Source organism: Tamandua tetradactyla, chromosome 16 (genome assembly GCF_023851605.1).
Source record: "Tamandua tetradactyla isolate mTamTet1 chromosome 16, mTamTet1.pri, whole genome shotgun sequence".
In the NCBI taxonomy this organism is placed as follows: domain Eukaryota; kingdom Metazoa; phylum Chordata; class Mammalia; order Pilosa; family Myrmecophagidae; genus Tamandua; species Tamandua tetradactyla.
In genome coordinates, this window is record NC_135342.1 from 3,217,603 (window position 1) to 3,280,335 (window position 62,733).

General features: G+C 39.6%; 1 protein-coding gene across 1 annotated transcript; it reads right to left on the reverse strand.

The window, feature by feature from the left end:
- Positions 1-34,687: 34,687 nt before the first annotated feature.
- LOC143660024 (sulfotransferase 2A1-like) lies at positions 34,688-45,489 on the reverse strand. The gene is given in 8 exon segments (XM_077133373.1): positions 34,688-34,800; positions 35,868-36,048; positions 37,043-37,137; positions 39,162-39,288; positions 43,672-43,850; positions 43,853-43,888; positions 45,151-45,328; positions 45,427-45,489. Coding segments are annotated over 8 exon segments (972 nt in total).
- Positions 45,490-62,733: the final 17,244 nt, after the last annotated feature.

The window sequence follows — 62,733 nt, forward strand, 5'->3', positions numbered from 1 at the left end:
GACCTTTATCTGATATGTCATTTCCAAATATTGTCTCCCATTGTGTAGGCTGTCTTTCTACTTTCTTGATGAAGTTCTCTGATGCACAAAAGTGTTTAATTTTGAGGAGCTCCCATTTATGATTCATTGATTCTTCACTGTGAGTTAATTAATACCATATTCCTGGAAGAATTGCAGAGATTAGTTCCACTCTTAGGGACTTGAAGGATGCAGTGGTGATGATTCCCACCATATCCTCATTCTACTCTCCTACTGTGCAGTAAACAGATAGGTCTTGGAAGATGACTGGATTATTATAAACTTAACCAAATGTTGACTCCAATTGCAGCTGCTATTCCAGATGTGTTATCTTTGCTGGAGCAAATCAACACAGCCCCTGTTCCTGACAGGCAGCTATTGATCTGGCAAATGCTTTTTTTCTCAGTAGCTATTAATATGGACCACCAGAAACAGTTTGCATTCAGCTGGCAAGGCCAGCAATATACCTTCACAGTCCTGCTTCAAGGGTATATCAACTCTCCAGGCCTATGTCACAATCTTGTCAACAGTATCCTTAATCATTTCTCCCTCCCACAAGACATCACACATGATATGATGTTGATTAGACTTAGTGAGCAAGAAGTAGCAACTATTCTAAACTTATTGGAAAGGTATTTGTATGTCAGGGGATGAGAGATAAATCCAACAATGATATAGGGTCCTTCCACCTCAGTGAAATTTTTAGATGTTCATGTATGTGTGGCATGTTGAGATATACCTTCTGAGGTGAAGAATAAGCTGTTGAATCTGGCTCCTCCTATGACCCAAAAAGAGGCATAATGCCTACTTGCCCTCTTTGGATTTTGGAGACAACATATTCCTCATTTGGGTGTGCTACTCCAGCCCATTTACAGAGTCACTGGAAATTGCTATTTTTGAGTGGGGGCCAGAAGAAGAGGAGGCTCTGTGACACTTCCAGATTGCTGTGCAAACTGCTCTTCCACCTGGGCCATATGATACAACCGATTCAGTGATGCCAGAATTGCCAGTGGCACATAGAGATGCTGTCTGTAGCCTTTGGCAGGCCCCTGTAGGAGAATCTTAAAGCAGAACCTTGGGATTTTGGAGCAAAGCCTTACCATCCACTGCAGATAACTACTCTCCTTTTGACAAACAGCTTTTTGGCCTGCTACCAGGCCTTAGTAGAGACTGAGCACTTAACCATGGGCCACCAAGTTACAAATAGACCTGAGTTGCCTATCATGAGCTGGGTATTGTCTGACCCACCAAGGCACAAACTTGGGCATGCCCAGTAGCATTCTATCATAAAATGGAAATGGTATATTAGAGGTAGGGCTTGAGCAGGTCCTGAAGACACAAGTAATTTACATGGGGAAATGGCCCAAGTACCTATGGCCTTCACTCCTGTCACATTACCTTCTCCCTTCTCTTTCAGCCTAGAGCTATGACCTCCTGGGGAGTTGTTTACACGCAGTTGACTGAGGAAGAGAAAACTCAGACCAGAGAAAACTGGTCTACAGATGATTCTGCATGATATGCAGTGAACACCCAGAAGTGGACAGCTGCAGCACTACTGCTGAGATGCTCACTTTCATTAGCAATAAGGGAAATGCAATTAAGACTATAATGAGATATCACTGCATGTCTATACGAATAGCTGCTATTAAACAAACAGAAAACTGGAAATGTTGGAGAGGATGTGGAAAATTGGCACACTTATGCACTGCCTGTTCTAATATATAATGGTACAGCTGCTATAGAAGGCAGTTTGGTGGTTCCTTAGGAAACTAAATATTGAACTACCCTATAACCCAGCAATAGCACTACTAGGTGTATACCCAGAAAAGCTGAAAGCACTGACACAAACAGACATTTGCACACCAATGTTCATAACAGTATTATTCACAATTGCCAAAAGATGGAAACAATCTAAAGGTCATTCAACAGATGAGTGGGTTAATAAAATACACAAATGATGGAATATTATGCAACAGGAAGTAAAAATGACATCCAGAAGCACATGAAAATATGGATGAGACTTGAGGACATAATGCTGAGTGAAATAAGCCAGACACAAAAGAATATATTTCATATGACTCCAATTTTATGCCCATGGTAAAGGTAAAATCAGAGGCTTATAGTACAGAATATAAGTGCCTTAGAGATACATAGAATCTAGAGATGGGTGAACAGTTCACTAATGAGGTTGAGCTCAAGTGTAAGGGAATAGTTAGAAGTGATGGCGGTTCTTTATGACTGTATATAATATTACCATATTGAAGGTGAACATGATTGAAAGGGGTTGTATTAACATGTGTGTCCCACTGATTAACATTAGAAATATAAATAAATTCTTGCAAGAACTACTTCGAAGAGGGTGTATTACTTCCATAAGGATTCCAGTAAACTAATCAAGGCCCATCTGGAATGGGTGGGGCCACATTTCCCTCTAATTAATACCCACAATTGGGTGAGTCACATCTCCATGGAATAATTTAATCACATCTCCAACCTGAAGTGCTGAATAGAAATTAAAGGAAATGGTTGCTCCCATAAGATTGGATAAGGATTAAAACATGACTTTTCTAAGGAACATAATCATTTCAAACTGGCACGCACAAGTCAGAAAAGCACTTCATAGACTCTGAGCTCCCACTACATGTGGAGAGCTCCATGGAAGCTGCTTCTGAAGTCCTCATGAATATACACGGAAAAGGGACTATCCCTCTTACTTGGGTCAGAGGGACTGAGACTCTGAAAGGGAATGTGCCAACAGCCTCTTCAGAAGCTCCCAAATTACCCCTACCCCACTTCCCAGCCCTCCCTGCTGGTTCCCTGAGATCCTGCACTTTTCCTCATTGTTGCACTTTCCACACTTATTGCCCATTCATTTCTCTGCTTGACCCTAGGCTCCAACTTATTTTCAACCCCAAAGGAGCTGTAAGGTGCAGCCCACACCCTCTCCAAGGGTAGGCAAAATGGGGCCTATGTGGCCATCAGACCACCCCAGGGCTTGGAGGCTCCCTCCCACCAAGGCACAGGGACTATACAATCAAGAAAAAAGAGGGGACATTTGGGGGGAAATGGGAGTGTACTGGTTTGCTAAAGCTTCTGGAATGCACTGTACCAGAAATGGGTTCCCTTTTACAAAGGGGATTTATTAAGTTACAAACTAATATTCTAAGGCCATGATAATGTCCAAATTAAGGCATCAAAAAAGAGGAGACTTTCTTGGAAGAAAGGCAGCTGTCATTTGGGGTTCCTCTGACATATGGAAAGGCACATATGATGACTGCTGTCCTTCTCTCCTGGCTTCTCATTTCAAATTACTCTCTCAGCACCTGTGGGTCCTCCTTGCTTATTCCTGGGCATTTTCTTTCTTAGCTTCTCTTGGGTCTGTCTCATAAAAGGCTCCAGGAAAGGACTAAGACCCACTGTTTCAGTTTGTTAAATGCTGTTTGAATGCAATATATCAGAAATGGAATGGCCTTTAAAAAGGGAATTAAGTTACCAGTTTCTAGTTAAAGCCATAAAATATCCAATGTAAGGCATCCAGGGAAGGAGGCCCTGACTCAAGGAAGGCTGATGTCTGTCACATGGGGATCCACATGGCTGGCACTGATGGTCTTTGTCTCTGGTTCTGCTGTCTCTAGCTTCTGATGCCAGTGGTTTCCTCTTTAAGCATCTGTGTCTCCTCCAGGACACACTTCTGGGTTCTGGCTTGCTTAGCATCTCATGGGAAGGTACATGGCAATATCTGCTGGGCTCTGCATCTCCAAACACTTCTGTTTAAGCATCTGCCCTCTCTGTCAGCACTCCAAGCATCTTCAAGTGTCTGTGTCTCTGCTGGCTGTGAAGTAACTGTTCTCTAAGCATCTGCAGCTGAAATTTCTCGAAAATGTTTCCCCATTTAAAAGACTCTAGTAACCAACCAAGACCCACCTTGAATGGGTGGAGTCACATCTCCATCTAATGAAAAGGCCCCACCCACAATTAGGCACATTATATATCCACAGAATAATCTAATCAAAAGGCCACAGTTGGTGACCTAAGTAGTTTGAACTCCATGAAAACAAGCAAAAGTTTTCAACCTAACAATACGGAATCAGGATAAAAGGACAGGGTTTTTATGAGACCACAACACTTTCAAACCAGCACACCCACTGTATTAGTTAGGGTTCTCTAGAGAAACAGAATCAACAGGAAATATTCATCAATATAAAATTTATAAAAGTATCTCACATAATCAGGGGAATGTAGAGTCCAAAATCTGTAGGGCAACCTGTGAAACTGATGATTCCAATGGAGGGTCTGGATGAACGCCACAGGAGAGGCTCCCTGGCTGAAGCAGAAAGAGAGCCTGTCTCTTCTGAATCCTCCTTAAAAGGCTTCTGGTGATTAGATGAAGCATCACTCATTGCAGAAGACATCCCCTTGGCTGATTACAAATGGAATCAGCTGTGGATGCAGCTGATATGATCATGATTTAATTCTATGAAATGTCCTCATTGCAACAGACAGGTCAGCACTTGTCCAACCAGACAAACAGGTACCACCACTTAGCCAAGTTGACACACGAACCTGACCATGACACCTGCCTCGAATGGGTAGGGTCACACTTTCATAGAAAGAATCTAATAAAAACATCCCACCCTTCAATAGGTCCCCCTCAAAAATAGATTTAAAGAACATAGACTTTTGTGGGGTACATAACACATTTAAACTAACACAAGGGAGCTAAAGGGTCCCGAGGTGGGGTTACTTCCATGTTGAATCATGATATAAAAGGCAGGAAAGCAAAGTGTTTAGCAGCAGAGGTTTTGACAGGTGACTTGGCTTGCTACTTTGTGGCCTGCCCAGGTGCATGAAGCTTCCTTAGGCTTGATTTTCCTATTGGGAAATGGGGACTATTAAAAATAATGACATTCATTGGGTTGTAGTGAAGATGAAAGGACATAAGCACTTTGTACCTTTTGTCACAAACGTGTATTTGGTACATGGTATTGCTAGCTGATAAGAATTCTATTAAGCAGATAGTCTTAATCATTTTTAAAGCAATTATGTGCTAACCCCTTACATTTATCATCATAAAAATGTCAAACAATACAACATGATTATTGAACACTTGTGCTGGCACTGTTTTAAGATCTGTGCATGTGTTAGCCCACTTACACATGTAACAACCCCATGAGCGGGTACTTGTCACCAAGTCCATTGAGCTAGGTGTCTAAACAGTGGTTTCAGACCTGGTCAGAAACTTTTAACCAGATGCAATAAGTCCAGTGACAGGAGCATAAAGAAAAGGCAGGCATCTCAGTTGGCTGTTTAGGGGGTGAAGGGAGATCCAGGTGTTGGTATTTTGCTTGGTGCATAGGAAACACTCTCTTTACAATCTGAAACAGGGAACTGGAATGGTGTAGATCAGTGATCACCTATTGTTTTCTAAGGAGATGAACCTATTATTGAGTGAAATCTCACAGAGTAGACCTTGGGGCAGACAGTCCACTCATTCAGCATCTTACCCTCTCCCAGCAAGAGGAAACTAGATTGAACACCACTGATGAAGTTCCAGATAAAATCTAATGTAAAATGTAAATAAAACTATAATAGCATTAAAAGAAAAGGTATTATTTTTATGACTTTGGGACAGGTGTCCTTAAATACATAAAATGGCACAAGCATCAAAGAAATGACTGGTACATAAGACTAGAGTAAAACTACAGCCTTTCAGAAAACAAGAGTTACTATGTATTAAAAGACTGATGGTGGCTTTAGGATGTCAGCAAGTAGGAAATGCTCAACTGCCCTTCTTCCACTGAAAGATAAAAAACCAAACCATCAGAATTAAATTTCTTAGAACTCTGGAAAATAGTCAAAGAGTTACAGCAAATCAAACACCTGACAGACTGACCGAAGGTGCTATCTCTGCTTCAGTTACCTGTGGACTCACTCGGGGTAGTGCATGTGAAGATGGTTGAGGGAGGAGGGCTGGGGAATGTATGACACCAGAAGAAACAGAATAAGGACAAAATCCTCGTTTACACTGTATTCGAATTTGCATTAGTTCTATCCAGAACAGGTTCATTCACATCTCTAACAGAAGTCTGATATTCTTTTCAACTTCTTTAACAGTTGTGTTATGGAGTCGTGTTCATTTTCAGAGGTATAGAAATTTAACTCCAAGTCTCAGCTGTCATAGATATACATAAATTTCCAAGTTATACACCAAGAGCAAAGCATCTCAAAATTTGGAAATAACAGTTAAAGCTCAAATGTAGATATGACTGCTGTAAGAGTTTACAATTTCAGCCCTAATTTTCTTTTAAGAATTAAAAATGAAGCTATTTTCAGGTCATCAACCAGAAAGCATAGCAGAAGTTTTGTCCTGTCTCATCTTTACACATTAGACAGGGTTATGTTAATTAACAAATAGAATATAATTTATATTTTCTTGCTTCTCTTTTAAAGTCCCTTTTTGTTGAAGATGAAGTTTTGACTTATAGCTGACAGCATGTCATTTTAGAGAAGCATTAGAGCAAAGTAGTGTAATTGACAAGTAAATTTAGTTGTTTCCTGACCTATAAGCTTTTATTAAGAATAACTGAAACCAGGACAAACAATATCACACTGTTGTCTAACATCACACAGATCAGTATCCCTATATGACATTGACAGTGAGAACATCGTCAAGAGTTTAGGAATTTTATACAATCTCTAAATATATGAATATCACTTCACCCATAAAATTTAGCTAACAACTACAAAGTGATATGTTAAACTATTTTAGCACCTCACTTTTACAAGGTGAAAGATTCACAAATTCTAGTCACTGTTTCCTTTAAAGATGAAAAGACTTGTCTTCTGAAATATAGGATGATAAGGTCAGCATAAACATCAATAAGGATATGCAGAAATGAAATAAAATCCTTGTCTTCCAAACAGATTACTCAGATGGTTAAGTAAAACTTTTTATAAGCCTTCATTAAGAGCAGACCAGCAATCCACATTATTTTAACATGGAGAAAACTAAACTCCAGTTTTCTATTAATACACAGTTTGACACAAATCTCCTTTAAAAATATTAAAATAGAACTATCAGATTTTGGATTAGCATTGACAATGACAGGCAGAATTCACTTTCACAGACCTTCTACAACTTTTCATACCCATTCAAGTCTTGTCTCTTAGAACTAGACGTTATACTTTAGTACAAACCATACTCCCTTAGACAAGCTCATCAAATTTTAGTCAGTATTGATTACAATAAACCATACTCACTTTCACAAACTCTATGATTTTCTATATCCATTCAGGGCTAATAGTCAGCAATGGCTACAAAAATATTCTATTTCAGAAACGTACAAATTTCCATATCCACTCAGGTTTTGCTCCACACATTCTTAAGGGCATACCTACATACTTTTCATTATTAAAGCACATCTTGTGTGTTTTGCATACTGTCATACTTTAAATTACCAAAAAGACCTTTGATACTATCTTTGAACATCTGACAAAACATAATATTTGGAAAATGAAGTTTGTCAAAATAATAAATTTATTAAACACAAACACATTTTTACCACTAATAAGATCTAATATATATATATATATATATAAGAAGCACATACTTATGTGGAATAAAATTGTACTTATTTAATTCAAAAAGTCATCATAAAAATAGAAACAGGACTTGACTTTGTGAGTTCATTTTTTGCAGTCATATTTGCTTTTTCAATCCTTCTATTGGAGGTTTAAAAAATCTCTGCTTTCATAATATCCTAAAATTATGAAGAACCTCAAAAGTAAATTGAGTATCAAGCACTGGAATATATACTACAATTGGTTAATATGTCCCATGAAAACTTTTCTATAGCTCTCAAGGACATTTTCTCTTACTTACTGAAAGTTGGCAATTAATTATTATTTAATTATTCCTATCCTAAGGCTGTTTATATTTTAATAATTATTTGTTTACTATGTTTACTGTCGCTAAGATATTACTTAAAAAATAATTTTAATTGGAGAATTCTTCCAGAACAAACAAGGTTTATTCTGCAGCATTTCTCCTGTGCCCAAAGTCCACTTCTCCCCCATCCTTCTGTTCCCACCCTCCCCCCAGCTGCTTAGCCCCTTAGGCCCTAGGGGCAGGGATAAGTGAGCCAGAGAGAATGAAGACTGGCTTTAAAAGTTTTCAATGAGGGTGGTGGAATTTAAGACACTAAAGTTGGGTTTAGTGTTAATGAGAGTTCTGACACGCGTCTTTTAATTGTTTCCATTTATTAAGGTCTATTATGCCTAAAGCTGTGACCTGGATAATTGGGAAAGTCTGCCCTTTCCAGAGGATGCTGCTCCCTGTCTTTGGGAAATTTCAGAGGCTAGTTTCTTTCCAGTGTCCAGGTTTGTTTATAGTAATTACAGAAACTAAGTCTGAGCTTTTTTGCCTAAAGCGTTTTCCTTTTCTTTTTCTCTGGGACTCCAGGAGTACTAATATACTTATACACACACACACACACACACACACACACACACACACACACACATAAGCATTCATTTATCTTTAGCAATTTGAATAGAGCTTTTTAAGAATTTTCTTGTTAATTTGCTATTACTATTTGGAAGTGTGAAAATATACATTAAAAATGCAGGCAGAGGGCGGGCCGCGGTGGCTCAGCGGGCAAAGTGCTTGCCTGCTATGCCGGAGGACCTCAGTTCGATTCCCGGCCCCAGCCCATGTAACAAAAACGGAGAAACAGAATACAATAAAACAAGAAAATGTTTAAAAAAAAAAAAAAAAAAAATGCAGGCAGACACAAACAGAAAGTCACACACACACAAAAACACTGATGTATACTTTGGAGAGTGAGAAATAAAGCACTGAATATACAACATCTTGCCCCATTTCTCCTCCCTTTTGCAGAATGTCTCTGACTCTAATGCAGTATCCTTTTCTATAGAACCATTTTCAAGCCATTTCCTTCCTGATTCTAAATCATACTGAGGTTAGATTGTGTTACAAAAATGAACTGTTTTTATGGTATTTTCTCATAAGCTTATACTAAAATCTTTCCACTGTTTCAAATGAAAGCCCAAAACTCTATATTCAGGAATACTTTTAGAGTTAGAGTGTCCTATTTTATAGAATTTCCATAATTAGTAACCAATTAGGAACACTTGAACAATAAAAATGCAGTAACACATCAAATAACTAATGTAAACAGACTCTCAACACTTACTATATAAGTAACACACCAATTAATAACTAGACCAAATACACTAGTTAACAATTAAACAGGCATTAAACATTAACCATGCCTAAGTAACACACCAGATAACAGTTAAACAAGCTGACTTCTGGACCCACTTTTTCCATGATGACCCATCCCACCCTGGGTTGTGTCTGGACTTGAAGCTGGAAACTTTTTCTCTCTTTGAATTTTTTTAAGGTGCCAAAGGATCTGGGGTGCTGGCAAGACAGAGAAAATCCAGCTGCTGAGCCTCTACACTAAAGGAATCTAGTGGCCACAGGAGGTGCAGTTACCACACTGACCCAGCCCACTGAGACTCCTGAACTCCAGGCAGTTTTGACTCCTTCTTAGGAATTTTAGTCCCATCTGAATTGCCAAACTGATACCAATAAACAGTGGTGGATTCTCTGCCTGATGCACTCACATGACCAAAGCCTGAGACACTGGGGTTTCAAAGAGAGAAAGAGTTGATCACTAAGTGTGAAGCAGATCAGATGGCCTATTGGCCTAAAAATCTGTCTCCCCAAACTTCAGCAATCCCAATAGTTTTGTATTATCATAAGATACATGGTTTTAGGATAACGACCACAATGGCTGGGGATGATGAGGTTAGACATGGCTTAACTATTGATCACATGCAGATAGATTACATGATTAGTTTCAGAATGTAGACAAGAAAATGGCAGGCTTAAAATGATGACGGGTGTGATTTTTAGTATTATAATGAGGTATAGCTCACTTATAGGTTAAAGGCTAAGCTACTCTGTATGTCAGGTGAACCCATTTTCGTTAGATCCAGTTCCTTCTATCAAGATAACTTTGATGTTGCTGTGGGTTATTTCTGGGCTGACTCAAGGTTCTTCATTAATAAATGTTGGGGACTGTCTTTAGTGATCATAAAACTCTAAAGAGGTACAAGTGAGGGTCAGTCACAAGTTTTTACCATCACAAGATAAAGGATAGATAGTTACACAATCATTATCAGAGAGCAAGGCAGCTGGAATACTCTTCAGTAGTCTCAGGTATTTCCCCCTGTCTATTCCAATATAGTAGGGAGTAAAAAGGAATATCTGTATAATGATTCAGTAATCATAATCATCCCCTAAAATCTAACTTCTCTGTTACATTAGAAATCTTTATAGTCTATATAGCTCTGTTCCCAGCTATATCTCTGCTAGAGACAAAATGTGGAGTCTCCACAAGAGCTAATCATCAACCTAACAGGACGCTTGGGTTCTGACAATCTGCCCTGCAGGAAAAGAGTCTGGAACTTTATCTCCAGGTCTAGGTGCTCATGGCCTTGTTTCTTCAGGTGACAGATCCAAACACACAGGCCATGGTATATCCTGTCCTAAAGTTGCCCCTGTCTAGCCCAGAAGCCACGGTCAGTTCCCTAGATCCTCTGGACCTGGCCTGGTTGGAGCTATCAAGACAGCGTCAAAACCTGTCCCACAGGCATCAATCCTGGAAGGAATCTACATCGCTGATTTCCCAAACTCCCTCTCCTTAGGGAAAGTGACTGCAAATGGTTTCAGAAGAGGTACACGGCAAGCAGTCTCAGGGCAGCAAGAGAGTAGCCGAGGAGATATGTTACTTCCTATGAAACAGGGCTTAACGATATTAAGGAATGATGAGAAAGAAAGAAAGACAGATGGGTTCAGGGGGTCTGAAGCTTAGCAATAACAGACAGCAGACAGCTTTATTCTTAACTAGTTCCTGCTTATATACTGCAGGATATATGTGCAGTATGTGACTAAAAGCATGCATACATTTCATGATAAAACAGAGTGCCTACTTTCCAGTATATTACTCCCTACATACAAGAGATAGCTAACAAGACCTTGGGGTTTAAGAAAAAACAAACATTCTCTCCCTCTCATACTGTCCTCCAGTTAAGCAGATAGTAGTCTCCACAGTTTACTGCCGATGCCACTCTGGAGCCAGTTGCTCCCAATAAATTCCGCAGGGTTTCCATTAACCCTGGCTCCTTCAGAGATAGGTCATAAAATAGCTACAAGGAGGGAAACCTCAGTGTTACCAGGCAAAGGTGATGGATTTTCTGCCTAATCCACCACAATGACCAATTTTGAGACACTGGAGAGAAAAAATGTATTGCTAGGCATGAAGAAGGAGATCAGATGGCATATTAGCCCATAAGTATTTCTCCCCAAACTGCAGTAATTGTGATAGTTTTAGAGTACCAAAAAATATATCAATACATATATTTGAAAAACACAGGAGGGCACAATTTTGGAGAAAGCTTCAGAGCAGACACAGACAGAGGCCTTTGGAGATGCAGAAATAAAATTCCCCATGGAAGCTTTTTGAAACCAGAAGCCAAAGGAACAGTAGATGCCAACCACTTGCCTTCCCAATGACAGAGGGGTTCCAGATACCATTGGCCTTTCTTGAGAGAAGAAAGGATTCCCTGGATGCCTTAATTTGGACATTTTTATGATGACAGAACTATAACTTAATAAATTCCAATTATAAAAGCCAACCCATTTCTTGTCTATTGCATTTCCAGCAGCATTATCAAACTAAAACAACTTCATGTAAGGTAACATGAATGACAGACTGCAGCTTAGCTGCATCCCATAGATTTTTAAACAGTGCTCTATCATGCTGTCAAACTATTTTCTAAATTTCTTTTTTTTTTATTTCTTCTTTGACCCATAGATTAATTAGAAGTGAAAATAATGTTTTGAAATATATTTCAACTATATCTGTTTGTCACTGATATCCAGCTTAATTCCGCTCTGATTGTAGAACAATCTTTAAGTTACAATCTTTTGAAACTTCTAAGCCATTGCTTTGTGAACAGATGGATGGTTTATTTTATGTGCATTTGAAATGAATGAATTCTGCTGTTACTGGTACTTGTGTTCCACAAGTATTAACTAGTACATGTTGTCCAATGTTAAACTTTTCTATATTCCTACTGATTTTTCTGCTTGTTATTTATGTTCAGGTATTGAGAAATATAGGTTCACATTTTGAACTTTTACATTGAATTTGACTTTCAAAAATTTCAGATTTATTTGTTTTGCTTTATTTATTTATTGTGTTGTGTATATAAACATACTTTTTACATATTCCTTGTAAAAAAAAGATGTACAGGTTGTAGGATAATGAGCATAATGGCCCCAGATGATGTAGTTAGAGGTGATCTAATTATTGAAGTATGTGCAGAGTGATTACATACTTAGTCACAGAACATACGTAAAAAACTGATGGCCGTAATATGGGCTTGATTTTTAGCAAGATGAAAGTTTAAGCTACTGCACATGTCAGGTGCACCCACTTTGGTTAGATCCAGTCTCAGTTACCAAGATGACTTTGGACTTGGGGTGGGTTAGCTCTGGGCTGACCCGGGCCCATCATTAGTAAGCATTAGGGGCTGTCTTTAGTGATTACAAGACTCCAAAATTGAAAAGCTGGATAAATGGGTATGAACGAGGGTCAGCCACAAGGTTTTTACAATCATGAGGGCACAAGCTAAACATTATACAATGATCAGGGCCACTGGATTACAGTTTGACAGTTTCAGGTATTTCCTTCTGGTTATTTTAATATACTTTGAAAGTAAAAGGAAATATCTATGTTATGATTTAATAATCATAAGCATTTGTTAATTCCTAACTTCTCAGTTACATCAATAGCTCTTGTGCATTTTAAATTTGAAGTGAGAAGCACAGTCCTTCAGGGAGAAATGATTGCGTTTACTCTGCCCTCCTCCATGGAATGGAATAACACTTCTGTTTTTATTTCTCTTTGGCTTCTTTCTTTTCCCCATTCTTTGAATCCTTTTTATGCTCTTCCTAAAATAAATTTTGGCATCAGAAATAAATCTTATTGTTTACTGGTAGTGGTTGATCACCAATATGCCTCTTTAACTTAGCAGCATCCACATAGAGTCAGTATTATACCTCATCATACTTTCCATTACAAAATCCAGACCTCAAAACACCCCTTTCCTTTTCCCACTTTATACTTGTGGCTTCACAAATCTGGTACACTTAACAATGGTGTAATCCCATTTACACCACCTATCTGTATGCAATTTTTTGCAAAACTAAAAAATTTCCTTTAATTTTTTTATAAAATGAGTTAGGTAGTGTTCATTTTTCCTCAATTTTTGGAAAAGCTTGAACAGGATCGGTCTTAGTTCTTTTTGGAATGTTCAATGAAACTCCCCCATGAAGCCATCCATCTTGCCCTGGGCTTTTCTTTGTAGGAAGCTTTTTGATGCCTGTTTGAATCTCTTTACTTGTGATTGGTTTGTTGAGATCTTCTGTTTCTTTCTGAGTTGGTGCAGCTTGTTTGTGGGTTTCCAGGAATTTGTCCACTTCATCCAGTTGTCTAGTTTCTTGGTGCATAGTTGTTCATAGTATCCTCTTATGATTTTTTTTCTTCAGGTCTGTGGTAATGAACCCGCTCTCATTTCTGACTTTGTTTATTTGCATCCTCTCTCTCTTTTTTCTTTGTCAGTCTTGCTAGTGACCCAACAATTAATTTCTCAAAGAACCAACTTTTGGTTTTATTGATTCTTTCTATTGTTCTTTCATTCTCCCATTCATTTAACTCTGCTTTAATCATAATTATTTCTCTTCTTCTATTTGCTTGGTGGCTAGTTTGCTAGTCCTTCTCTAGTTCATCCAGGTGAGCAGTTAGGTCCTCAATTTTTACTCTTCCTTGTTACTTAATATAGGCATTTAGGGCAATAAATTTCCCTTTTGCCACAGCTTTTGCTGCATCCCACAAGTTTGATATATTGTATTCTCATTTTCATCCATCTCCAGATAGCTACTGATTTCTCTAGCAATTTCTTCATTGATCCACTCATTGTTTAAGAGTGTGTTATTTTATCTCCATATATTAGTGAAAGTTCTTTGGCAGTTATTCATTTTCAACTTTACTCCATTGTGATCAGAGAAAGTGCTTTGAATAATTTCAATGTTTTTAAATTTATGAAGGCCTATTTCGTATCTTAGAATATGGACTGTCCTAGAGAATATTCCATGAAGACTAGAGAAAAATGTATACCCTGGTGTTTTGGGTGTAATGATCTGTATATTTCTGTTAGGTCTAATTTATTTATTAAATTGTTTATGTTCTGTATGTCCTTGTTGATCCTCTGTCTGTTGTTCTGTCTGTAGAGGAGAGTGGAGTACTGAAGTCTCCTACTATTATTGCTAAAACAGCTATCACTCCCTTTAGTTTTACCAATGTCTGTCTCATGTACTTTGCAGCTTCTTGACTGGGGGCATAGACATTTATGATTGTTATTTCTTCTTGATTAATTGTCCCTTTTACTAATATATAGTGTCCTTCTTTGTCTTTTATGATGTCTTTATATTTAAAGTCTGCTTTGTCTGATATTACTGTAGCTACTCCTGCTTTCATTTGGTTGTTGCTTGCATGGAACTTCTTTTTCCATTCTTTCAGTTTCAGCTTATTTTATCCTTGTATCTAAGATGAGTCTTTTATAAGCAGCATATATCTATATTATATTTCTTAATCTAAACTCAGTCTTATGTGATTTCCCTTGTGTATAGTAGATTGTTTTTCTCTTGCCACATTCAGAATTTTCTGCTTCTCTTCAACATTTGACAGACTGATTAGTATGTGCCTTGGGGTCGGCCTAATTGTGTTTATTCTATTTGGAGTTCATTAGGCTCCTTTGCTTTGCATATTTATGTCTTTTATAAATGTTGGGAAATTTTCTCCCATTATATCCTCCACTAATCTTCCTAGTCCTTTTCTCTTCTTCTGGAACACTGATGATTCTCATATTTTGTGTGCTTTGCTTTAGCCATCATTTCCCTGAGATCCAATTCAGATTTTTCCATGTTTTTGTCATTTGTTCTTTTGTGTGTTCAAAATCAGTTATCCTGCCCCCTAGTTCACTTATTCTTTCTTCTGCCTCTTCAAATCTGCTGTTTTATATCTCTAGCATATTTTTAATTTGGCCTACAGCATCTTTAATCCCTGTGATATCTGCTATTTTTCTATTTATTCTTCAAATTCCTCTTTATGCACTTCTAGTGTCTTCTTGATCCTCTTTATGTCATTAGCCATCTCACTTATTTTATTTAGTAAAGTTACATAAGCATATTTGATTACTTATCCCAAAGTCTGTGTCTCCTCCACTGTTTTAATTTGGTCATTAGACTGGACTGCATCTGTCTACATCTTCATATGGTTGGTGATCTTCAGTTGTCTTGGCAGCATATGAGTATCTTGATAGGGTTACTTTGGATATTGACTTCCTTCAGTAGTCTATAGCTGTGTATTTGTGATATGGGTGTGGAGTAGGATGCAGGTTGCAGAGCAAGGCACAGTAGTCTGATGACAAGTTGTGGTGCAGGTACATGCATGGATTTGGACTCTATGCTGGGGCTTCTTTGTCCCTATCTCCCTGTCCGAGCATGCCTGAAAGTTCAACTCTATTGAGATATGCAATATGTTGTTCCTGATGGCTCCAGACCTTCACTGGAAATGGACGTGCCGTGCTGTGCACTAACTGGCCAGTCTATGGTTCTCTGCATCTCAAGTCTTCTGCTTTTTCAACCCAGGCCTCCCTAAGGGGTGTAGAAGATCCTTCCAGGTCACTTACACCTGGAATCACTCTCCAAGTCTTTTCTATGACCCTTCTCTAGCTGTTCTCTGGAGCAGGGGTGGACTCGACCTATCCTGCATTTTTAATGTTTCTATTCTCTCCTTTCAGTGACAGATTATCTCAGTGTGGCCATCAAGTTCAAGGCTTTGTTCAGTTGATGTACTTCAGGAGACTTCTGAAGACTAGGAAACTCTCTAAGTGGAATCAAAATTTGGAGTTTTATAGGGTGACAGAATGAGAGGGGTCCACATCCTTGTGTTTTTGCGAAGAGTATAAATATTGATTTGGGTATCTTTTGACAGTGGTTATCTCCTCCCCACCTCTCCATTACATCCAACTGTCTTTGGTTTTCCTTTTACTCCAACTTAGTGCTACCTCATTTTGATCATTTTCTAGATGTACACAATCTAATCACACTCTTCCTATGTCTTCTCTTTTTAAAAAATCTCCTATTGATATTCCTTCCCCTGTGCCTCTGCTTCTTTTTCACTTTTCTTTGCTGAATCTTATTTCCATTTTCTGATTCTTGTGTTTCCTACTGTAGGATATAAGACGCCATATAGAGGTGATCAGCCAGTTCTTGGGCAAGAAGCTAAACCCTGAACAACTGAACTCAGTCCTGGAGAATGTATCTTTCCAGGTCATGAAGAATAACAAAATGAGCAATTTCTCTCTAGTGCTAGATTACTTAATAGATCACAGCAAAGGACAATTGATAAGAAAAGGTGAGAGAATTTTTTAAGTTTAGATCATGAAATAAATGTGCAGTGAGTTCCCCTGCCTGCTTTTACTGATACATTAGAACATGGAACAAAGGTAGAATTTTAATGCTTAAATTGACATATGAGTCATCCGAAATCTAAAAATTTCAGGGATGACTAGGTATGTGAAAAAGGAGGTAGGAACAACACATTGCATGTCTCGATGGAGGTGAACTTTTGGGGGAAATTGACTGCTAATATGAATGATGTGGAAATATAGAAGCAGGTTTTGAGAGTGAGATTTGTGGCACTGAGATGATTGAAGAGCAATGGATATTAGGAATAAAGTGATATAGGGTGTATATCCTTGAGTTGAGCAGCTTATGGGGAGAAGGAAATAGCCATTAGAAAATATAAGGTCAAAAAGCAACAAAAGCGGAGTATTAGGAGGATCAGCATATGGAAACTGTTCTAGTTTGCTAGCTGCTGGAATGCAATACACCAGAAATGGAATGGCTTTTAACAAGGGGAATTTAATGAGTTGCTAGTTTACAGTTCTAAAGCCGAGAAAATGCCCCAATTAAAACAAGTCTATAGAAATGTCCAATCAAAGGCATCCAGGGAAAGATACCTTGGTTCAAGAAGGCCGATGAAGTTCAGGGTTTCTCTCTCAAGTGAAAAGGCATGTGGTGAACACAGTCAGGGCTTCTCTCTCAGCTGGAAGAGCATATGGTGAACATGGCATTGTCATCTGCTTGTTTTCTCTCCCAGCTTCTGGTTTCATGAAGCTTGCTGGGAGGTGCTTTCCTTCTTCATCTCCAAAGGTCACTGGCTCGTGGACTCTCTCCATCTCATGGCTACATCGTTCTGCTCTCTCTGAATCTCTCATTCTCCAAAATGTTTCCTCTTTTATAGGACTTCAGAAACTAATCAAGACCCACTCAAATGGGTGGAGACATGTCATCCCCTAATCCAGTTTAACAGCCATTCTTAACTAAATCACATCTTCCAGGGAGATGATCTCATTACAGTTTCAAACACACAACATTGAATAGAGATTATTCTACCTTTATGAAATGGGATATATATTAAAACATGGCTTTTCTTAGGGAGCATACTTCCTTTCAAACCAGCACAGAAACTGAGGTCAACAATATTATTATGGTAATTGTTATGGAATCCCAGTAGGCTTGACCTGATGGTGGGAGAAATCTGCATTGAGGAGATACACTGGATAGTGTAGCTGGTTCCTGTGAGATTCAAAGGTGAGAGTAAAAGGAAAGAAAAGAACAACCTGGTAGCAGAAGTGAGTAGTGAGAATAGCATTTCCACCTATATGACAAGGTGTAAATGTGGTTTGGGAGAAAACAAAGCAGCCACTCTATTACAGTGATCATGTGACTATTAATGAGGTGCGCATGTAAAATCCTCAGATAATGCCTGGCATATAAGAATTACTTAATGGATGTCAGGTATTATTGTTGCTGCTGCCTTTCATTATTACTCCATCCTCATGGTGTTACTATGTGCTAGTATTAGGAAAAGTCCTATTTAACCCTTGGCAAACTTGGGGCTCAAATATATTATGCAACTAGAAGCCCAGGGTTAGAAACAATTGCCATCTGACTCCAGATTGGAAGTTTTTAACTACTGCTATATTGCATACAATTTCCAGGTCAGTGTTCAGGTTGGAAGGGAAGTAGGAACAGACACAGAAGGTTCAATGAGGTCTTGAGACCCTATTTATGAATGTGCTATGGGCTTAGTTTTTGTATTTAACAGGAGTCATTGGAGATTGGAAAAATCACTTCACCATGGCACAGAGTGAAACCTTTGATAAAGCATACCGAGAGAAGATGGCAGGGCTTCCCCAAGAGCTTTCCCCATGGAAATAATGTCCTAATATTCCTAAATCTGACATGAATACTGACTTCTTTTATGTCTTCTTGTACAGGCATTCTCACGTGAAACAAAACTTCTATCACTGCATCATGGATGCTTTAACCCTACAATGCAGTGATGTGTTTCATAACTGAAAACAACTGAGCACCTCATTAATTTCACGGCATATTAGTTCCAAGAATGTATGGAATAATTCAAACATAGAGAAAAATAAAAAAATATTTAAAAACATACACAAATGTTATCCAGGTTATAAAATAAAAGGAAATGCTTTGCAATCTTTGTGACTTATTTATTAAAGTAAGAATGGAAATGCTATATTCACCCGTACATTTTCTATAACTATCACTTATCTCATATTTTCTGGTTTTTCCAACTATTAACAACTTTTCTGAATTTAGTGTGTATATTTCTGTAGTAGATGCAATAGTAGTGCCTTTTCCAAGCACAGGGACTAGCACACCTAAAATCTAAATTTCCTAGACAATTTCAACCAAAGCAAGAGGCCTCTTTCCAGAAAGGTATCCCTTCCCCAAGGCACCCAAAAGCCAATGAATGATTTTCATAGACTAATGATTTACAAAAGACTAACACTTTTCCCAAGTAGAGCCAATGTGCTGTTGTAATTTGTGAACTAAGCTCCCTGTGCAACCAGGGTGAAAGTGAACTCTAGGCAAAACCATATCCTTGAGTAGCTTCCTCCCTCACATTTTGTGCTTTTCTCATTCCCTTCTTCAGAGTACATGCATCCATTACATCATTTCTACAAAGATTCTCATCTTGGACTCTTTCTAGGAAACCCAACTCAAGAATGTGGAATCTCCATCCTAGAACTGACTGCGTCTCTAATGATGGGATTCTGGAGTGGGTTCCCTCACTCACTACCAGATGACAAGGAGGACACAGTACTGGTAGGAGGTGGCGTGGACATAGCCCCTGGCATGCTGTAGCAGTGCAAATGCCAAGATGTTCACCTATGACTACCAGATGAGCTACAGGTGGAAAGAGATGTGCTGTCATGAGCAATATCTGTGTCATTTGAGAGATAAAGGGGAAAGAATAAATATATAGGCTGTGGAATTAGGTGCCTATTGAGAAGTACTAGCAATGCATGGAAAAGAGAAAATGACAGGCTCTGATCAGCAATCTAAGTAAAGAGCGAATGTCAGAGAATCTCTTTGGTGGTACTTAAAGAAATATTCATTCTGGAAGTCAGAGGCCAGACAAAGCTAAATTCCAAGTGCAGACTACAAATGGCAAAATAGAATAATTCCAAAACTATGTTCCTCCACTAAAGCAGTGGTTAAGCTGGCAAAAACTGCCAAATTTAAGTTTTTCAGAACTCTCGAATACAAACACATACAACACTAGGGGACTCTTAGAGGAGGATGAAGCTACTGAATTTAGCATGAATAATGTGGCATTTTAATTTACCCACCTACCATCCCAACAGAGTAGCAAATTGTGAAGACAACCGCCCCCATTCCTGGTGCAGCTTGCCAATGTCAGAGGGGATAGGGTGGACTCTGTTGTCGGAGAACTGCAGTTGTGGGCAGGTCAGCTGGGATGTGATAGATGGCTTTGGAGCAGGCTAACACAGGGACCTGCGAGGGGAGAGAAAATACTGTGAAGGAGCCCTTGAGCAAGGACAGTTAATCAAGGTCAGAAGGACCTGTGTCCTGCGAAGATATGCTGATGAGGGACTATACATCTACACAGACCACCCCTGTGGCAGCCAACACACCAAAATGCACTATCTACACCAGGCACCACCCTGGAAGAAGAGGGGAGTAAGTAAGGCTAAGAAATAAAAACAGCTGGTCCCAATACTGTGTGCTTTTCGTGTCTCCCCTCTCCTTTCTTGGGAGAGTTCTGCATGTTTTTTCACACGCATTCTTTAAAAAACTTTCTACCTGCTTTGCTGTGCCCTTGAATTCTTTCTCATAGTATGGCCAAGACCCTAGAAGCTGAAATCCTGAAATGGTATCAATCTAAGTTTATTACTCACATATGATCACAGCCCAGAGGAGTGTGGCAGGGCTCACCATGCAAGTTTAGTCTTGAGTTACACTTGAGAAGAGAGTCATCAAGCCAGGGCTGGAAGAGGCTGGTTTTGTAGTGTTATGAGGGTTAAGTGGCTCTAGGTTCCACAGGAGGATGTGATTGGCCTGCTTGAATAATTCTTTGGACTAAAAGGGTACTGAAACCTGCAACTCAAGGAAAAGCAGGAACTGCAGTTGATCCATTTGATGAGGGGCGTATCCCTCGGCTAGGGGACCTTATCTGCAGGAGCAGTATGGGGAAGTAACTTATGGTTAGACCATTTGAGCACTTTCCAGTTTCCCCAGAAGTCAAGTCAGCATGTAGTACTTAGGGCCTAACTTTGGGACTTCATCACTCAAACCGATATCTAGACAAGACAAAGAATATCTGTAAATCAACAACGTTTTGGTTTTGGGGAAAGGAAGAGTTAATATGTCCAGCTTTGGTGTGAATGACCCTCTAGCTTTGTGGAGAACTAACAGCATAACAGACTTTCAAGAACAGCAGAGAAAGCAAAGGCAGATGAAGTGGCAAAGAAGCCACTGCTTGGTGGGACTGCCCAGGCCCTGCCTGCTTCTCATTGTGAGGTGATGGGGCCTAAAATACTTTAAGTATCTTAGTTCTAGAACAAGCAGGTTGTCTGCTTAAATTAGGGTCTCTCAGCTTGAAACCCTAAAAGCTTTTCAAAACAATAAATAAAATATGTATCTGAGTAGTTGGGATTTAAGGGATGATTATGGTTACTGAATCATTATATAGATATTCCTTTTTACTTTCTGTCATATTAGAGTAGACAGAGGGAAACACCTGAAATCTTTTAACTTTAATCCAACTGCCTTGATCTGTGATAGTGATTGTATAGCCTTTATCTTGTATTTCTGTTAATGTAAAAGCCTTGTGATTGACCCTCACTTGCAACAACTTTATCTAGTTTCTCAACCTTGGAGTCTTGAGATCACCAAAGACAGCCCCTAATGTTTGTTAATGATGGGTCTTGGGTCAGTCCAAACTAACCACAGACTGACTGTGTGGCAACCCAGGACTTGGGCCTCCTCCTAAACAGCAATGAAGCCCGAAGTATGTAACAATCTGCTTGACCAGGGTAAAGGTCAAGAAAGAAAACAACCTTCCCAAAGGAAAAACAATGTAATCCTGGATGTAAAATGGCCCGGATTGTATCTGTGTCTTAAACATTAGTCTCAGTAGATCCTTAGGTTAAGACTCTTTAGAGATTATGCTAAAGGCCCAATACCCTCACAGTACATTCTGTTCTTTATTCTAAAATCATGCATATGTTGCCCCTTGTACTCCTGCCCCTTTGCAGTGTGCTTCGCCTCTGGACAGCTGCTGCTGGAGACTCTCGTTTGTAAATCCTTATGAATCTATGTCTGCTTCACTGTGTGGCAGGGCTTTCGGTCTTGTGGCAGCACTGTGTTGTGTATTTCATGGTCTGGGCATGAACAGCCAGCTTCATTCAATTGGTTCCTTAGCCAAGTACAGATGTCAAATTTCACAAAGTGGGATGACTGTGCTACTGAGCAGGATTATCATTCCGACAGGGCATCATCGATACCGTCTCACTATGGTCCAAACTAATGGCCCTCTCCTAGGACCATCTCCCATCCTTGGGGACATCTGGCAATGTGTGGAGGGACTTTTAGCTGTCATGATTGGCTTATGCTCCTCGAGTCCAGTGGGTAGAGGCAAGGGAGGCTGCTAAACATCCTGCAATGCACAGAATACCCCTCACAACAAAGAATTATCTGGACAAAAATGTCAATACTGCCAGGATTGAGGAACACGGGTCTACATCCAGCTCAAGCTCCCTGTTAGGGGCTGAGCAGTCCACAGCCTGGCGAATTGTGCTTCACAGCTACAGGAAGAGCTGACCCCCAAAGATCAAAAATGATGTTGCTGCACTAGGATTACTTTCCAGAAACCTACCACCTCCAGACATGTTCCTAGGCCAGATAAGTACTGAAACCCAGAGGAGTCAGGGTCTCCAAGAACAAGAACTAGTTTCATTGCCATGTCCCATATTATCACCAACCCTTTTCAATATGACACATTTGAATAGGCATAGCACAGATACCTTTAAAGATTAGGAGAAGGATCAAAGGAGAAGGAGGAGTTACCACAGAGAAGATAGGATTTAACAAATAGATATGACTGCTGAATCATTATATTGATATTTCTTTTTGTCTCCAGTGTCTCAAGCAGCTTGAAAGGAAAACCTGAAATTGTGAAACTGTAACCCATAACAAACTCCAAAATCTGTTCTAAAACTATTTGCTGCAATGTACTTTGAAATTTATTGCATTTTTGTATATATGTGACATTTCACAACAAAAGAAATGTTAAAGCAGATGATGCTGCAAAGATCCCTTTTCTGACATCTCCTGCTTCAAACTCCAGAGTGGGAAAGCTCATGCACCACAGACTCCACATCTGGCATCTCCCTTCCCTCAATTCCTTTATGTTTCAGCTTTGTAACCATACACCCTCATGATCCCAAAGAGAGCTTTTCCAAACATTGCCCTGCAGGTTGTGGAAATGCGGAGGAGGCATCTCCAGAGAGCATCATCTGTGGTGGAACTACAGGGAACGGATGGTTCTCAATCTACCCCATGGTTTAATGAGCTATTCTTGGGAAAGTTTTCTGTTGTCATCCTGGGGTCCCAGAATTTCATCTCTCGGTGTGCAATGGGAACAGTGCAGACTGTCTATCTTAATTGTGGCTTCAGTTAAGAAAACCAATACTTTCACTCCTGGTTACAATCATAAGTTTATCCCCATTTCCCCTCATTTGTGGCTAGTCATACTATTTCTTATTTGCTAGAGCTCTTAGACATTATGCAATATATTTACATAGTATAAACTTCATTTAGTCTTAATCTTAGGAGAAAATATATATTTCATGTTCTTCATCAGTCATTTGCAGATGTCTGCTCAGTCATTCTGACTGTTTGAAGCTTGTTCAGTAGTCAATTTCTAAGGGAGATGTAAGAATAAAAGCACGCTGATTGCCTCCAAATTTATGAGAGTCTCCTTTAGATTTCTAAAGCTTAAGTTGGGGTGGCTATAAAACACTCCGCTCAGATTTTACTTCCTTTAATATTTAAATATTTCAGACCACTGTACTCTAGGTTAAAATATTGCTATAAAAAATCAGGACAATCAGATTTCCTTTCTGTTTTAAATAATTCAATCTTTTTGCCATAATGCCCAAAGGAATTTTTCTTCAAAGTACACCATTTTACCAGCATTACCTTTCAAATCTGCATTTCAAAGTCATTTTTATTTCAGGACACATGTCATGAATAACAGTTTTTAAAATTGTTTTTCTATTCCATTGCTTTGATTTAGTTCTTTGGGGACTCTAACTACTTGTATGTATATAAGCTTTGGTTTCAGTGATCACTTGAAGGAAAGATATTTTATAGCATCTACACAAGGTGGGAAGTTTATTATTCAGGGTTCTCTGGAGAAATGGAACCCTCAGGAGATATCTGTAAATGTAAAATTTATTCCTGCATAACCATGGGAATGCAAGAGTTCCAAAATCACAGGGCAAGTGCAAGGCAGGCAATTCCTGCCTTCATGAAACTCTTCATGAAAGGGTCTTCATGAAACTCTACAGGAAAGATTCACTTGCTGAAGCAGTGAAAATTCTCTCTTCTCCCCTAAAATTCTTCAACTGATTGGATCAAACACAGATGATTGGGTTATCTAGTTTCCAGGAGAAATGTCCTTAGTTCATCACAGATATAATCAGTCACAGCAGCAACCAACTGATGGATGATTTAATAAACCAGTCTTCTGGTTTATTTACAAGTCACAAAATATCCTTGCAGTAATAGTTAGGTCACGCTTGCCTGACCAGACCACTGGGCACCATTATCTGGCCAGCTGACACCAGAAACTGACCATCACAGTCTACCTGGCAGCCATACACTTCAACTTGAAACATGCTTAATTTCTAAATAAGAAATAATAACAGACATATGTTTTGCTCACCAATACTCAACTACTCTGCATATAACCACAAACCCACTAAATCTCTCCAGAATAGGGTGCAAGCCCTTAGGCAGCATTCACTCTTAAACTTGACATCTATATTTTTTAAACTATAACATGAACAATGCAACTTATGTCTACTGATAAGAAGAAAACAAGATCGTTGCTTTATGTACAAACACAAACATACAACAGGGAGGAAATATGACATCACAGTCCTCATTTCTGCAGCTGCTCACATGGTCGTAGTTCTCAGTTATCACTACCTTCATCCACGACCCAGGCCATGCTCCCTTCACCTCAGGGAGGCCTTCAGCTGGCTGTGCCTCTTCACCGCATTCTTAAACTTTCTGGACTATTAGCAGTCCTTCCTGCAGTGAGGCGTTGCAGTTTTGCCTTGACTTTAATCACAGGGTTTGGTAGTATTAAGAGATGTCTTAGGGGATCTCCTGTATTCCAGGAAAACTCTTCTTTACCTCCATTTTGTAGTTTCATCCTATTTCTCCTAGATAGTCAGGCCCAATCCATCAGACAGAACAGTGATCCTCTTTTGTGCCTGTTGATTCAATGGCATAAGAAGCCCAGAGTGGCCAGATGGCTGTCGTCACTTCCAGTTCAAAAGGATCATTATGGTGTCCCTGGTAGGAGCACTCCTCCTTTTGGAACTAAGACTTATAGACCAGCAGTGTTTAGAGGTTCAGGGACAGGAAGCAAATTTTTTTCTAGTGGATCACTAGTGGTACTAGTGAGTAGTGCCCCTCACATTTTCACCTCTTGATTGGTGGGTCTGTGAATTCTCATTATAGGAGAAACAGCCCCATAGAACGGATGCTGATTCAGAGCAAACGACCTCTTGGAGAACTTTGCCTCAGCCCTGCAAGGTATTGCCACATAATTGGCGCTGTAATTGAGTCTTCAAAAGGCCATTCCACTGTTATATCAAACCAGCTGCCTCTGGATGATGAGGAACATGGTACGACCAGAGAATTCCATGAGCATGTGCCCATTCCAGCACTTCATTTGCTGTGAAGTAGGTTCCTTGATCAGAAGCAATGCTATGTGGAATACCTCGATGGTGGAAAAGGCATTCCATGTGACCACAGATGGTAGTTTTTGTGGAAGCATTGAATGAGATAAGGCAAACCCATATCCTGAGTATGTGTCTATTCCAGTTAGAATAAACTGCTGTCCCCTCCACGATGGAGGCTTTTCCAGTATAATAAACCTGACGCCCTGTAGCAGGCTGATCACCATGAGGAATGGTGCCATATCAGGGACTGAGTATGGGTCCCTGCTGCTGGCAGGTTGGGCACTCAGTAGAGGCTATAATCAGGTCAGAATTGATGAGTGAAAATTCATGTTGCTGAGCCCATGCATAACCTTCATTCCTACCACCATGGCCACTTTGTTTATGAGCCCATTGGGCAGTGACAGGAGTGGCTGAGGAAGAGGATGACTTGTATCCACAGGACATGTCATCTTATCCATTTGAGGTTTTAACATGATAATTTAAGAATTGAAAGCAGGGACCAAAGAGATATCTGTAGATTAATGTTTACAGCAGCATTATTCCCAAAACCCAAAAGGCAGAAAAAACTCATGTGATCATCCTCAGATGAATGGATAAAAACATAAGGTATATCCAGTTTTTCTCTCTACATGAGAGAAATAAGCTAGACAAAAAAGTAAAATATTGTTTGACCTCACTAATACGAAATTCTGGAATAAACAAATTTTATAATGACAGATAGTAGATTATAGGTTATCAGGGACCGAAGGGGGTGGCATCGAGGAGATGGAGTTATTCTTAATGTGTGCCGAGTATCTGTTTGAGGTGATGAAAAAGTTAAGACAATGAATAGTGGTGATGAGAATACAATATTTTGAATGTAATTACTATCACTGAATAATATGCTTGAAAGTGCTTATAACGGAAAACTTTGAGCTGTATATTAGTTACTACAATAAAATATTTTAAGAAAATAATAATTTAGCAAACAAAATAAAATGAAACACTCTTACCCAGAGGCTTGTCTCGTATAAGTATAAAATTATCAGAATCAAATGGTGATATTTTGTGTATCTCTACTGCCAACTGCCATGGACTGTCAGTGCCACCTTGATTATTGAAAATAAAATCTTTAGTCCCTGTCATGGTCAGGTTCATATGTCAACTTGGCCAAGTGGTGGTTGGGCAAGTGCTGGCTTGTCTGTTGCAATGAGGATGTTTCATAGAATTAAAACATGATCATGTCAGCTGCATCCACAGCTGATTCTATTTGTAATCAGCCAAAGGGGCATGTCTTCTGCAATGAGTGATGCTTAATCTAATCACGGAAAGCCTTATAAGGAGGATTCAGAAGAGACAGGCTCTTCCTGTTTCGGCTGGTGAGCCTCTCCTGTGGAGTTCGTCCAGACCCTCCATCAGAATCGTTGGCTTCACAGCCTACTCTGAGGATTTTGGACTCTGTGTTCCCATGGTCATGTGAGACACTTTTATAAATTTTATATTTGCAAGTGTTCCCTGTTGATTCTGTTTCTCTAGAGAATCCTAACTAATACAGTCCCTTTGAGTCTAATCAGAGTAGTAAACCAATTGTGAAAGCCCATTTTGAAGATTCTGTTTCTCAAGAAGCACTATAGTACTGCGTTAGTTTGGTAGCTGCCAGAATGTGATATGAACTGGAACAGCTTTTAAAAAGGGGAATTTAATAAGTTACAAGCTTACAGTTCCAAAGGATTGAAACTGTCCAAATTAAGGTACCCACAAGAGGTTGCCTTTACTCAAGATTAAGACTGATGGGTCAGGAACACCTCTGTCAGCTGGGCAGTCACGTGGCTGGCATCTGCTGGTCCTTGCCTCTGAGCTCCATTGCTTTCAGCCTCTGTTCCTATGGAGGTTCCTCAATCTACTTCTCCCAGGCTGGCTTTCATGTCTTGGCTTCCCTCCACTCTCTCCAGGTTCTGACTTGCTTAACGTCTCATGGCAACGTCCATTGGGCTCCAAGCACCTCCAAACATCCGTGTCTCTGTTCTCCATGTGTCTGCATCTGTGTCAGCTCTGCTGTGAAGTTCCTGTCAGTTCTGAGGCCTCTGACATTTTTTTAGGCTCGATTGTTTCTGACTCTTTCTCTCCAAAATATTTCTTCTTTAAAAGGATGCCAGTAAACTAATCAAGACCCACCCTGAATGGGTGGAGTCACATCTCAATGTAATCAAAAGGTCACACCCACAATTGGGTGTGTCACGTCTCAGCATGCCCTGAGGATAAATGACTCAGACTTTGAAATCTTATGGACTTTGCCCCGCAGGTTTTCGAAACTGCTTGGGTTCGGTGATGCCTGTCTTCTTTCCAATGTCTCTCTATGGAAATGGGAATATGTATCCTATGACTGTCCCTTCTTTGTATGTTGCCAGCAAATAACTTGTTCTGAGTTTTACAGGTCCAGAGCCAGAGGAGAATTTTGCCTTAGAACAGACCATGCCTGTAACAGACTTTGATGAGACTTTATACTGGTTTTAACTTGTATTATGTTTGTATTGTTGCTGAAATGGTTTAAGGCTTTTGTGATATTTTGAACGGAGTGAATATATTTTGTACATGGGGAAAAAGGGGTTTTTTAAGGTCCAGAGGGTGGGATGTGCTGGTTTGAGAGGATTATGTGCTCTAGAAAAGCCATGTTTTAATCTTGTTCCATCTTGTGGAGGCAGCTGTTTCTTCTAATTCCTATTCGGTACTGTAGTTTGGAAACTTGATTAGATTATCTCACAGAACTATGACTTGCCTAATTGTGGGTATTAGCCATTGATTGGAGGGAGATGTGACTCAACCCATTCCAGGTAGGTCTTGATTAGCTTACTGGAATCCTTTAAAAGTGAAAGCATTTGGGGGAGCCGTCAGAGCCACGAGAACCACAGAGCCCACGCAGCCGAGACCTTTTGAGATGAAGAAGCCTGGAGAAAAATCTAGTAGATGCTGCCGTGTTTGCCATGTGCCTTTCCAGTTGTGAGAGAAACCCGGAATGTCATTGGCCTCCTTGAACCAAAGGATCTATCGCTGGATGCCTTAGACTGGATATCTCTATATCCCTGTTTTAATTTGGACGCTTTCACAGCTTTAGAACTGTAAATTTGCAGCTTAATAAATTCCCCTTTTTAAAGCCAAAAAAAGAGTAAGCACTCTCATTAGTTCTAGATTTGTTTTTGAGAGTATAACAATAATAAAAATAATTTATCCTTATCCAAAGCCTTCACCCCTCCCCTTAATGCTTCCTGTGCCATTGTTGTCCTTCATTCCAAATCCTTCCTCAACCTTACCAGTAACCTTACCAGTAACCTTATCAGTAGCCTTATCAGTAACCTTATCAGTAACCTTATCAGTAACCTTACCAGTAACCTTATCAGTAACCTAACCTATCTTAACTGGGTCCCAATCCCAGCCTTTGGGATTCCATCTCATCTAAACTGAGAGGTCACAGGAAAAAGAAAAAAAAAACCACGAGCTGCAGTAAGAGAGAAGTGAGCTTGAATCTCAGTTATGAAATCACAGAGGTATAATGATGAAGGTAACTCGCACTGGCCTGACTGATTCTCCTGAGAGCAGAGTGATACATGGAATAGAACTGGCTGTCACAGGAGGTGGACACATTCATTAGAGCGGAATGACTCGTGCTGCAAATGGACCGTGTTTGAAAGATTAACTCAAGGGTACATTAAAGTAAAACATGGAAGGTCAGGTAACAAAGGGGATAATCTCAATGGTTATGCCATCAGCTCAATAAAAAGAATTACCAGTAGGAGTGCCATCAGGTGGCGATGAGAGCTGACACAGGGTAGTCATAGCTGCCATTTAAGTAGGACTCTCGTTGTCACTTCTTGAAGACAACCACCAGCAATGAACAGACTCCCAGAAACCTAAAGGACGACCTGGACTCCTTCTTCTCCTCCACAATAGCCCCATATTCATGTCCTTCCTCCAAAATAGGCTCCAGAACAGTTCCTACTTCATCACTGTGAAGGTTTCTGTCATAATCTAAACCATCTATGTGTCTTCCATTTATTGTTTCCTATTCTTTCTTAGGACAACAGTTTTTTATTAATGCGTTTTGTACATATTTCAGAACATATGTGTTATTTCTGCCTTTTGCAGTATACTATTACAAAAATATCCTGCTATTTGGTCATGTCTCTTGGTGCCATGTGCAAGAAAATTTCTCTAGTTATGACAATGGCAGGTGAATAAAACTAAGGGGGCTTGGAGAGGAACATACCATTAGCTGTGAGATCCAGTGCATAATATTTTCAAAAGTGATTCATCCACTTCATTCCTGGCATGATTTTTAAGAGTTCCTGCTGCTGCCTTCTATATAAGTGTTTGAACTTTCCTATGTTTTAGTACACTACTGTGTGCAGTTGTGTTTCTCTGCTTTGAACCAATCATTGAGTCTTGACTGTGAATTAATGAATTTCTGCATAAAATTTTTAGTTCGAAACCATCTTAAATCTACAGAAAATTGCAAGTGTAGCTGAAAGACATTTTTATTTTCCTTAACCATTTAATAATAAACTTCTGGCCCAAGGCCCTAACACCCTGATTAATTTAGTGCATATTCCTAAAAACAAAAAAAAAACGAGGACTTTCTCCTACAAATCCACAGTACAATAATGAAAATCAGGAAATACACATTGACACATACTACCATGGAATTGTCAGGCCCTGGCCAGGTCTCACCAATGGTCTTAGTAGTAAAAGAATCCAGGTGAAGATTACACACTGTTGTTACTTGACATGTCTCTTCAAATTCATTCAGTCCAGAAGAATTCCTCAGGATTTGCTCTTGACTCTTGGTCTTGACCCTCTGGAAGATTACACACCATTCATTTTGTGGAGTGTTTCTCAATTTGACTTTGTGTGGTGTCCTGCTGTGAAGATGCGAGGGAGATTCTCACATTACTAAAACCATATTAATGCCTCCCATGAAGGGACTAGAAGCCTTGCTCGGAACAGTGCACAAAGAAGCAGAAGTCCTAGCTAAGCAGCCACTTCTCTTCCTCTGTTTGACAGGAACACAAAAGTCATATAAACTGTTTCAGAAAAGCATGTTTATGTATGATCAGACTAAGGTGATAGAATGGAGATTTTTCAATCATTTATTGTAATCACTTCTATCCTCCAATTCACCTACAACAATGAAGTATTACTGCTATGTCAAAAGGCAAAACAAAGTTCTTTGAAGGCTACCCATATTCATGTACCAAAATTGCTTGCCAAAACATGTTGCTGGAATGTTCTAAAAAGTGATCAAGGTGATGAATGCACAACTATGGGATTGTAAGCCACTGATTGTTCATCATGTATGGAATGTTTGTGTGTGAAGAGTTATCAATAAAAATATTTTCTTAAAAATGTTGCTATACTTTGTTTCTAGGTTCTTGGCCATGCCATGACAAAGAATTCAAGGACACAGCACAGCATCGAGTTAGCCGGTAGAAAGTTTATTAAGAACACGCGTGAGAGAACATGCAGGCCCTCTCACAAGAAAAGAGGAGTGAGAGGCAAAAGGCCCCCAGTGTTGGGGCAATTTGCTTCTATTGCTTAGCTGGGCTTATTCCACTCGCCCTCATTGTTTGGGGCTCTTACCTTACCCTCCCACCTCTCCAGGGCGGTGCCTGGTGGTAGATAGTGCATTTGGGTGAGTTAGCTCCCCAGGGTGGTCCGTGTAGATGCATTTGGGTGAGTTAGCTCCCCAGGGTGGTCCGTGTAGATGCATAGCCCCCGCCAGGGTGTCTGTGCAGGACTCAGGTCCTTCTGACTGCCAAGTCCAGCTCAAGCAATGGTTCAGACAGGGTCAGATGGGGCAGTGGGAGATTTATGAAAAACACAACACAAAGTTTAAGAGAAAGTGGGGGCTAGGTGGTTCATTGCCTGACTGATGGCAACCGGCCCAGAGAAACCACTGCAAGTTTATTTTATACTGCTTAACAACAGAATGCAGATAATGCAGTGCAATCCATGAGAATGTGCTTGACATAATGAACAGAGATACAGAATTTTCTTGAGTACAGAGTGGACATTAATTAGACTGCTTGAAACTGCAGAGGCAGAACTTTCCCACAGTCGGGCCAGATTAGGTAAGGTGCAGCCGAGGCCGGACCGCATGTCACAGGAGCCCAAGGGCCCTCGCCTCCAAGGTTATTCTGACGTGGCCTTGACGGCAGTCAGATGCTTACTTCATGAAAAACCTGGCCTGGGCCCCAATCTGACCTTGATTAACTGTCCTTGCCCAAGGGCTCCTTCACAGTATTTTCTCTCCCTTCATAGGTCCCTGTGTTAGCCCGCTTCAGTACCATCTATTACATGTCAGCTGACCTAACCACAGCTGCAGTTCTGAAAACAAGGTCCAGTCTGTTCCCTCTGACACCAGCAAGCTGCACCCAGAATGGGGCTGTTTTCTTCCCAGCTTGCAATTGTACTGGGAGGTACAAGATTGGAGGCGGGTAAATTGAAATGCCACATCATTCTTACTAAATTCAGCATCTTCATTCTTCTCTAAGTGTTCTGTGGTTGTTTTATATTTTTGATTGGATTCCAGCATTCTAAAAAAAATTGGCCCCGATAGTTTTTGCCAGCTTCCTCATGATTTTAGCGGAGGGACCTAGTTATGGAATTAATTTATTCTGCCATTGGAGATCTGTGCCTGGAATTTGGTTTTGTCTGCCCTCTGACTTCAAGGGGTGACTATTTTTTTAAATATCACTGTACTGGATTGAAAGGATTTATGTGCCCTGGAAGAGCATGTTCCAATCCTAATCATTTTCCTGGGAGCAGCCATTTGTTTTAATCCCTATTCAATAATGTAGGAAATTTTATTAGGTTATCTCCGTGGAAACGTGACTCTCCCCCGTGTGGGTATTAACCTTTCATTAGACGGAGATGGGACTCCTCCCATTCTAGGCGGGTCTGGTTTAGTTGACTGGAATCCTTTAAAGAGGAAGCCTTTTGGAGAGAGCTTGAGAATAATGAGAGAGCTACAGAGCTCCGTTAGGAGATTCCGAGAGAGCAGAGCCACAGCACATCCGTGAGGCAGAATCCACCAGGCTCAGACCTTTGGAGAGGAAGAAAGAAAACACCCCTGGGAGAGTTTCATGAAACAAGAAGCCAGGAGAGAAAACTAGCAGATGCTACCACATTCTCCGTGCGCCTTTCCAGCTCAGAGAGAAACCCTGAACATCACTGGCCTTTTTGAACCAACATATCTTTTCCTCGTGCCTTAGATTGAACATTTTTTGGACTTGTTTTAATTGGGACATTTTCAAGGCCATAGAACTGTAAACTCACAACTTATTAAATTCCCCTTTTTAAAAGCCATTCAATTTCTGATATATTGCATTCCAGTAGCTAGCAAGCTAGAACAACCACCAAGGGGATTTTTCTGATATTCACTCTTTACTTAAGATTGCTGATTAATAGATCAGAGCTGTCGTTTCCTCTTCTCTGTTCATTAGTATTACTTCTTAACTGGTACCTAATTCCACAGCCCTTGTGCTGGTTTGAAATTCTTACGCACTCCCCAGAAAAGCCATATTCTTTAACCCTGATTCAGTATTATAGAGTGGGATCTTTTTGATTAAGTTGTTTCCATGAAGATGTGACACACCAATTGTGGGTGGGACCTTTTCGATTAGGTGCTTTCCGTGGGAATATATCTCCTTCCATTTGAGATGAGTCTTCGTCCACCTACTGGAGTCCTTTTCCCTTTTTCATGGAAAAAGCTGTCAGAGCTGACAGTGCTGACAGAGCCAACCAACAGAGCCAGCATGAAACTCAGACTTTTGGAGAAGCAGAAAGAAAATTTCCCTGGGGAAGTTGTTTAAAACCAGAAGCCAAAGACCACAGCAGATGCCAGTCAGCTGACGGAAGTGTTCTGACCCATTGGCCTTTCTTTAGAGTTAAGAAATCTTCATCTAGATGCCTTAGTTTGGACATTTTTATGGCCTTAAAACTGTAAGCTTATAACTAAAATTTCCTTTTTAAGTGCCGTTCTATCCCTGGAATATTGCATTCTGGCAACTTTAACAAATCACAACAACACTTACATTTACTATTTCCCTTTTATCTCTCAAACGACAGAGATATTGCCCATGACAGCTCATCTCTTTCCAACTACGGCCCATCTGGCTGTCCATAGGTGAGCATCTTGGCATTTGCACTGCTACAGCATGCCCGGGGCTATCTACATGCCACCTTCTACCAGTCCTGGGGTCCTCCCTGGCATCTGGTGGTGAGTGAGTGAGCCCACTCCAGAGTCCCATCCTTAGAGATCAATCCTAGGATGGAGATTCCATGTTCTTGAGTTGATTTTCTTAGAAACAGAGTCCAAGATGAGATTTTTTGTGGAAATTATGTCATGGATGCATGTACTCTGATGAAGGGGAATGTGGACAGCAGAAAATGTGTGCATCAGGGAAAGCTAATCAAGGATATGGTTTTGGCTGGAGTTCACTTTCACCCTGGTTGCACAGAAAGCTTAGTTCACAGATCACAACAGCTCGTTGGCCCCTACTTGGAGAAAGGTGCTTGTCTCTGTATGTCTATGTAAATCATTCATTGGCTTTGAGTACCTTGGGGAAGGGATATCTCTCTAGAAAGAGGCTCCCTGTTTTGGTTGAAATTGTCCAGGAACTTTAGATTATAAGTGTGCTTGTTTCTGTACTTGGAAAAGGTACCACCATTGCATCTACTAGAAGAATATATAAATTAGATTAACAATAATTTTTAATAGTGGGAAAAAGCAGAACAAATGGGATTGGTGACGGTTACAGAAAAGTTGTACTGGTGAATATAGCATTTCCATTCTCACTTGAATAAGTAAGTCGCAAAAATTGCAGAGCATTTCTTTTTACTTTATAACCTGGGTAAAATATATGGGTATCTTAAAATATTTTTTTCTTTTTCTCTATGTTTGAATTATTACATACATTCTTGGAACTAATATGCCCTGAAATTAATGAGGTGCTCAGTTGTTTTCAATTATGAAATGTATCATTGCATTGTAGGATTAAAGCATTAGTGATGCAGTGACAGAGATTGGGCTTCACCTGTGCAAGAGGACACAAAGGAAATTGGTATTCATGTCAGACTCAGCAATATTAGGACATTATTCCCATGAGAAAAGCTCTTGGGGAAGCTCTGCCATCTTCTCTTGGTATGCTTTATCAAAGATTTCACTTTGTGCCACGGTGAAGTGATTTTTCCAGTCACCATTGATTCCTGTTCAATACAAAAAAATAAGTCCATATGACATTCATAAATAGTATCTTAAGCTCTCATTCAACTTCCTGTGTCTGTCCCTACTTCCCTTTCCTGAACAGTGACCTGAAAATTCTATGTAATATAGCAGAGTGCTTAAGAACTTCCAATCTGGAGTCAGATACCAATTGTTTCTAATGCTGGACTTCTAGCGTATAATGTATTAGAGCCCCAAGTTTGTCAATGGCTCGATAGGATTTTTCTAATACTTGCTCATAGTAAAACCATGAGGATAGAATAGTAGTGAAAGGCAACAACAACATAATAATAGCTGAAATAGGTTTAGTAATTCTTATATACCAGGCATTGTTTGAGGATTTTACATGCACACCTCATTAACAGTCACATCATGCCTGTAAGATAGTGGCTGTCTTTTGTTTCTCCCAAACCACATTTACACTTGGTCATATAGGTAGAAATTGTTTTCTTACTACTCATTTTTACTTCCAGGTTATTCTTTTCTTTCCTTTTACTCTCACCTTTGAATCTCATAGCAACCAGCTATGCACTGCCAGTGCATTTTCTCAATGCAACTTTCTCCCACTATCAGGTCAAGCACACTGGGATTCCATAATAATTATCATAAAAATATGGTTGAACTCAATTTCCATATAATGATCCTCCTAATACTCTGGTTTTGCTGCTGTTTGACCTTTTATTTTTCTAATGGCCATTTTCTTCTCCCCATAAGCGACTCAACCCGAGGTTACACACCCTGTATCACTTTATTCCTAATATCCATTGCTCTTCATTCAGCTCAGTGCCACATCCCAATTTCAGAACCAGCTGCTGTATTTCCACATCATTTACACTAGCACTCAATTTCCCTCACTAGTTCAACTCCATTGAGACACAAAATCTGTAATCCATACCTCCTTTTCACATGCCTAATCATCCCTGAAGTGTTTAGGTTTCAGATGACTCTTATGCCAATTTAAGTATTCAAATACTACCCTTGTTCCATTCCCTAATACAGAGGAACTCACTGCACATTTATTTCATGGTCCGAAATTAGAAAATTCTCTCACCTTTTCTCATCAGTTGTCCTTTGCTGTGATCTATTAAGTAACCTGGTACTGGAGAAAAATTACTCGTTTTGTTATCCTTTATGACCTGGAAAGATACATTCTCTAGGAATGAGTTCAGTTCTTCCGGGTTTAGCTTCTTGCCCAAGAACTGACTGATCACCTCTATACTGTTTCTCATGTCCTAAATTAGGAAACACAAAAATCAGAATACGGAAATAAAATTCAATGCAGAAAATTGAAAAAGAAACAGAGGCACAGGGGAAGGAATATCCAAGAGGAGATTTTAAAAACGAGGACAGGTGGTTCAGTGGTAGAATGTTCACCTTTCATGTGGTAGACCTGGGTTCGATTCCTGGACCATGCTCCCCCCCCCCAAAAAAAAAAGAAAATGAGGAGACATGAGAGAGTGTGATTAGGTTGTGCACATTTAGAAAATGATCAAAATGGCATAAGGCTAAGATGGAGTGAAAAGAAAACCAAAGACAGCTGGATGTAATGGAGAGGTGGAAAGGTGATAACCATTGTTAAAAGATGCCCAAATCAATATTTATAATCTATGCCAAACCACAAGCATGTGTATCCCTCTCATTCTATCACCCTATAAAACTCCAGAGTTTGCTTCCACTTGGAGAGTTTCCTTGTCTTCAGAAGTCTCCTGAGGTGCAACAACTGAACAAAGCCTTTAGGCTCCACATGAGTCACCTTTGATACAAGCCACCTCTTCCTATGAATATATTTGAATATTTACATATACAGCTCATGACAGAATTATTCTTGTGCTCGGTGTATCTGAGAATATCTAAATGTTTCTTGTACTAATCTTGACCTTGCCAAGTCCCATCTTTCTTTCTATCCTGATATTGCTCCGAGTTTCAACATTGGGTCAGATCTTTCTTCACCAATATTTTGAAATTTGTCAGCAAACATTTATCTTGTCAAGGAATTCCTCGTGCATACCTTAAATGTTTTAAAAAGCAATAAATAGGAACATTCAAAAAAGGGCACATGTCCTACATATAAAGGACAATGAAGAAAAGGTGGACAGTAACTCAACTTGATCTCCTCACTGGGAGAATCTCCAACTGAAAGGAGAGAGAAGGAACATTTAAAATGCAGGGAATTTAGACACAATGGAATGGGGAGAAAGAGAAGGAAGTTTTTGGAAGAATGGTCACCTGATGCAAGTCCTCATAGGTGACTGTCAGGAAATTCTCGTTTCCTCTCACCATCAGCCATCCACGAATATGACCAAACCCTGGTCCATATGATACTGCAAGAGAAGAGGAGAGGTGGCCTTTGATTCATTCTTATCTATTCAATTACTCATAAAATGCTGGACAATTGTATGCATGTCATAAGTATTTAAGGAGTAAATGAGTGAAGTAGTGGACATTTTCCCGACAAATGAAAGTCTTGCATTTACCACATAGATTGCAAAACATTGGATGCTCTATAACATAAAATATTTTAAGACCAGTTTCACATGTGAGAGAAATGATATTTGGAATTTTGAAGGAAATTGACACAGCAAATAAAGAGCTAGTATATAACGGACTCAGTACATTATGGAGGTAATGTTTTTGTTCTTTCCACTATGAATATTGTTTCTTTCCCCAATACCAGGAGAAAATGTGATTAACTGTAGCAAACACTGATCTTTTATCTGTTTTTCATCCATCCTATACTTTTGAAAAAGCGCAGATTATGAAAAATTTTCCTCCCTCAATTACTTTATTCAAATATCTCTAGCTTAAGAGGTCATGTCCTGAGTTTTCCTGTTACTTGAATATTGTGGATGTGTTCAGAGTGGAGCATCTCACCCATGCTGACCAACACTTCTTCCCTTGAGATTTTTGGTCCTGATGTTGAGTAAAAATGCTGTCTCAACAATAAAATACATGTTCCCCAATCCAGGAATGGTGAGCTCTTTTTCAGATAATATTGACATAATGCAATAGAAGCCTATATTGAGAACCAAAAAAAAAAAAAAAATCTTCAAGAAGTAAAGAGCAGAGATGCGGGATGTTCTGGCTGACTGCAGAGCTCCACTCCTTCCTTAGTGAGGTTTAGGTGAATTCAATACTGATTCACTCATAAACTATGGCATTTTCATAATTTCCTTTTTGTTTCAATAATTCAGGATGTCTTTAAAGTTAGTCCATTGCTTTGGGCATGGATCCTTTCTATATAGAATCTTTTGGTGAATAGGAACTCAAATTACGATGTGAAACAAAATATAGAAAGAGAAAAAAAATGTGACCCGCCTCATTCAATGAGGGCCGTAAACTTCTTCGGACCCTGTTCTAGTTTGCTAGCTGCCAGAATGCAACACACAGAGACGGGTTGGCTTTTAATAAAAAGGGATTTATTTTGTTAGTTCTTCAGAGGAAAGGCAGCTAACTTTCACAGATCCCCTTCCCTTCTTTTTTTTTTTGCATGGGTAGGCGCTGGGAATTGAACTCAGGTCTCCAGCATGGCAGGTGAGAACTCTGCCACTGAGCCACTATGGCCCACCCGGGCAGCCAGCTTTCAACTGAGGTTCTTTCTTACGTGAGAAGGCACAGGGTGATCTCTGCTGGCCTTCTGTCCAGACCTCTGAGTTCCAACAACTTTCCCCAGGGTGATTTCTTTCTGCATCCCCAAAGGCCTGGGCTGAGCTGCGAGTGCTGAGATGAGGTATGCTGAGCTGCTTGGGCTGTGGTGAGTTGAGTCTCTCATTTAAGCAGCAGCCAATTAAATCAAACATCACTCACTACAGCAGGCACTCCCCCTAGCTGACTGCAGATATAATGAGAAACAGATGAGGTTCACATACCATTGGCTCATGTCCACAGCAATAGAACTAGTTGACACCTGGCCAAGATGACAACTGAATCTAACTACCACAGAGCCCTTTGTAAGATACTAAAATTCAGAAGAGAGAAAAACAGGGAAACAAGAAGCTGAAAGCAACGAAACCCAGAAGAGAAAAGAGAGACAAGCAGATGCCACCATGTGCCTTGACATGTGAGAGAGGAGCCCCATATCACCAGCAGCAGGTCTTTGGCAGTAAAACATACCCTTGATGATGTCTTGATTTCAACATTTTTCTCAGCCCCCAAACTATAAGATTGTAAGATAATAAATTTCCATCATTAAATTCCAACCTATTTCATAGTGTCTGCTTTGAGTAGCCTTATCAATCTAAAACAGATATCAGTGTGGGTCTTTAAACTATGAGACAGTGTTAACCTGAATTTGAGGTGCAAGAACTTCTCAATTCCATACAGAGCCCATATTTTGAGTCAGACTCACCACTTCCATGAAGGAACCATTGAAAGTATTGTTCAAATGACTCTGGATTTTTGGCATTCTTCATTGCTCTCGAGAAATAATAACCAGAAGTTATAATATTTCTGCTATTTCTCATTATGTAAATAGCCTTAAGTGGAAAAGGAAAAAAAAGTGAGAAGTGAATGTATCCAATTCCCTTGCCTCTAGATCTTGGAAAATGGAAAAATAGCCATTTCCCAACAAACCTTAGGCTACAGTTTAGTCTTCTTCCATTCATTCTTTTAACATTTGCTGAGAACCCATTGTATTCCAGAAATTTATTTAGACCATAGATGGGGCAGTGAATAGACATGAATTGTTTCTGTCCTCAAAGATATTACAATACAAGCCAAGGGGAAGTTGCCTAATATTTTGAGGGAAAATTATGTTATGACATTTTAGTGCTGCTGTTTGAGCTGCCTTGCATTGTGCATCAGAATATCTCAGTTGTGCTTGGACTCTGTCCCTGACTCCCTATTTAATGCTAGTCCAGACATTTCATGCTCCAGATCTCAGTTTCTTTACCTACAAATTTTTACTAAATCAGCATTCCCCAATCACTAATCAGACAGATGCTAATGATCAACAGTTTATAAATATTCTATTTGTTAAAAAATTCAAAACAGTGGGATGAACAATCTCAAATGATGCTGCTGGAAAAACTCATAGAAAATATAAATTTCAGGGTTTCTCAAAACAAATGAAATGAAGAGGTAGTTTTGTAACAATAAACTTGAAAATCTTCTAAGATCTGCAGGATCAAGTGTTGTATAATGTCATTTCCAATTCCTTCTCTTTAGCTATGTGTCTTGACCACATGAATTCCCTTCCCTGTGCCTCAGTTTCCTGTTTTGTAATATGGAGATAACAATGTGGTAACAGTAAGAATTGGGGCAATATAAATGATTATGATGATAGCTAATAATGCTTATTGAGAATGTACCATATATAAACAACCAACCATTGTAAACACTTTGTCACATGCTGTGCATGGTAGTTTTACAAGAGAAGCCCAGCAAAATACACCAAATAAAACATTTGCTCAACATCAGAACACTAACAAATGGAAGAGGAGTGATTTTGACAGTGTGCTTTTTGGAAACTGTTATGTACCCCCAGAAAAGCCATGCTCTTTTAATCTAAGTTTGTGGGTTGACTTCTTATGGGTGGAATGTTTTGATTAGGTTATTCCCATGGAGATGTGATCACCCAATTGTGTTATAATTGTTCGCCAGAGATGTGACCCCGCCCATTCAGGGTGCATCTTGATCCTTTCCTGGATCCCTTGATGAAAGAATGAGCTGACTCAGAGAGCAGGAGTCTGGAGATTCAGAAAGAAAACACCCCAGCACTTACCGGAAGGACCCACAGGAGCTGAGAGAGCTGTTTGAATCCAGCAGCTGGGAGAGAAGGGGAGCAGATGTAACTGTGCCTTCCCTGGAGAGAAACTCCAGGACGCGATCAGCCTCTCCTGATTCAAGGTGTCCTCTTGTTGGTGTCTTAATTTGGACATTTCCATGTGATCACATTGTGGTGAAGTATAGAGAATAGATGAGAGATTACCTGGAGCATCTATGTCATATTTAGGGTGCAGTGAAATGTTGAAGACTCCACCCTGAGAAAGGGGACGTTGAAGATACCTCCCACCTACCTGTGTGTCCCGTGCTTGTCCCATCACTTTGACAGCCCACTCAGGACCACTCTCAGACATGTTCTGCTTATTTTAAAATTATCCCTAGATATGTGACTTGTTTTCAAATATCAATTCAGGTCAGATATGACTTACAGTATAAACCCATCAATAAATTAAATTACCCTTTGTAAATCCTATATAATACATACTGTATGTATGTATAATGCCAATATTTCTAAGTATATAATATATGAATTATATGCACTCTGAAATGTCTTAGTACTTATTCTATGTGTCAAATTATATAAATATATAACACTACTACATGTGAAAAATGAACTATAATACATATGTGTATATAAAAGCACATGTAAAAATATTATAGTACATATATTACTATATGTCTAAATATTTTATGTCCATAAAATATATATATACTATGCCATTTATTTTACTACATATATTTATACATATATGTGATAAACACACATATTATAAAATTTTTCTACAGCATATATAATTATACATGTGGTTAATATATTTATACATACATATATGTATTCCATGTGATATCTTATTATACGATGTATTTTATATGCTCTATTAAGTACATATTTATGCCATACATAAAGCCATTTGTTTACCAGTATCTATATTTATGCTAATCTGTATCAAGGCATACATAATGTATGAGCATTAAATATTTTCATTAGCATACCTACATTTTGTTTAAACCACTCCAACCTTTCTATAACCATATAAACATGACTTTGCTACTGTGAGCATTAAATGTGGGTGAACTCATCAGAGGCTGGCCAAGCGCATTGGGGTGAGACAGCACAGAGCCCAGAGTCGGGGCTTGTTGAAAGGGTGAATGGGGGATGCAGGCGAAGGGTCAGTAGAAGGCTCTCTTAGGCTCTGTTCTCTGCGGAAGTTTTGTTTGGTTTTCTTCCATGTTTTCAGGAAAGAAGCACACTGACATGGAGAAGACCTGGCCTACAGGTTTGAGGGTTTCTGACCTCAAACATTAGAGAAAAGTTACATATCAGAGTTCACAATGGAAATCAGTGCAAGGGAGGTTCAAAGACTAGTGGGGCTTCTGCCATAACTGAGGGGAAGAGAGATTTTGCACATTTTTTGAGAGCATAATGGAGAGTCATTGGCATTTAAGCTTCTGGCATTAAAAGATCCTCAAGGTGTACTACTTTCTAAATATTCATTTTTCATCAATTTTATTGTCTTGTCATAATATCCAGGTCCCTGAAATCTCTGCAAATAACCAGTGTACACCTCAGTAATCTATCTCAATTCTCTCTCCTTAACCCCATCACGAAATAGTAATGACATAGGGTTTCTTATTCTGACATGAGGGAGTAGCTGGTACTATAGGAAACTATAAAACTAAATAAAATATTTCAGACAATAGTTTTCAGGCAGTTGACAAGAGGCTGAGCAAGACCCCAATTCACAGGAGAAGGGAACCTAACAAATTGAGACCATGATCCCCCATTCTCCACCTGGGGATAATTTCAGCTGAGCTGAGGAGGAAGAAGTCAGTTTGGGCAGCTGGAGTGCCTGAAATGGACAGAAAGGGACATCAGAAAGGAGGCAGGTGTAGAGGGATGGAGCCTCGGAAGCCTGTGTCGACATTCTCTGTAAACTGAGGGCAGAAGTCGGACTGCGTGCGTGCAGCGAGGTCACGGGAGACTTCCCCGTGACTCTTAACGAGTGCCCAGCCCGAGAACAACACAAACGTGGCAGACAGTGGGAGAAGGGGTAAGAATATCTCCTGACTTCTCATCAGAGAAAATATAGGCTGAAAGAAACTTAAAAGTTGCTTCTAAAGTGCCCAAAGATTACACACACATACACACACAACCATTAGCCCTTAATTCTTTGTCCAGTAAAATTGTCTCTCAAAAACAAGGGTGGAATAAACATGCATTTTAGAAACATGAAAGCTGAGAATTTATTGCCAGTGGCTCAACCCAATAAAAAGTAAAATAAGTCCCTGGGTACAAAGGAAATTATCATGCTTCTCTGGGAAAGGATAAAGAGCTTTAAAAACAGTAAATAAGTAAGTAAATATCAAAGTCAATATTTTTCCTCTTGTAATTCGCTTAAAAGATAATTAATTGTTTAAAGCAAAATTAATACTATAAAACAGTCAATAAACTAAAAAATAGAAAAAACTAAAAAGATAGAAAAGAAAAAAGAACTAAAAAATAGAAAAAAAATTGCTTAAGGACTGGTGGTATGTCAATGAGATTACATTGTTGTTAAGAGTACAAGATTTGTGAAATCACAAGTGTAAAGTCAGAAAAGGAAAAGAACATTTTGAAGTTTGGATTGTAAAGTGGAAACTATGACTCTAAAACATTGCTACTAAGTTAAAAAGGTATATTGTTGAACAACCATTAACAACAAACAAGAAAAGGTAGTTCTGAAGCCAGCAAAGAACATAAAATGGGAACAAAGGATGAAGAAAGAAAAAGGCAAAAAGAAATAAAACAGAAGGCCTAAATGAAAGTAAAAAACAAGTGCATTTACTGGAGACAAAATGCAAATCTACTAATTATAATGTTAGATGTAAACAAACAAAACACCCCAATCAAATGGCACCTGTATGGCAGTGAGTTGGGTACTTTAGGATGGGGTGAGACAGAGGTTTACTTAACTAATGAAGACAGTGTTTCCTGGAGCCACACTGAGGAGATTACTTAGTATCTGACAGAGGAGCTTGGAACAAGATTGTCTAATATGCTCACTTTAATGAACCCCACAGTAATTCTGTCCCTAAGACACAGGCATACAGGACAGCCAGATAAGTTAATAGTGTCATAGCCATTGTCCACTCACCTTGGCTTTGGAATTGAAGAATGACTTGGGGAAGAGATGAATGGGGAAGTGGGAGGTAGAGAAGCCTGGGTGTCCTTCGGATGGATGATTCTTTATTTGCTCTAGCTCTTCCAAATACTCTAGCCACAGTAAACAAAGCCAGGTGACAACAGACTGGACCCAGCTCGGATCGCCTCTGAGTGAATCAAACAGATGATCTCCAACAGCCAATTGGTTCCTACATAAAGGAAAAGAGTATCACCTACTTCAGTCTGACTTTTGACCCTACCATCACATCTTCAAGACACTTTTTTATTTCACCAACAATGCCCACGTCTGTAAATGCAATTGATGTTTACATTCTGCAGCTCCTTTAAGCAGCATTTGATCAGTTCTGCATACCTGAGGCAGTTTGCTTGCTGGGCTTCCCTGAGACCTCACTCAGGAGCCACCCTTGGTCTTACTGCTCAATCACTTCTGCTCCCTCCTTATCAAATACACAACATTTCACCACTAACCAGTTTATCTTTTTCCTTATGTATAGCTGTAATGAGTGTGAATGTGAGGATTTCAGAGTTGACCAAGAAAAAGATTTGTCCACTAGATGGATGAGACACAAAACTGTATATTGACAGGTCTGTGTGAGAGGGTCAAGCTCTTGTAGCAAAACCTTTCCAGAGCCAGCAGCACAAAGAAATCACCAGAGAGAAAGCAAGGCAAGGGGGAAACCCCCACACTCCTAAGGGGGAGGAGAAAGTAGGGGGTCTGCTTACATGTCTAGACTCAGGACTGTGGAGAGCATCTGGGCAGAGAGCTCTGAGGGGCCAAAGGGCAATTTGGGGCAATGTAAGTGCAGGGTTTTTATTTTTTCCATGGTAAACAGATGTTGGGCATATGCAAAGCAAGTTAACCATAAGTGGCTAAAGACTGCTTGTTTGGGGCTGTTGTTTATAATAAATGAATGTGTAAGAATTTAAGTTTGGCACCAGGGGTCTTTTGTAAATGTCCTGATCACTGAGGTGATTACAGGTTCCACAGTCACTCTAAACTGCCTCCAGCCTCCCCTCATGATGCTCTCCCACTGCCTCCTCCTCACCACAGCCAGCCCTATCTTACAGTTCCTCCAATATGTGTTCTTTTCTCTGGACTTCACCCACCCTCCCTCCCTCAAGGAGGGCACCCTGTCCCTGCTCTGCTCCCTCTTCACACTGCAATCTCACCTTCATTCTTGATATCTCAAGCTAGAACCTTCATTCTTCTCCAGGAATACTTCACTAATCTCCCCTCTCCTGATGCCTCCAGGTCACCAGCATCTGCTCTAGAAGTCCCTCCTCCGTGTCCCTGTTATCTGTCAACTCCCTTTGAGTTACAGTTGCCTGTCGTAGCGCCTCCCTGGGACCACTCCTGCCAGCAGCAGAGCCTACTCTGAAGCAGAGAGAAAGCCCTCAATTGCTGACATCACCCCACAGCCCTTCTCCCTTTCTGATCCTCCTTCCTTGCCTGACTTTGGGTAAGCAAGTGTAATGACAACTCTGTCCTTCACCACAAATTCATCCTGCGAAGATGTCAGGTTTTTAACAGTGTTGGTGGGTAAAGGAATCCGTTTGGTCCGCACGTAATCAACATCCACCCGAAATTCTGCTGCCAGGTTGGGCCTGGTTGTCCCATTGCTCACAATCTAAGAAGCAGCTCGCTCTGTTTGCCCGAGCTGATGAGGGTAATCTTTTCAGAAATCCGATCAAGTTGTAAAAGGCAGAGAGACGGGGACAGACCAACCTGCAGCTTGGTGAGGTTGCCTTCTTGGGTCACAGCTATTGAAATGAAAGGGTGACAGGACATAGCTCTTTAAACACAGGTTGAGTAATCATAAGCTAGCAAAGTGGTACTAACTGCAGGTTGGGGGAGAACTCCATCAGGTCAATAAACAAGCAGAAAATAGAAGAAATGTGGACGTGCTTATACAATGAAAGGGAATTTAAAATCATTAAAGCTAAATTCATGCTGTTAAACTTGTCCTAATGACACAAAAGAGACCAATCATGACATGGGTAAATTCTGATGGAAACAAACATTTTTTAATGCAAATTTCATGTGCCAGGTCTGAAGGCACCCCGAATGTTACTGCTAAAGTAGTACCAGTAACATTTTGTGGCTGCTGGACATTCTTTATACCGACGCTTGGTAATTGGGTTTTTCTGTGTTCTTCCAGCACTCAAGAGCCTTTTGGTGCCTTAAAAACCCTCAAAGCAAAAAACGGTTTCAAGTCAAGACATCTGACTGGGTGAGTGGTCATCCAGGTAAAAGTGGATGAGGAAGTCAGTGAGTGGGTCCTATTTCCAGAACAATCTTCCACGCTCCTTGCTCTGGCCTCTCCATCTTTCTGTTCTCTGGGTGCCGTTCTGTGTGGGTTTGAGGATCTAATGTGAGTTTGACTGTACAGGGTTTAAAATCTGCCCTAAACTTGTCTGTTGAGTATACTCATGGAAAATAAGTCATCTAACTTATTCAGTGGTATTTAATGAAATTAAGTATGCCTGTTTAACTGTTAACTAGTGTGTTACCTAGGTATAGTAAGTGTTTAATGCCTGTTTCATTGTTAATTGGTGTTTTAAGCAAATAGTACCTGTTTAATTATTAATTGGTGTGTTTAGTCTAGTTATTAATAGATGTGATATTTAAACGTATAGTAAGTGTTAAGTGTCTTTAAATTTGTTAGTTGGTGTCTTGCTGTGTTTGTATTGGTCAAGTGTTCCTAACTGGTCACTGATTATGGATCAAAAAGGGAACCTTTGGACTGTATTGAAAAATGCATTTTTAAATTCTTTTAAAAATATAACAACAAACATTCTTAACTTATGATCATTCTATTCTACATATATAATCAGTAATTCACAAGATTTTCTGTAACATAATCTGGCATCAGTACAATTTATAATCAGGGGAGAAATGACCTGAGAATGATGCTATGGAAAGATTACAGTTAAAGTTCATTACAGCTAAAATTGTTCTGCAAAAGGGCAGAAATGGGATGAGATGATGGACACTCATTCCTTTAATTGTCTCTATCAAAACTATTTCTATGTTGTTGTGTAATTAATTTTCTATTTGTATCTGTCTGCTGGTTCAGTGTATATTCATATAGTTCCAGGGGATAACACCAAATTAACAAAAAAAATCTTAAAGAGCTCTATTTGAACTACTTAAAAATAAATAGTTACCTTTCTATAAATACAAAAATTAATACTCATGAAGTAAAAAAAAAAAAAAAGAAAAGGAAAGTAAAACCCTCTGGGCAGCAGGGTTCAAAGCTTTAGTTTTTCTAATTACTATAAACAAACCTGGTCAATAGAGAGAAATCACCCATGGAATTTCCCTAAGGCAGCAGAAGGTTGCCAGAGGGCTGCCTTTTGGAAAGGGAAAGAATTTTCCAGTTGTCCACGTCAGAGCTTCAGGTAAAATAGATCTAATAATTGGAAATAATTAAGAAGGGTGTAAGAACTCTCAAATCCTGGAGCCCTCACCTAAAACTTTAAAACCCAGGTTCAACAGGCCAGGTTTCATTCTTTCTGTTCCACCCATATCTGCTTCCAGAGTCTAAGCACCTAAGGCAGCCATATGAGGGAGTGGTGTAGGAATATGGGGGAGGAGCGGTTTAGAATTCTTTCAGCTGGGTCTGGAACTCAGAGTGGAAAGTATAGAAAAGTACTGTGGAATACATCATGCTTGTTAAACTGCTTTTTTCCAGTAATACCTCTGCAATGGTAACCATTGTAATCAGATCACTGTTAAGATATGAATAGCCTTGGGATACAAGTAATTCAATAAGATCTATTTGCCAAATTTCAATAAGTAGAATTAAAAAGAAGAAGAAGGAAGGTCCTTGAGAACTATGAAAAAGCTTTCCTGGATTTAGGCATAGGAGAAGTTAAACAATTGCAGTGTATTTTCCAGAACTTGTTAGTCGATGTACTTTTAAGCTTGTTCACAATTTTAGGACATTGTGAAATGAAAGAGTTTTTTAAGCCTCCAATAGGAGGAATTTCATGAGAAATTTATGAATTAAACTAATGTGATTTTATTCTGCCTAAGTATGTCCTCCCTTCATTTATCATATGTTCATATTTCAAATATATCATATTTTAAAAATCATTTAATTTTGTATGAAATATAATTGGGATTTTTAAATAAACGATTACTTGGATTTCAAAGAATCTGGCTTTTTAGCTACTTTGCTATTTGTTACTTCAGTATATTGAATTTGAATTTGCAATGGCTTTGTTGATGTTAATCAGTACATTTTTGTTAGTAAGTGCCATCAAAAATAAGGAAGATATCACTCTTCGCTTCAAAAAGTTTATATTCAAGTTAGAATATACTAGTACCAGGAAATAGTATACGACAGTAGTAATAAAGAAATTAAAATGCTGGGGGGGAGAGTTCCAAGATGGCAGCTTCATGGGGTGTGGAATCAAGTTCATCTTCCAAATAGCCAGGACTAGTACAGAACAGCTGCTGAGGCCACATCAGTAACTTGGCACACAATGTGCACCAGACAAGCTGGACCAGCTGTGACCCCACATAGAACTCTCGTTACATAGAACTCCAAGGCTTCTCCGGCTCCAGCTGACCCCAGCAATAGCAGAATTGAGCTTCTCTGAGAAATAAAGTGGCTGGTCAGGTGAAAGTAGTTAATTCCCTGGAAGCTGTGCCTTCCCCAGGAGAGGGGTGAAGCCCAGCTCAGGTGGAATCCATCTCTCAAGGAATTCAGACACCATGGTCTGGAAAACTGAAGCAATTAAAGCCAGCCAACAACCTCTTCTCTGTCTCAATCATGTCCCAGCAGGGAGAACCTGCTGAAGTTAAAGGCACCGCATTACCTTCTGCTTGTGGGAAGCCACAGACAGACAAGCACCACATACTGGGCAGGATAGGAAAAACAGAGAGTCTAGAGGCTTTGTAGGAAAGCCTGTCAACCTGCTGGATCTCACCTTCAGGGAAAACTGATGTAGGTGACTCTTTCCTCCTGAGAGGAGGCCAGTTAGGTCTTGGAAAAACTGACTTGGCCTATAATATCTGAGTAGACCCTCCTAAACAAACAAAAATAAATAAAAGATAAAAAAATATATATTTAAAGGCTCCATATAGGCAGGGCAAGAAACAAGAAAACAATAACTGAAAATTTCTGATCTGTTAAGCAAAACCTATGCTAGAGGCCTAGAATAAGCTGAAATGAATGTCAAAGAACCTATAGAGAACAAAGTCATCCAGCAAGAAAACTCTGGGTAAAAAAGTAATAACAATAATGAGAATAAACTAATGAAATCAAATGCCTAGATATCAACAAAAAGTAATGTGTCATACTAGGAAAATCAAAGATATGGCCCAATCAAAGGAACAAGCCAACAATTCAAATGAGATACAGGAGCTGAAACAACCAATCCAGGATGTTTGAACAGACATGGAAAATCTCATCAAAAATCAAATCAACAAGTTGAGCAAGGATATAAAGAAGGCAAATAAAAAGAAGAAATCAAAAGTCTGAAAAAATAAATCACGAAATTTATGGGAATGAAAGGCACAGTAGAAGAGATGAAAAAAAGCAATGCAAATCTACAATGATAGATTTGAAGAGGCAGAAGAAAGGATTTGGTGAACTTGAGTACTGAGCATCTGAAATCTGACATACAAAAGAAAGTATAGGGAAAAGAATGGAAACGTATGAGCAGGGTCTCAGGGAATTGAATGACAACATGAAATGCACAAATATACATATTATGGGTTTCCCAGAAAGAGAAGAGAAAGGAAAAGGAGGAGAAACACTAATGGAGAAAATTATCACTGAAAATCTCCCACCTGTTATGAAAGACATAAAAGTACAAATCCAAGAAGTGCAGCATACCTCAAACAGAATAGATCCAAATAGAAATACTCCAGGACCCTTACTAATCAAACTGTCAAATGTCAAAGAGAAAGAGAGAATCTTGAAAGCAGCAAGAGAAAAGAAATCCATCACATGGAAGGGAAGCCCAATAAACTTTTTGGATTTCTCAGCAAAAGCCAAGACAGTGGTATGATATATTTAAGATTCTAAAACAAAAAAATTGCCAACTAAGAATTTTATATCCAGCAAAACTGACCTTCAAAAATGAGGGGGGAATTAAAACATTTTCAGACAATCTCTGAGAGAATTTGTGACCAAGAGACCAGCTCTGCAAGAAATTCTAAAGGGAACACTAGAGGCAGGTTGGAAAAGACAAGAAAGAGAGGTGTGGAGAAGACTGTAGAAATGAAGACTATCAATAAAGGTAAAAAGAGAAGAAAAATTAGCTATGACATATGTCATGGTCAGGTTCATGTGTCAACTTGGCCAGGGGATGGTGCCTGGTTGTCTGGTTGGGCAAGTGCTGGCCTGTCTGTTGCTCTAAGGACATTTCATGGACTTAAATCATGATTATGTTGACTGCATCCACAGCTGATTGTATGTGTAATCAGCTAAGGGGAGTGTCTTCTGCAATGAGTGATGCTTTTTCTAATCACCAGAAGGCTTTTAAGGAAGATTTAGAAGAGACAGTCTACCTGCTTCAGCCGATGAGCTCCAGTGGAGTTCATCCAGAACCTTCATCCGAGTCTTCAGCTTCACAGCCTCCCTCCAGATTTTGGACTCTTCCATTCCTATGGTTGTCCAGCCCAGTCTCTCCCGAGTTTGTTGTGGACTCAGCCTCTCCTGAGTTCAGAGTTACCAGCTTGCAGACTGCCCTACAGCCTTGGACTCTATATTCCCATGGTTATGTGAGACACTTTTATAAATCTTGTAACTGCAGATATTTCTTGCTGATTCTGGTTCTGTTGAACCCTTCTAATACAACACATAAAATCCAAAAAGCAAAATGGTAGCAGAAATTACTGACTTTAAAGTAACAACACTATTGATGAATTAAACTCTCCAATCAAAAGACACAGATTGAGAGAATGGATTTAAAAACAGGGCCCATCTATATGAGACTCATTTTTGACCCAAGTACAAAAATAAGTTGAAAGTGAAAGGGTGGGAAAAGATATTTCATGCATAAAACAATCAGAAAAGAGCAGCAGTAGCTATACTAATATCCAAAAAATTATACTTCAAATGTAAAACAATTAAAAGAGACAAAGAAGCACACTATGTATTAATAAAAGGAACAATTCAACAAGAAGACATATCATAAATATGTATGCACTGAGCCAGAGTGCCCCAAAATACATGCGGCAAACACTGAAAACACCGAAAGGAGAAGCAGACACCTCTACAATAATAGTTGGAGACTTCAATTCCCTGCTCTCATCAATTGATAGAAATCTAAAGAGGGGATCAAGAAGGAAACAGAGGATTTGAATAACATAATAAATGAACTAGACTTAACAGACATTTATAGAACATTACACCCCACAGCAGCAGGATACACCTTTTTCTCAAGGGCTCATGGATCATTCTCAAAAATAGGCCATATGCTGGGTCACAAAGCAAGTCTCAATAAAGTTAAAAAAAAATTGAAATCATATAAAACACTTTCTCATATCATAAAGGAATGAAGCTGAAGATCAGTAACAGGCAGAGGGGGCAGAAAACTCACAAATAAATTGAGGTTAAACAATACATTCTTAAACAACCAGTGGGTCAAAGAAAAATTACAAGAGAAATCAGTAAATATCTAGAGGGAAATGAAAATGAAAACACAACATATCAAAATGGGATGTAGCAAAGGCAGTTCTGAGAGGGAAATTTATTGCCTTAAATGCCTATATTAAAAAAGCAGAAAGAGCAAAAATCGAGGAATTAACTGTTCACTTGGAAGAACTAGAGAAAGAACAGCAAACTAATCCCAAAGGAAGAAAAAGGAAAGAAATAAAAAGATTAGAGCAGAAATAAATGAAATTGAGAGCATAAAAACAATTGAGAAATTCAGCAAAACCAGAAACGGATCTTTGAGAAAATCATTAAAATCGATGGACCCTTAGCAACGTTGACAAAAAGAAAGAGAGAGGATGCAAATAAATAAAATCAGAAATGGAAGAGGAGACATAAAATCTGACCCCACAGAAATAAAGGAGGTAATGAGAGGATACTATGAGCAACTGTATGCTAATAAACTAGATAATGAAGATGAAATGGATAACTTCCTGCAAAGGCATGAACAGTCAACATTGACTTGAGAAGAAATACATGAAGTCAATACTTTTATGCAATAAAGAACTTTGTCAAGAAAGTAAAAAGGCAGCCTACACAATGGGAGACAATATATGGAAACCACATATCAGATAAACATTTAGTATGCAGAAAATATAAAGCAATTATTCATTCAACAAGACAAACAACCCTATTAAAAAATGGGCAAAAGACATGAACAGACACTTCTCAGAAGAGGAAATACAAATGGCTAAAAGGTACATGAAAAGATGCTCAACTTCATTGGCTATTACGGAAATGCAAATCAAAACCACAACGAGATATTATCTCACACTTACGAGAATGGCCAGTATCAAAAAAACAGAAAACGATAAGTGCTGGAGAGGATGTAGAGAAAGATGCACACTTATCCACTGTTGGTGAGAATGTAAAATGGTAGAACCACTGTGGACAGCTCTTTGGCAGTTCCTCAGGAAGCTTAGTATAGACTTGCCATATGATCCAGCAATACCACTGCTAGGTATCAGTTCAGAGGACATGAGGTCAAGGGTACACATGGATTTTTGCACACATATGTTTATAGCAGCATTATTTACAATTGCCAAGAGATGGAAACAGCCCAAATGTCCATCAACGGATGAGTGATTAAACAAGCTGTGGTATATACATACAATGGAATATTACCCAACTGTAAGACAGAATAAAGTCATGAAACTTGTAGCAACATGGATGAATTTGAAGACATTATGTTAACTGAAATTAGCCAGGAACAAAAGGACAAATACTGTGTGGTCTCACTGATATGAACAAACATTAATGAGTGAACTTAGAGAATTTCAGTAGAGAACACAGATTATCAGGAGATAGAAATAGGGTAGAAATCGGGCAATTAATTGATGCTGAAGGGATACAGATAGTGCAACAGGACTGATTGTAAAAATTTCGAAATGGATAGCACAATACTACCTGATTGTAGCTCAATAATGTAAATACAGTGAATGAAGCTGGATGTGAGAATGATAGAGGGTGAAGGGCTAGGGGCACGTATGGAACCAGAAGGAAAGATGGATGATAAAGAATGGGATAGTATAATTTAGGATGCCTAAGGTATACAATGATGGTGATAATCTGTTCTATTTTACTAGCTGCCAGAATGCAATATACCAGAAACGGAACATCTTTTAAAAAGGGGAATTTAATCAGTTACTAGTTTACAGTTCTAAGGCCGAGAAAATGTCCCAATTAAAGCAAGTCTATAGAAATGTCCAATCTAAGGCATCCAGGGAGAGATACCTTGGTTCAAGAAGGCCTATGAAGTTCAGGGTTTCTCTCTCAAGTGAGAAGGCACATGGCGAACACAGTCAGGGCTTCTCTCTCAGCTGGAAAGGCACATGGTGAACATGGCGTCATCTGCTAGCTTTCCCTCCTGGCTTTGGTTTCGTGAAACTCCCCAGGAGGCATTTTCCTTCCTCATCTCCAAAGGTCTCTGGCTGGTGGACTCTGCTTCTCATGGCTATCTCATTCTGCTCTGCTGTCTCTGAATCTCTTTCTTTCTCCAAAATGTTTCCTCTTTAATAGGACTCCAGACACTTATCAAGACCCACCCAAATGGGTGGAGACATGTCGTCACCTAATCCAGCTTAACAACCACTCTTGATTAAATCACATCTCCAGGAAGATGATCTCATTACAGTTTCAAACATACAATATTGATTAGGGATTATTCTGCCTTTACGAAATGGGATTTTGATTAAAACATGGCTTTTCTAGGGTCCATATATCCTTTCAAACCAGCACATTAGCTATACAAATTAAAAAATGTTTTTGCATAGGAAGAACAAAGGAATGCCAGGATTGCAAGATATTGAAAATAGATGGTCATTCATAATTCAAAATTTCAACTTCTGTGTGAGACTAAAGGGAGAAATTTTTATTTGGTGCAAAATTAATATTTTGACTAGTGCATTTCCTAATTTAACCTGTATGGTCAGTTTAATTGAACACCATAAGTACATGGAACCATGAATAGGGCATGAAGTTTTGTTGGTTTTCCCAGGTTACTGTGATGCTCTGATAAATCCCAAAGTGATTTGAACAGTGAATAAAGAAGTATTTGCAAAGTCCCCTTGGGGGAATAGGGAAAAAATTCAACTCCCCCATGTGGAGAATTCCTATATTCTCAAAACAGCGGTTACAACCAAATAAATAGGCTGAGCCCACGACCCTGGTGTTTGCCCCTATGAAACTTATCCCCACAAAGGATGTGCTAAGCCTACTTAAAATTAGGCCAAAGAGTCACCCCCAGAAAACATCTTTTGTTGCTCAGATGTGGCCTCTCACTTTCTAAGCTGACACAGCAAGTGAACTCATTGCCTCTACATGGGACATGACTCCAAGGGGTGTAAACTTCCCTGGTAATGTGCGATGGAAATCCCAGGATGAGCTGGGACTCAGCATCAAGGGATTGAGAAAACGTTCTCAACCAAAAGGGGGAAGAGAGAAATGAGACGAAATAAAGTGTCAGTGACTGAGAGATTTCAAATAAAGTCGAGAGGTTATCCTGGAGGCTATTCTTATGCATTATATAAATATCCCTTTTTAACTTATGGTATAGTAGAGTGGATAGAGGGAAGTACCTGAAAATGTATAGGTGTGCTCCAGTAGCCATATTTCTTTAAGATAATTATATAATGATATAGCTTTTACAATGTGACTGTGTGGTTGTGAAAACCTTGTGTCTGATGCTCCTTTTATCTAAGATATGGTCAGATAAGTAAAAAATATGGATAAAAAATAAACAATAGAGGGAACAAAGATTAAAATAAATAGAGTAGGTTGAAATGCAGTGTTCAATGAGAAGGAGGGGTAAGGGGTATGGTACTCATGAGCTTTTTCTTTTTTATTTCTTTTGCTGGAGAGATGCAAATGTTCAAAAAAAAGATTATGGTGATAAATGCACTACTGTGTGACGATATGGTGAGGTGAGCCTCTGATTGCACACCATGTAGAGAATGTTTGCATGTCAAAAATTTTTTATGTTTGTTTGTTAAGGTTTGCAATAAAAATATTTTTTAAAAAAGAAGAAGAAGAAAGAAAATAGAGCCTGGAACTAGAAAAACTTCAAGACTTGGGGGAGGAGGGACAGAAAAGTGGGAGCCTGGATAGGGAGAAGGAAAGGTGTGGGTCCAAGAGATTAAGATTTACTCCATCCTCCACTTCAATCGGAATAGCTCCATTTTAATGCATTTTATATATTGGGACTCTATGCAAGATTTTATTTAAAAAATAAGGATTCAATGTGTTACATAATATTTTAAAACCATTCTCTCTATTAGACATTTAAGGTTTTTTTTATTGCTTACTCTAATAAATAAAATTGCAATGGAAAAACAAAAGAGAACGCAAATGCTACTTAGGTATTTGGCCAGTGTACCATGATGAAATGTTAAGACTAAGATCAATTCAATAAAATCCTGATCAAGCTACTCTATCCTTCCAAAAAATAAAATTAGAAATTGTGCCTTAAAAAAAATGCTAGAGGGTGGTACAACAGTGGCTTATTGGCAGAATTCTCGCCTGCCATGCCGGAGACCCGGGTTTGATTCCTGGTGCCTGCCCATGCAAAAAAAAAAGAAGAAAGAAAAAAATGTTGGAACGTTTTAAAAAGAATATAAAGAATGATCCAAGAAGATCTCAGAGAAAAAAATGACACTTGCAAACCCTTCAATAAGAAAATAGCATGTAAATAAATGAAATGCTTAACTAAGTTTTTTTAGACCATAAACTGATTTTGTGATTCCTGGTATTACTTAGCACATGGGAACAGTGTTGAGAAAAATTTCATGTTTTTTCTGGATATATATCCCTTAACGATTGAATGAAACCTGGGCCATCAAATGGAGACAGCTCTGGGAATGGTGGATCACAGTAAAAATCCAATCCCCCAAAATGCAAGAAAATATAGATTATGGGTGAAAATCAGCAGAAATAAAAGACAATACAATTGTTTCAGAAAATTTTTCACGTAATGACATTATTTGACACAGATTTCAAAACTATGTGCTTAATAGATTTCAACAAGAAAAATAAATGAATAAGGTACAAGACACTGTATAAATGGCTGGGCAGAAGTAGAAAGAAGTGAATCTTATTTTGATGAATTGAAAATCCCATTGTTCGCTTTCCATTTCTTCTTTATCTTTCATTCCTTTCCCTCCCTTCCATTCCTGGGCAATTGGAGCCTAAAACCCCAAGGCGAGGCTGATGTCTGTGTGGGAGGAGTTTCAGCCTAGTGTGGCATCAGGGGCCAGGTGGAGTAAGGATGCCCCTGATGGAGAGTCATTGCCTGAGGATGGTGCCAGTGAATGTGTGCTGGGAAAAGGATTGCATGGGAAGGCAGGGCCTGCATCTGGTAAGAAAGAAGCCCACGTGAATTGAGAACCTGGCACCGGACGTAGGTGGACCCAAGAGAATTTTATGGTACCATGCCACAAAACACTGATTAATTACAAAAGGGGAAAGAATAACTTTTCAGTAGAGAAGGTTGGTAGACTCCACAAAATCAAGCGGCCAAAGTGAACGTCGTCAGCCATAGGAAATATTGAAACCATGTCCACCCGACATGGTGCAATGAAGCGGACACAACCTCATGCCTTTGCTTGTCTCGCAAATAAGTCATAACTTGAATCATAAGAAAACATCAGACTAAGCCAAATGGAGAAACACTCTACAAAACAAAACAAAAAAAGGCCTGTAATCTTTCCAAGTGTCAAGTCAAACAAACACAGAAGGACCTGGTAGCACCTGGCAACTGATAACACCAGGGAATCGTGACCACACGTGTCAACGTGGAAGGGGAAGTTGGGTCTGCTAACATCAGAGAGAAGTTACTCTCCTAAGAAGTTCTTTAGTCTGTCCTTGACTGCCATCTTCTATTTTATTTAACACATTTAAAATACTTATTTTACACTTCAAATCCAATAATTTACACTTCAAATCCAATAATTTCAGGACCCTAAAGCATTTGCTGAAATTATGATGATTTTTATTATGGCTCTTACTCATGGTGACAGATTCTTTAGATGCTTGATGATTTCTTTCTTTGACTCATGTTCACCAGAGTTAAGTGTTTAGTAAATCATTGAGCCCAGTGAGGTATTTTCATTTGAGAATGGTTAATCAGGTTGCATCATAGGAACACAACTGAAACAAAGGTAAACTAAAATTGTGTCTATTTTAATCACAAATGCAGCAAAATGTCAGCCTCCACACAAAATTGAGAGCTGGCTTACAGTTTCAAATTTTGAAATCATCACATCCATTTCAAAATCATCAAAAAGGCTGATTACAAATGATGGAAATTAACTTCCTCTCACTGATGGTCTTACCTCAGCACGCAAAGTTCAAACTTTGACAGGAAGCGTGGCCGGGTTCACTGAACAATGGACACAGTTTTGAGGTTTTCTCCCTCTATCTTCTTAACCACGTTGAGGTGTTCACAGGCTAGTTGTGAATTTAGTTCTTCCAACCTATGCTGTCCCAAGCTGAGAGTAACAGAAGCCTACAGACTAATACAAGACCTTAGAGAGTCACTAATGCAAAAGGAAAACAACAGACAGTGCAAGATTACTGATGGAGAGAGACAAAAATTGAAAGGAATCATAATGAAATATTCTTAGGATGACATGATAAGGTACTAGAAATATGAAAGGAGCAAAAGAGGTTGGAAAAAATCACATGGGCATATTAAAATGAAACATATACAATTTTTATAAAACCAAAATGCAGAAGGAAAAATAAAGTATACTTGAAAGAAAAATTGAATCAGTACAAATTTTGTAGAAAAGGAGTATTAGAGCCAGTTGCTCAAGTTAATCTTTGCTATATAGTCAGTGGTTCAAAGTAATAGTCACCATGTCTCATAGTGTTGGGTTTCTAGCCTCAGCTTGATTGTACCATTTTGTGGTATTTTATACAGGTGCAGTAGGATACTGGCTAAGGCTGTTGACACTGGAAGGCTTGACTGAGCTGGACATCCAGATTGGTGAATTTTCATGGCTGACCACTGATGCTGCTGTAGCTGGGAGTTCAGCTGTTGAACAGAGCACCAAACTATAACCATTCATGCTTCTTGGGCATCACACACTGTGGCCGCTGGGTTCCCAGAGGGGGATCTCCAGAGAACTAGGCAGCAGCCAGAGCTCTTACAGCCTGCCAGCAGAAGTACAGATCATCACTTCCACCACAGTTTTTTGATCAAACAAGTGACCAGGGCCACTTCACGGTCAAGTGGAAGGAAATTAGACTGCACATCTCGATACGGGAGTGGCAATCTCACATCACAGAGGGAACCCTCCCAGTCATATTCCACAGGTGGCCAGTATGGTGGCCAGGGCTGGGCTTCTCCCAAATGGGAATGAAACCCCAAGCACATACCAATCTGCTTGACCAGGATAAGGGTCAAGAAAGAAAACAACCTTCCCAAAGGGAAAACAATGTAACTCTGGATGTAAAATTGTACTAATTGTATCTGAGTTTTAAACATTAATCTCAGCAGTACATCAGGTTAAGACCCTTTAAGAATTAGGCTAAAGGCCCAACGTCCTCACACCATATGGAGTGTCTTTGTTCTAAAATCATGCATATATTGCCCCTTGTACTCCTGTCCCTTTGCAGTGTGCTTCCCTCTGGACAGCTGCCACCAGAGACTCTCTCCTGTTTGTAAGTCCTAATGAATCTATGTCTGCTTCATTGCGTGGCCATTTCATGATCTGGACCTGAACAGCATGCTTTGCCCAGTTGATTCCTCAGCCAAGTACAGATGCCAACTTTCCCAAACTGAGATGACTGTGCTACTGAGCAGGATTATCATGGCACAGGGCACCATCAGTACTGTCTCATCGTGGTCCAAACTAACGCCCTCTCCTAGGACCATCTCCCATCCCTGGGGACATCTGGCAATGTGTGGAGGGATTTGGGTTGTCATGACTGGCCAGTGCTCCTACAGTCCAGTGGGTAGAGGTCAGGGAGGCTGCTGAAGGTCCTCCAATGCAGGACACCACTCCCCACACCAAAGAACTATCTGGACATAATGTCAATACTGCCAGGATTGAGAAACACGGGTCTAATCCACACGGGTCTAATCCACACGGGTCTACATCCAGCTCAAGCTCCCTGTTAGGGGATGAGCAGTCCACAGCCTGGTGAACTGTGCTTCACAGCTATAGGAAGAGCTGGAATCCCAGAGTTATTCCCTAGGATAGAATAACGATGCTGCCTTCCACATGTCAGACCAGAGGGCAGAGGTAGGTGCGGCTTCGGGAGCGCTCGCCGGCCCCTGGGCAGGTCCTGGAGTGGCTCCGGCTCCCGCGCGGTCAGCCTGCACGGGCCAGAGCTGAGGGCCCGGGCAGCCGCGGGACTTCAGGCCTCAGCCGGGTCGCCGAGTTGGTAGGGGGTTGGATCGAGCATGACAACAGGGTATTGGAGCAGTTCACTTTGAGTGCGGGGTCAGGACCCGCAGCGGAGTCTGCGACCAGGGCTCACGAGGACGGATTTCGAGGCCAACTTCTTTCCCAGACTCGGGGCTGTTTCTCGAGGCTGGCATGAGGCGCATCCTGGCCACCGCGCTCCGCGCAGTCCTCCAGGAGCGCCGCAGTCCCCGCGCGCCCCCGCGCCTGCTGCCCACCTCTACGCATAGGCGGACGCGAGGGGATCAGAGCCGCCCATCCACCAGGGGCTTGCGCTCCGGGGCGCCCCAGCTCTGGTGTTCGCGGTGCTGCGCCCTGACCCGCTTTGGAAATGCCTTGAAAACAAACAAACATATATATAAAGAAAAAATAAATAAACACAATCACGCACACAATTCAGTGCTGGCAATTACACTCACACGAAAAGAGAGAAATAGAGGCACCAACTCTACAGATGTAAAACAACAACAACAAAAAGACAAACATTAGAAACTGAGGCTGCAAGACGCCTTTTCTGACGCCTCCGGCTTTAAACCCCAGAGCAGGGAAAATCATGCACATCTGGTAGCTCCCTTCCCTCAGCCCCTTTACGTTACAGCTTTGTAACCATACAGCCTGGGGATCCCAGGGGAGCTTTTCCATAAACTGCCCCTCGGGTCGTGGGATTGAGGAGGGGGCATCCCCAGGCAGCAGCATCAGTGGTGGAAGGACAGGCAGCCGATGGTTCTCAAGCTGCCTCCTGGTTTAATCCTACGTTCTTGGCAAAGTTGAGCGCTCTCATTCCGTGGGCGCAGAATTTCATCTCCAGGGTGCTGCAGGAACATTGCTGACTGTCCATCTTAATCGTGGCTTCAGTTCAGAAAACCACCACTTTTACTCCTGGTTATGGACTGTAAGATTATCCCCGTTTCCTCTCGTTTTTGGATAGTTATGCTGTTTCTCAATGGCTAAAGCTCATAGGCATTACATAGAATAGTTACTTACTAATAAACTTCACTCTTTCTTAATTTTAGGAGAAAATACATATTTCATGTTCTTCATCAGTCATTTTTAGACATCCCTTCAGTCATTCTGTCTGAAGCTTAGTCACTAGTCAATTCCTTAGGAAGATACAAGAAAAACATACTGATTTCCTGCATGTTAATGAGAGTCTCCTTGGAATCTCTGAACTTAAACATAAGCTGGATTGGATATAAAATTCTCAGCTCAGCTATTATTTCATTGAGTACTTAAATATCTCACACCATTGTCCTCTGGTGTAAACTTTTTGACTTTTTATGGTCAAAAACTCAGGACAATCAGATTTCCTTTCCATCCTAAATGGCTCAGTCACTTGCCACAATGCCCGAAGGACTGTTTATTTTTCTTTGACGTGCAGTCATTTTCTTCTAGCGTGATCTTTTGATCTATACTTTCAAATCATTTTTATTTCAAGAAATCTGTTGAGTCACAGTTTTAAAAGTTGTATTTTTAAATTTCATTCCTTTGATTTTCTTTTTTGGGGGATGCATCCATATGTATCTTTCATTCATTTTGGGGACTCATTCATATATATCTTATATCATACATATATGATACATATATGATCATACAACTTGGTTTTAGTGGTTACTTGGAGAACAGAAGATAAGCTGTAGCACCTGCACAAGGTGGAGAGTTAGTTTGAATACTTCTTAATAAGTCCAGTTCTTCCAAATAATTAAAAACTCCATTCAGTGTGACTAGATAAACTATTACCACACAAAGAGAGATAGGAATGAAATAAGGAAATGGGCATTTCTTAGCCTAAACCCTAAATGAAACCAAGTCTACTAAAAAAAACTTGATACTATAAACCAGCCCTCAGTTGAGTGTGGAGGCTGACTTTTTGCTACATTTGTAATTTGGGGGTAATTTTTTAAAAAGTGGAATATTAGTTTATATCTGTTGTGCTTCTATAATGCAAACTAATTAAACTCTCTTACCTGAAAACCTTTTCTAGACCTCAAAGGTTTACAAGACCTAATTCTAGTGAACATGAGACCCAAAAAAAAAAAAAAAAATACAAAACAGACACAAAGAAATTAGTCACTATGAGTAAGAACCAGAAGAAAAAGAAACATCATCATAATTTCAGCAAAGACTTCAGATGCCAGAATTATCGGATTTCAAATATGAAATAAGCACTTTAAATATATTTAAAGAACTGAAAGATGATATTAAAAGAAGAAAAAAGGAGTCTCTCTGGGGAATAACTCCCCTCTCCTGTTCGCAGGCCCAGCCCTTGCCCAGCCCAGTTATGCTGAATTTTATGGACCTGGGAGCAGGTGGGGAAAAGGTACATCTTTCTCTGGCCCTTTGTTACCAGTTGGCATCTCATAGGTTTCAACCTTACAAATGTTACATCCCCCACTCCTTCTCTCTCCTTATCCTCCCTGCCCAACGCATCCCAAGCTTTAGTCACACCCAGCTATGAACTCCATCTTTTCTCATCACTCAGAACCACCATGCTTTTGTCATTTAACTCCATCTCTAAACCCCTGCACTGACCTCTTGGGGGAGCCCCCAAAACATATTTTTCTCCCTGCTTTACCCTCTTGATACGGTTATAACATTTCATATTATATTACATTAAAATTTTTTAATAGCTGGGATACTAACAGAGCCTTCCTAGGTAGTATGTGTATAATATTGTCACTATGGAAATTAATAATTCGTCTATGGTTTGTGTACCTGATTCATCCTTAGGTTCCTTCAGGAAGTGGCTTGAGTTGCACCTTCTTCCCAGTTCTATTTAGAGAACCTGCCACTTACTAAGGGCATAATTCCTAAAGGTTTGATGAAAACTGCGTGAATGCTTGCATAAGTGAATGAATAATTCTGGAATGAATGAATTCTGCCAGTTTAAGCACACAGAACCCAAGCTGCAATGATACTACCCTTTTTGCCAGTCAAGAAAACCGTGACAGCCAAGATGCAAACCAGAAATCTCTGAGACGGGATCAAAATTATTTTCTGTGTATTATTTCATGTATTATTTTATTTGTCCAGGATATTCTTCATTTTCAATTGTGTGACAATTGTTATGCCGAGTTGGTGTAAAATGGTTGAAGCAGTAACAAAGTGTCATTTGTATACATATTGTACATGGACTCCGTAATCAAAGAAGGGCAAATATAGCATGACATGACATGATATGATATGATATGATATGATATGATATGATATGATATGATATGATATGATATGGCATAAGAATAACAAATCCAAACTTACAGTCTCTGGAATACTTGATGCTGCGTCCTCTCTTTAGACAGAATTTGAAGTTACCAGTCAGATGTCTGTAGAGCTGTCCGTTGAGAACAGCATGCTCTCTACAGGTGATAATCATCTTTAGAGAAACCGAGTGGGTTTCAAAGAGGAGTACCCGACCTGAATCTCTTGCCTGTAGGTGCTTCTCTCTGATTCTACTGT